Below are 72,089 nucleotides of genomic sequence, written 5' to 3'. Positions count from 1 at the left end.
CATGCGGAGAACCCTCACCTGACTCCAAGGGAAACCCCTAGAATCACACCAGAAAAGGTATGTACACCACACCTCATGGTATCAGGGAATCAGGGAAGCAATAACCTTTTCAGAAAAACCACGTCTAGCCAAGACTAGGCGTTCCAACTCCAAGCAGTCAGCTTCAGGGAATCTAGGTTTGGAGGAAGGAAGGATTCTGAAGTAGAAGGCCCTTCCTCAGAGGCAAGTTCCACGTGGACAAGGACAACCTCTTAACTAGGACCGCAAGCCAAGTCTGCAAGGCCAAACTGGATCAATTAGAATCAGAGAGGCCTGATCCTGTTTGATATAGCTATCACCCGAGGAAACAGGTAGATTAAACCGAAGTCCCATGGAATCGCCACAGTGTCCACTAGAACTGCTTGCAGATCCATTGATCTCGAACCGTACCTTGAAAGTATGGCATGTAGACGAGACTCCCTAAGATCCAACTCTGAAACTCCCCACCTAAGCATGATCATGGAGAATACTTTCTGATCTAAAGGGACATCCAGCGCCAGCAGCTTGATACAAACTAACAACCCTTGAGTTGCAAGCCACAGATTTAACCACTAGGCAACATCATCCGCTTCATAGATGTCCACCCCTGGGATGTGGATGGCAGAAAAGTGACATTTGTGAGACTCCGCCCACTGAAGAATGTGAGTCACCTCCTACATTGCTAAGGAACTCAGTGTTCCTCCCTGGTGGATGATATATGCCACCGAAGAATAGTTGACCAATTGAAATGTGATAACTCGGACCTACTCAATTGAGTCCAAGTTATCAGAGCATTGAAGATTGCTCTCAAATCTAGGATATTTATAGAAAGGACAGACTCCTCTTAAGTCCAAAATCCCTGAGCTCTTAATGGAAACCCAGACTGCTCCCCAGCCCAAAAGGCTGGTGTCCGTAGTCACAATTTCCCAAGATGGACTCAGCATGTGACCTAGGACAGATGGGCCTGAGAGAGCCACCAGGACAGGGAATCTCTCATCCGGATGTCTAAGATTATCATCTGATAGTGGTCCAAAAGCTCTCCGTTCCATTGTCTGAGCATGACTAACTGTAGAGGACTCAGATGGAATTTAGCAAAAGGAATAATGTCCATGGAAGCCACCATTAGCCCAATGACTGCCATACACAGTGCTACTGAGGGACGGACAGAGGACTGAAGAGAAAGACAGAAAATCTATATGGAGATTGAGTCTATGATCGTCCACAAAAAACATACCTTGGTATATGGCACCAAGGACCTCTCTTACAGAGGCACCTACCACCCAAAAGAGATCACAAAAGAAAATCCGTAAGGGAGCTAGCCAAATGAACAGATGGCGCCTGAACCAAAATATCGTCCAGATAAGGTACCACCTCAGTCCCTTGAGACCTGGCCACTGCCAGAAAAGCCCCTAGAACCTCCATAAAGATTAGAATGGAAGAGCTTATCCAAAAAGGCAAGCCACAGAAAAGGAAATGTTCCCAGAACAGCAACATGAAGATACACAACCTTCAGGTCGATGGTAGTCCAGAAATGACCCTCCTAAACTAAAAGGAGAATAGTCTCCTGATAAACCGGACCATTTGCAGGACGGAACAGTGAAAACTTACTTGAGACATTCTGTCTAGAGAACTATGAATGGGTTGGAATAGAATCCATGACCCTGTTCCGCCAAGAGGAACTGGGAAAATCACTTCAGAGAAGTGAAATACTTTCTCTTTGTCTTAATTGTAGACAAACTTAACAGGAGAAATCTGCCTCGGGAAGGACAAGATTTGAATACTATCCTGTTTCCCCAGGAGGCATCGTCCACAGCCCTCCAAGCCTGTTGAAAGAAAGAAGCCTACCCCCAACTGATCCAAGCCCATATACCAGGGCTGACAGGTCTTTCAAGAGTTTTAGGATGGGTCCGGCTTTCCCTCAACAAGGAATCACCTCAATATGAGATTATAACCTTGTATTTCCACAAATAAAATATATTAGTGTCTAAAAAAATGGAAAAAAATTACGTCACAGACATAAAAATATATCCTCAGTATGAGGAAACTTATAATATTGCATACCTAAAAAGGAAACATAAAAATAAAATATTAGTGTTGTAAAAAACTAAGAATAAGTATAATACATTAGATCATACCTAACACAAACCCTTCAGTAACATCCCCTCAATAAGATAGAGATAATTATAAGGTCCTAGATATAAAATAGGGCAGCCTACCGACACAGGCAGAAGTAAAAATCACCTCAATAAGAGAAAGATTAAAATAAGTCCCTATATAAAAAAATAGGACTATATACAAGTCACAGACATGAGTAAAACTCAGCTCATGAGAGAGTGTAATATAAGTCCCTATAACTTAGGGCAATAGACATGTCGTAGACTGATCAAATATATTCACTTCAGAATAAGTGAAATAAAATACAGAGTTCCTATTAGAAATTTAGGAAAACATCTTATATAATATTAAATATTGCATGATGCAAAACATTTATACAGAAGCTCCTCACTATTAGAACTCCTCTAGTATGAGAGAGAATGATATTGGAACTTTTTATACATGTCATAATGAAGCATATTACAGCAGTTGTGCTGTGCTAGGATTACTATCCTATGAGCCACTTAAAAGAACTAAGCATTTACAATGAACTGCCACCAGATGACGGCAAATACTAAGATAATACAATATTTTCCATCAAAACACTTCTAGAAAACTAAAAGTGCAGGTGTTCTATAGAGAACTCCAATACATCGAAAATTCCAATCTGACTAAACTTCTGGTGATTCCATACATCCGATTGGTCCGTTTCTCAGTGAGTGACAGGATTCACAACCAGATGGGCACTGTAATCGCCTATGTTCACTATCTATTTTGCTTCCGCCTGGGGGTTCAAGGTTTACATGGGGTGTATGCCAGAGGATCGGCGTTGCGCCCCCCAGGCAAAAACAGATAGTAAAAATAGAAGTCACCAGAAGTGACGTCAGATTGGAGTTTGAGGAATTGAAGTTGTTGACAGAACACAAGCACAACAGAGATGTGTCACAGCAGCCTTCTAAAATGAATCTACCTCCTACAAATGTTAGGAGATTCCAAACAACTAGCCCACTCCACAACTCAAAATAGGAGAAAGGGGCATAGAGATAAAGAAAGGGCATGCAATGCGATCGCCGCTAAAAGGGGGTACGAGTAAGATAGAGAGCTCACGCTTAACATCGGCATTGAAATAGGTCACTCCCACGAAACAGCCTCTCTCTCAACGCACATTGATTGAACCGCACCATGTTAAATATATTAAAAGAAGACGCCATGAGATTTAATGCACCCACAGAATGATATATAAGCCCCGATAGGAGCGGCACACGTCAGGCTGACAATCTGGCAGAACCCCCACTGTATGAATCACATATCAACACTATTGCATCCGCCAACAATGGCCGTTCTCCTAGACTAAAGCTAGTCAAAAACATGAGCATAAAAGTGAAAAATATGTTTATTTACACAAAACAACCCCTTAGAAGATTAGTGGAGTACACTAGTTGTGATGTCTTCATAGAAATCACACTACTGCGATCAGGATTAGCAGAAGGAGGGGAAAAACTAACAGGCATAACAGCCTGAGAACAAATTGCCATAACCAGTGTAACAATTATCAAGCGCTCAAAATATGCTCCCTTGCAGTCCAATAGGGTATAAGAAACAAACTCAATATATGCTGAGCCCCTACAATTAGAAGGACCACAAAGCCCGTAGCAACAGACCATGCAGGGATAGAAGGTGGGAATAATAATGTCGCCCTGACACCCAGTCCCCACACACATACAGCCTGGGCTATCTGTATAATTGCCCGGCAATGAAAGAGGCAAAATCCCTGTCCCTGGCAGAAAGCCAGATAGCTGTTCAGCCCCAAAATATCCCAAAACAGCGTATATATAAAAAAAAAACAGAATTTATGTTTACCTGATAAATTACTTTCTCCAACGGTGTGTCCGGTCCACGGCGTCATCCTTACTTGTGGGATATTCTCTTCCCCAACAGGAAATGGCAAAGAGCCCAGCAAAGCTGGTCACATGATCCCTCCTAGGCTCCGCCTTCCCCAGTCATTCGACCGACGTAAAGGAGGAATATTTGCATAGGAGAAATCATATGATACCGTGGTGACTGTAGTTAAAGAAAATAAATTATCAGACCTGATTAAAAAACCAGGGCGGGCCGTGGACCGGACACACCGTTGGAGAAAGTAATTTATCAGGTAAACATAAATTCTGTTTTCTCCAACATAGGTGTGTCCGGTCCACGGCGTCATCCTTACTTGTGGGAACCAATACCAAAGCTTTAGGACACGGATGAAGGGAGGGAGCAAATCAGGTCACCTAGATGGAAGGCACCACGGCTTGCAAAACCTTTCTCCCAAAAATAGCCTCAGAAGAAGCAAAAGTATCAAATTTGTAAAATTTAGTAAAAGTGTGCAGTGAAGACCAAGTCGCTGCCTTACATATCTGATCAACAGAAGCCTCGTTCTTGAAGGCCCATGTGGAAGCCACAGCCCTAGTGGAATGAGCTGTGATTCTTTCAGGAGGCTGCCGTCCGGCAGTCTCGTAAGCCAATCTGATGATGCTTTTAATCCAAAAAGAGAGAGAGGTAGAAGTTGCTTTTTGACCTCTCCTTTTACCAGAATAAACAACAAACAAGGAAGATGTTTGTCTAAAATCCTTTGTAGCATCTAAATAGAATTTTAGAGCACGAACTACATCCAAATTGTGCAACAAACGTTCCTTCTTTGAAACTGGATTCGGACACAAAGAAGGCACGACTATCTCCTGGTTAATGTTTTTGTTAGAAACAACTTTCGGAAGAAAACCAGGTTTAGTACGCAAAACCACCTTATCTGCATGGAACACCAGATAAGGAGGAGAACACTGCAGAGCAGATAATTCTGAAACTCTTCTAGCAGAAGAAATTGCAACCAAAAACAAAACTTTCCAAGATAATAACTTAATATCAACGGAATGTAAGGGTTCAAACGGAACCCCCTGAAGAACTGAAAGAACTAAATTGAGACTCCAAGGAGGAGTCAAAGGTTTGTAAACAGGCTTGATTCTAACCAGAGCCTGAACAAAGGCTTGAACATCTGGCACAGCTGCCAGCTTTTTGTGAAGTAACACAGACAAGGCAGAAATCTGTCCCTTCAAAGAACTTGCAGATAATCCTTTCTCCAAACCTTCTTGAAGAAAGGATAGAATCTTAGGAATTTTTACCTTGTCCCAAGGGAATCCTTTAGATTCACACCAACAGATATATTTTTTCCATATTTTGTGGTAGATTTTTCTAGTTACAGGCTTTCTGGCCTGAACAAGAGTATCAATGACAGAATCTGAGAACCCTCGCTTTGATAAGATCAAGCGTTCAATCTCCAAGCAGTCAGTTGGAGTGAGACCAGATTCGGATGTTCGAACGGACCTTGAACAAGAAGGTCTCGTCTCAAAGGTAGCTTCCATGGTGGAGCCAATGACATATTCACCAGGTCTGCATACCAAGTCCTGCGTGGCCACGCAGGAGCTATCAAGATCACCGAAGCCCTCTCCTGATTGATCCTGGCTACCAGCCTGGGGATGAGAGGAAACGGCGGGAATACATAAGCTAGTTTGAAGGTCCAAGGTGCTACTAGTGCATCTACTAGAGTCGCCTTGGGATCCCTGGATCTGGACCCGTAGCAAGGAACCTTGAAGTTCTGACGAGAGGCCATCAGATCCATGTCTGGAATGCCCCACAATTGAGTAATTTGGGCAAAGATTTCCGGATGGAGTTCCCACTCCCCCGGATGAAATGTCTGACGACTCAGAAAATCCGCTTCCCAATTTTCCACTCCTGGGATGTGGATTGCAGACAAGTGGCAGGAGTGAGTCTCCGCCCATTGAATGATTTTGGTCACTTCTTCCATCGCCAGTGAACTCCTTGTTCCCCCCTGATGGTTGATGTACGCAACAGTCGTCATGTTGTCTGATTGAAAACGTATGAACTTGGCCTTTGCTAGCTGAGGCCAAGCCTTGAGAGCATTGAATATCGCTCTCAGTTCCAGAATATTTATCGGGAGAAGAGATTCTTCCCGAGACCAAAGACCCTGAGCTTTCAGGGGTCCCCAGACCGCGCCCCAGCCCACCAGACTGGCGTCGGTCGTGACAATGACCCACTCTGGTCTGCGGAAGCTCATCCCCTGTGACAGGTTGTCCAGGGACAGCCACCAACGGAGTGAATCTCTGGTCCTCTGATCTACTTGTATCGTCGGAGACAAGTCTGTATAGTCCCCATTCCACTGACTGAGCATGCACAGTTGTAATGGTCTTAGATGAATTCGCGCAAAAGGAACTATGTCCATTGCCGCTACCATCAAACCTATTACTTCCATGCACTGCGCTATGGAAGGAAGAGGAACAGAATGAAGCATTTGACAAGAGTTTAGAAGTTTTGATTTTCTGGCCTCTGTCAGAAAAATCCTCATTTCTAAGGAGTCTATTATTGTTCCCAAGAAGGGAACCCTTGTTGACGGAGATAGAGAACTTTTTTCTACGTTCACTTTCCACCCGTGAGATCTGAGAAAGGCCAGGACAATGTCCGTGTGAGCCTTTGCTTGTGGAAGGGACGACGCTTGAATCAGTATGTCGTCCAAGTAAGGTACTACTGCAATGCCCCTTGGTCTTAGCACCGCTAGAAGGGACCCTAGTACCTTTGTGAAAATTCTTGGAGCAGTGGCTAATCCGAACGGGAGTGCCACAAACTGGTAATGCTTGTCCAGAAATGCGAACCTTAGGAACCGATGATGTTCCTTGTGGATAGGAATATGTAGATACGCATCCTTTAAATCCACCGTGGTCATGAATTGACCTTCCTGGATGGAAGGAAGAATTGTTCGAATGGTTTCCATTTTGAACGATGGAACCTTGAGAAACTTGTTTAGGATCTTGAGATCTAAGATTGGTCTGAATGTTCCCTCTTTTTTGGGAACTACGAACAGATTGGAGTAGAACCCCATCCCTTGTTCTCCTAATGGAACAGGATGAATCACTCCCATTTTTAACAGGTCTTCTACACAATGTAAGAATGCCTGTTTTTTTATGTGGTCTGAAGACAATTGAGACCTGTGGAACCTCCCCCTTGGGGGAAGCCCCTTGAATTCCAGAAGATAACCTTGGGAAACTATTTCTAGCGCCCAAGGATCCAGAACATCTCTTGCCCAAGCCTGAGCGAAGAGAGAGAGTCTGCCCCCCACCAGATCCGGTCCCGGATCGGGGGCCAACATCTCATGCTGTCTTGGTAGCAGTGGCAGGTTTCTTGGCCTGCTTACCTTTGTTCCAGCCTTGCATTGGCCTCCAGGCTGGCTTGGCTTGAGAAGTATTACCCTCTTGCTTAGAGGACGTAGCACTTGGGGCTGGTCCGTTTCTGCGAAAGGGACGAAAATTAGGTTTATTTTGGGGCCTTGAAAGACCTATCCTGAGGAAGGGCGTGGCCCTTGCCCCCAGTGATATCAGAAATAATCTCTTTCAAGTCAGGGCCAAACAGCGTTTTCCCCTTGAAAGGAATGTTAAGCAATTTGTTCTTGGAAGACGCATCCGCTGACCAAGATTTTAGCCAAAGCGCTCTGCGCGCCACAATAGCAAACCCAGAATTTTTCGCCGCTAATCTAGCCAATTGCAAAGTGGCGTCTAGGGTGAAAGAGTTAGCCAATTTGAGAGCATGAATTCTGTCCATAATCTCCTCATAAGAAGAATCTTTATTGAGCGCCTTTTCTAGTTCATCGAACCAGAAACACGCTGCTGTAGTGACAGGAACAATGCATGAAATTGGTTGTAGAAGGTAACCTTGCTGAACAAACATCTTTTTAAGCAAACCCTCTAATTTTTTATCCATAGGATCTTTGAAAGCACAACTATCTTCTATGGGTATAGTGGTGCGTTTGTTTAGAGTAGAAACCGCCCCCTCGACCTTGGGGACTGTCTGCCATAAGTCCTTTCTGGGGTCGACCATAGGAAACAATTTCTTAAATATAGGGGGAGGGACGAAAGGTATGCCGGGCCTTTCCCATTCTTTATTTACAATGTCCGCCACCCGCTTGGGTATAGGAAAAGCTTCGGGGGGCCCCTGTACCTCTAGGAACTTGTCCATTTTACATAATTTCTCTGGAATGACCAAATTCTCACAATCATCCAGAGTAGATAACACCTCCTTAAGCAGAGCGCGGAGATGTTCCAATTTAAATTTAAATGTAATCACATCAGGTTCAGCTTGTTGAGAAATTTTCCCTGAATCTGAAATTTCTCCCTCAGACAAAACCTCCCTGGCCCCCTCAGACTGGTGTAGGGGCACTTCAGAACCAATATCATCAGCGTCCTCATGCTCTTCAGTATTTTCTAAAACAGAGCAGTCGCGCTTTCGCTGATAAGTGGGCATTTTGGCTAAAATGTTTTTGATAGAATTATCCATTACAGCCGTTAATTGTTGCATAGTAAGGAGTATTGGCGCACTAGATGTACTAGGGGCCTCCTGTGTGGGCAAGACTGGTGTAGACGAAGGAGGGGATGATGCAGTACCATGCTTACTCCCCTCACTTGAGGAATCATCTTGGGCATCATTTTCTCTAAATTTTGTGTCACATAAATCACATCTATTTAAATGAGAAGGAACCTTGGCTTCCCCACATACAGAACACAGTCTATCTGGTAGTTCAGACATGTTAAACAGGCATAAACTTGATAACAAAGTACAAAAAACGTTTTAAAATAAAACCGTTACTGTCACTTTAAATTTTAAACTGAACACACTTTATTACTGCAAATGTGAAAAAGTATGAAGGAATTGTTCAAAATTCACCAAAATTTCACCACAGTGTCTTAAAGCCTTAAAAGTATTGCACACCAAATTTAAAAGCTTTAACCCTTAAAATAACGGAACCGGAGCCGTTTTTATATTTAACCCCTTTACAGTCCCTGGTATCTGCTTTGCTGAGACCCAACCAAGCCCAAAGGGGAATACGATACCAAATGACGCCTTCAGAAAGTCTTTTCTATGTATCAGAGCTCCTCACACATGCATCTGCATGTCATGCTTCCCAAAAACAAGTGCGCAATAGAGGCACGAAAATGAGGCTCTGCCTATGATTAGGGAAAGCCCCAAGAGAATAAGGTGTCCAATACAGTGCCTGCCGGTTATTTTACATAATTCCCAAGAATAAAATAATTCCTCAAAGCTATGAAGTATAAAATATGCTTATATATCAATCGTTTTAGCCCAGAAAATGTCTACAGTCTTAAAAGCCCTTGTGAAGCCCTTTTTTTCTTTATGTAATAAAAATGGCTTACCGGATCCCATAGGGAAAATGACAGCTTCCAGCATTACATCGTCTTGTTAGAAATGTGTCATACCTCAAGCAGCAAAAGTCTGCTCACTGTTTCCCCCAACTGAAGTTAATTCCTCTCAACAGTCCTGTGTGGAAACAGCCATCGATTTTAGTAACGGTTGCTAAAATCATTTTCCTCTTACAAACAGAAATCTTCATCTCTTTTCTGTTTCAGAGTAAATAGTACATACCAGCACTATTTTAAAATAACAAACTCTTGATTGAATAATAAAAACTACAGTTAAACACCAAAAAACTCTAAGCCATCTCCGTGGAGATGTTGCCTGTACAACGGCAAAGAGAATGACTGGGGAAGGCGGAGCCTAGGAGGGATCATGTGACCAGCTTTGCTGGGCTCTTTGCCATTTCCTGTTGGGGAAGAGAATATCCCACAAGTAAGGATGACGCCGTGGACCGGACACACCTATGTTGGAGAAATACAAACCCTTTCTGAGGGTAGCAGGTCCCACTAGGTCCCTGATTAACCTCCCAGTCCTTCCTCAGAGATATCTTCCTGTCTTAATAAGGTAAATAAGAAAGGACTTACCCTCCAGGGTCTTCTGCTGTGGAGCAGTCACAGCAGCTCCAGGTCTGTAAGCCTCATCCAACTGCTGACTGGGACTTGAAGATATAAGAAAAGCAGAGTAACTAACCCTGGTTTTCTATATAGGGGTTAGCATACAATACAATATTTTCCATCAAAACACTTCTAGAAAACTAAAAGTGCAGGTGTTCTATAGAGAACTCCAATACATTGAAAATTCCAATCTGACTAAACTTCTGGTGATTCCATACATCCGATTGGTCCGTTTCTCAGTGAGTGACAGGATTCACAACCAGATGGGCACTGTAATCGCCTATGTTCACTATCTATTTTGCTTCCGCCTGGGGGGTTCAAGGTTTACTTGGGGTGTATGCCAGAGGATCGGCGTTGCGCCCCCCAGGCAAAAACAGATAGTAAAAATAGAAGTCACCAGAAGTGACGTCAGATTGGAGTTTGAGGAATTGAAGTTGTTGACAGAACACAAGCACAACAGAGATGTGTCACAGCAGCCTTCTAAAATGAATCTACCTCCTACAAATGTTAGGAGATTCCAAACAACTAGCCCACTCCACAACTCAAAATAGGAGAAAGGGGCATAGAGATAAAGAAAGGGCATGCAATGCGATCGCCGCTAAAAGGGGGTACGAGTAAGATAGAGAGCTCACGCTTAACATCGGCATTGAAATAGGTCACTCCCACGAAACAGCCTCTCTCTCAACGCACATTGATTGAACCGCACCATGTTAAATATATTAAAAGAAGACGCCATGAGATTTAATGCACCCACAGAATGATATATAAGCCCCGATAGGAGCGGCACACGTCATGCTGACAATCTGGCAGAACCCCCACTGTATGAATCACATATCAACACTATTGCATCCGCCAACAATGGCCGTTCTCCTAGACTAAAGCTAGTCAAAAACATGAGCATAAAAGTGAAAAATATGTTTATTTACACAAAACAACCCCTTAGAAGATTAGTGGAGTACACTAGTTGTGATGTCTTCATAGAAATCACACTACTGCGATCAGGATTAGCAGAAGGAGGGGAAAAACTAACAGGCATAACAGCCTGAGAACAAATTGCCATAACCAGTGTAACAATTATCAAGCGCTCAAAATATGCTCCCTTGCAGTCCAATAGGGTATAAGAAACAAACTCAATATATGCTGAGCCCCTACAATTAGAAGGACCACAAAGCCCGTAGCAACAGACCATGCAGGGATAGAAGGTGGGAATAATAATGTCGCCCTGACACCCAGTCCCCACACACATACAGCCTGGGCTATCTGTATAATTGCCCGGCAATGAAAGAGGCAAAATCCCTGTCCCTGGCAGAAAGCCAGATAGCTGTTCAGCCCCAAAATATCCCAAAACAGCGTATATATAAAAAAAAATACAAACCCTTTCTGAGGGTAGCAGGTCCCACTAGGTCCCTGATTAAACTCCCAGTCCTTCCTCAGAGATATCTTCCTGTCTTAATAAGGTAAATAAGAAAGGACTTACCCTCCAGGGTCTTCTGCTGTGGAGCAGTCACAGCAGCTCCAGGTCTGTAAGCCTCATTCAACTGCTGACTGGGACTTGAAGATATAAGAAAAGCAGAGTAACTAACCCTGGTTTTCTATATAGGGGTTAGCATACAATACAATATTTTCCATCAAAACACTTCTAGAAAACTAAAAGTGCAGGTGTTCTATAGAGAACTCCAATACATCGAAAATTCCAATCTGACTAAACTTCTGGTGATTCCATACATCCGATTGGTCCGTTTCTCAGTGAGTGACAGGATTCACAACCAGATGGGCACTGTAATCGCCTATGTTCACTATCTATTTTGCTTCCGCCTGGGGGGTTCAAGGTTTACTTGGGGTGTATGCCAGAGGATCGGCGTTGCGCCCCCCAGGCAAAAACAGATAGTAAAAATAGAAGTCACCAGAAGTGACGTCAGATTGGAGTTTGAGGAATTGAAGTTGTTGACAGAACACAAGCACAACAGAGATGTGTCACAGCAGCCTTCTAAAATGAATCTACCTCCTACAAATGTTAGGAGATTCCAAACAACTAGCCCACTCCACAACTCAAAATAGGAGAAAGGGGCATAGAGATAAAGAAAGGGCATGCAATGCGATCGCCGCTAAAAGGGGGTACGAGTAAGATAGAGAGCTCACGCTTAACATCGGCATTGAAATAGGTCACTCCCACGAAACAGCCTCTCTCTCAACGCACATTGATTGAACCGCACCATGTTAAATATATTAAAAGAAGACGCCATGATATTTAATGCACCCACAGAATGATATATAAGCCCCGATAGGAGCGGCACACGTCAGGCTGACAATCTGGCAGAACCCCCACTGTATTAATCACATATCAACACTATTGCATCCGCCAACAATGGCCGTTCTCCTAGACTAAAGCTAGTCAAAAACATGAGCATAAAAGTGAAAAATATGTTTATTTACACAAAACAACCCCTTAGAAGATTAGTGGAGTACACTAGTTGTGATGTCTTCATAGAAATCACACTACTGCGATCAGGATTAGCAGAAGGAGGGGAAAAACTAACAGGCATAACAGCCTGAGAACAAATTGCCATAACCAGTGTAACAATTATCAAGCGCTCAAAATATGCTCCCTTGCAGTCCAATAGGGTATAAGAAACAAACTCAATAAATGCTGAGCCCCTACAATTAGAAGGACCACAAAGCCCGTAGCAACAGACCATGCAGGGATAGAAGGTGGGAATAATAATGTCGCCCTGACACCCAGTCCCCACACACATACAGCCTGGGCTATCTGTATAATTGCCCGGCAATGAAAGAGGCAAAATCCCTGTCCCTGGCAGAAAGCCAGATAGCTGTTCAGCCCCAAAATATCCCAAAACAGCGTATATATAAAAAAAAATACAAACCCTTTCTGAGGGTAGCAGGTCCCACTAGGTCCCTGATTAACCTCCCAGTCCTTCCTCAGAGATATCTTCCTGTCTTAATAAGGTAAATAAGAAAGGACTTACCCTCCAGGGTCTTCTGCTGTGGAGCAGTAACAGCAGCTCCAGGTCTGTAAGCCTCATCCAACTGCTGACTGGGAATTGAAGATATAAGAAAAGCAGAGTAACTAACCCTGGTTTTCTATATAGGGGTTAGCATACATTGTTGGAGTTAAAGTAAGGACTACCTCACCGACCTCCAACAGCTAATAGCCACCATTACTCTTACTAAAGAGGATTACATAGACACAGCATTGCCCCAATCCTTGCTTGCAGTGAAAAGTACCCATTAAAGGATTAAATACTTGAGGTTCTTCAGACACCATCTTTACACATCCTCCCAGATGTACAAAGCAAAGAATTACTAGGAGTTTATGGAAAGTGGGAGTGATACTTAGCAGCTCTGCTGGGGTGTTCTTTGCCTCCTCCTGGTGGCCAGGAGTTGAATTCCTACTATTAGAATGGATTTGTAAACTCTCTATGCCATTAGAAAGAAATTATTTTTTACAATAGTTTTCAACAATTCTTTAATTTCAAAAGTTCAAGGTTTATAGTAAGTCAGCCATATTTGTGTTTTCTTTCTTCTCGGCCATTAAAGTGACGTGAAACCACTTTTTTTCCCCTTTAATAATTTAGATAGAGAATTAAACTTTCCAATGTACTTCTGTTATCTTATTTGCTTCATTCTCTTAGTAGCCTTTATTGAAGAAGCAGCAATGGGCTACTGGGAGCTAGCTGAGCGCATTCAGTAAGCCAATAACGAGCCATATAGCTGTAGCCACCAATCACAGCACCTGAGCTTACCCAAGTATGATTTTCAACATAGGATACCAAAAGAACTAATCAAATTAGATGATAGAACAAAATTAGAAAAGTTGTTTAAAGTCACTTGCTCTATCTCAGTGTTTTTCAACCAGTGTGCCGTGGCACACTAGTGTGCCGTGAGAGATCCTCAGGTGTGCCACGGCAGACTGACAACAGTGTGACATTTTTTAAACTTTGCTTGTTTTTTACTCCCAGTGCAGGGGTAGTTTGTAGGAGGCATGGCATAACAGCACAAAACATACAGTATGTGTGTGTTTGTGTGTATGTGTATATATATATGCTGTATTAGGCTACAATGTGTGATTTGTTTTACATTTTGGGATGGTGGTGTGCCACAGGATTTTTTAATGTAAAAAAGTGTGCCACGGCAAAAAAAAGGTTAAAAATCACTGCTCTATCTGGATCATGAAAAAAGAAAAATCGTGTTTCATGTCCCTTTAACAATATACACTCATTTTTACATTTTATCTAAGAGAATCCTCGCTTTTAAATTAAGCATTTCATTCCTTCCTCTCTTAAATGGTAAGTCTATCATGCAGCAATGATTTAATAATCTGTTCCGGAGAACAAAAAGATCCTTCTAACCTTCACACACCCACATGGCCTTCCACAGCTTGATAGCAGAAGGGGGTTGATTAGTCTCTGGCTATTTAAATTAAAACATGATGGAGCAAGGTGGCTAGTTGACTTCTCTCTAATGCTATTTGACTTCTGTATTGAGCTCACATTTGTAAGGTAAGATTTATAAATTATCTTTACATAAATGATTTCCATTTTGAGTAGAAATGTTATATTTCTGTGTTTTGCTTATATTTTTATGCATGTGGTATAAAGAAATGTACACAATTAAATATTTGCACCTGAACGCAATATAAAAAAAAAATTTGATTGAAGAGTTAGATATTCTGTATTATATAAGGCTATAGTAACTTTCATTATCCTTTACTGGGACATTAAATACAAAATGTAAATCCCCATAATAGGTTTACGCACAGTAAGCAAATTTTGCATTAACCTATTACTATTTATTCTGGCTATTTTTTCTCTAAATTAAATCTGAAAATGGTAGATTTTCTACTGGAATTCTGAACACAGACCCTTCCTACATTCTGTACAGTGATTGCTTGATGTGTGCCAGAATTCTTTTATATCTGTCCCTAATTGGCCACAGCTAAGGAAATAAAATAAACAACACTTGCTTCAATTAGTGTGCCACTGATCTGTAAAACAATGCAAATTTTGCTAACTACAGTATATGGATGAATTTAAAAAAAAAATTGGAGTGCAGATTTTAATTTTAAATGCATAAAAAAAAAAAATGTGTATTTCTGCTTACACAGAATGACCTGTTTTCAAGTGGCGCTAATGCTTCTGACTGTATACTTGTCTGCTGTGCAAGGACACCGCCTCTGTCACCCTACTAATGCCACCATCTCTGCTGAGAAAGAAGGCTGTCCTTCCTGCATGACCCTCACCACCTCCATCTGCAGTGGATATTGCCAAACAAGGGTGAGTTTTACTTTGTGAGCACACGTTTTAAGGAGATAAGATCAGTTAGGGTGATATTAAGGGGCATAATAGTCAAAATCGAAATGTACATAAGTGAATTTGTTTTGTATAGTTCACCATTTCAGTGACACACGTATAAGGGTGCTTACAAGGCTTTAAACAAAACTCTACTCCATGCTGCTGCTGGCTTTGTGAGCAGGTGGAGTGTTTGAATGAAGTGCATACACAGCATGTGTGTGCATGAGTTAGCGCTGAGGAGTAAGAAACTTGACTTGTGATTTGTGTAGATCAACACCAATTAATTAGTGCAGTATACTTACTCTGAACCTCTTCATTTATATATAGCATTTGAACGATATATTGTAGAGTTTGCTTTTTCCTGATGTGAGTGTAACTGCAAGTAATGGAAATTACACTGAAATTTGTTGTGTCTCACCGTGTGCATAATGTGCACTTTTTACTGCTCTTGAAAAAGACGAGTATATCGTTGAAACGCATAGACGTTTTTAATAAATGTTTGTTTTTTATAACAAATATTTGTCTGCTTTTGGAAATAATTAGATCATCTCTACAAATCCTGTTAGGAGCCGACTATACTGCACATTATACACACTGTGAGACCCAACAAATTTCAGTGTAATTTCCATTACTTGCAGTTACACTCACATCAGGAAAAAGCAAACTCTACAATATATCGTTCAAATGCTATATATAAATGAAGAGGTTGGACTCTTTCAGAGTAAGTATACTGCACTAATTAATTGGTGTTGATCTACACAAATCACAAGTCCAGTTTCTTACTCCTCCGCGCTAACTGAAGCATCAGAAAAGAATACTATAAAGGACCTGCGCCTCTACACCCACTGTCTACATATCTTTAAACAGTCTTTTGGGAGAGACTGATAGAAGGCAGCGGTCAACACAGAAGGGGGTACTATTCTCATATTATTCTTGTTATTTCTGTACAGTTGGTGTTGTAACAACTAGCATACCTTGTATAGTGTAAGTTTATGTGTGTGCATGATGCTGAAACAGGGATAGCAAAAATGCTTCTAGTAAAAGCCAATACATGTATATTGCAAATCTTTTCTATGCATTAAACATAGAACAATTAAAATAGTGCAGTTCATAAGTAAAGCCACTCATTTAGGTTTTTTGTTTTGTTTGTTTGTTTTTTAAAGAGTCCTGATCCTGCAGGGGGCAGCAAGGACATAGAGACATAAGTAAGAAGTGTGGGTGACACTATAAGAAGCCACTGCATAAACAAGCAACTCCTCCAATCACAGTTATAGCACACAACCCAATTAGCGTTGTCTACTAACTTGAAAGTTCACAGATGATCTTGTCATTCTCCTCTTTCCACACATGCTATACTGATTTGTGCAAGCCTAAAGGTCATTAAAGTCAAAATTATAGGGACTGTCTAGTCTAAAATAAACTTTCATGATTCAGATAGGAAATGTAATTTTAAACAACTTTCCAATTTACTTTTATCACCAATTTTGCATTGTTCTCTTGGTATTCTTAGTTGAAAGCTAAATCTAGGAGGTTCATATGCTAACCTCTTAAACCTTGAAGGCCGCCACTTATCTGAATGCATTTTGAGTTTTTCACCAATAGAGGGTGTTAGTTGGGTGTCATTTAGATAGCATTGTGCTCACGCACGTGGAGTTACCTAGGAGTCAGCACTGCAAGCCTGTCAAAAGACCTGAAATAAGGGGGCAGTTTGAAAAGGCTTAGATACAAGCTAATCACAGATTTTAAAAGTATATTAATACAATTGTGTTGGTTATGCAAAACTAGGGAACGGGTTATAAAGGGATTATCTTTTAAAACAATAAAAATTCTGGTGTAGACTGTCCCTTTAAACTTTCATGATTCGGAGTATGCAATAAAAAAAAATCTGTCTTTTTGTATGAGCACACTTTAAGATTCCAGCTCCTACGAAGCATGTGCAAGAGTTCACAGTATATTTGTATATGAGTCTGTCATTGGCTGATGGCTCTCACATTATACGGGGGACATGGAAATAAAAGGAAACAGCTCATTTTAAATTAAAAATGTTTGCCCACTTCTTTATCATGCATTTGTTTTTTTATGCAATTCTACTGTATTAAATTGTCTTTTACTAACCATCCCCCAGGAGCCTGTATACAAGAGTGCCCTTTCCTCAGTTTACCAACATGTCTGTACCTATAAGGAGATTCGTTATGACACCATCAAACTCCCTGACTGTCAGCAAGGCATTGATCCATTTTTCACCTATCCAGTGGCAGTGAGTTGTGAGTGTAACCTGTGCAAGATGGACTACAGCGACTGTACAGTGCAGAGCATTGGACCAGACTTCTGTTCCAGCGGTCTTATATCCATTTGATAAAGAATCAAAGTTTATACCAGAGTCAGGAAGACAGGGCATTTGTGCTTTAACTCAAACTGTACTTTGTAGGTATGGGTCTAAACATAGATATCATTTTCCATAAAACCGGACACTAAAATTAGGAAACTATAGATGTTTTGTCACTGCTATCATTTTATGCTCTCTCTACATTTTACTATGTCATAGTAGAGATTTCTTCTTGTTTAAGTGTGCAAATCCAGATCTTAGTGTGTTTCACTTTCACAAGAAGAAATCTGGTTTCTAAAGAGCCGAAAGCCATAAGCACCCAGCTTGCTTCGCATTAAGCAGATGCACATACCTACATACTACACAGTATCATAGATCTTTTAAGGCACACCTTTGTATCTGGCCTCTGACTGGTCACAGCAAGGGAAACAAGGGAAATTTTCTCAAGAGGAGTTTCCATGGGTGTATTCTTGGACTGTTCTAGAGTTGTAAACTCCTGAATATATTGCAAAGAAAAGAACAGATTTAAAATGATTTTAAAAATGCATATTGCATGCAAGTCTTAACTAATAATGCCTAATTTCTGATCAATAGTATGAGTATAAAAACTTCACTTTAATGCCAGAATGAAAAGCAACCCAAGGGGGCATTACACCAGTAAATCATAACTCTAGCATGAAAATATTGTAACTTATTAAATAACCGAAATAGCATTTTTGGCCATAATAGTATGCTGTAAAACTATAAAACCAGAGTCTTTAATGAGAACAATATAACATATACTTATTTTTGGAGTAGATATGCAATGCATATAATGAAAATGTAAAATAATTTAGGGGCAATGATTATGTTATATAAATTAAATGATGTCTTGGAGGGGAGCAAACTAGTTTAGAATATATACTAGCTGCTAAAACAAAAGATGTGTAAAATAACCCACATTAACTGTTTTTCCAATAACTTGTCTTTATTGATCCTTGTCATAGAACAGGTTAACTTATGCTTGAATCTAATCTTGCAATCATCAACATGAGTAAAAACGCTTTATATTTGTAAGTTGTGAATACTTTGTGCTGTATTCACAAAGAGATGAATTGCAGGTGATTTGAAATCTTTGATTAACTATGCATTTTCAAGGGCCAACCCCAGTGAGTATCTCCTGCAACAAGAGTCGAATTAGTCCTGCACAATGCTTAGTTAATTGCTGCATACGATTCACCTGCAATTCTACTAGTTTAAGTGAATTGTACACAGCATTAACTATGCAATGTGCAGGGCTAACACAGCTTTTCTAGCAGGAGATACTCATTGGGTTTGGACCTTCATAGTGTATAGTTAATGGCGGGAATTGAAATGTTTTAATTCACCTCAATAGACCCCTTTGAAAAACAAAATTTATTTTCTGCAGATATAATTGTTTAACAATATTGCCATGCTGTTAAATGATACTGTGGTGCATGATCTAACCTCACTGGCAGTATAAAAACTAGTGGTTATTTTTTTAAAACAAACATATAATAATTTGTCTAAAACAGATTAAAAAAAGCAAATTGTGCCTTCAAATCCTTAATACAGCAGTTCTGTTGTAATTAAGGCAGAGGTTGATAAATATTAGTAAACGGAGCTCCTAAAATTCTAGTTCTGGCTCCTAACATATTCTTTTATAGACATATGTATATTAAAAACCAAGGGTCCCAGCATTCTGGGTGGCTTCTGATTTAAGGAATAGGTATAGGACAAGCACATACTGGGTTTTTTTAATGCTTAAAATTCCAAACAAATGGTAACACCAATTGCAATACTGTTTTACACCAATGTGTAGGATGGAATTGCTTGAGTTAAAGAACACAGGTCACAGTCAGCCTATTTCATACTTAGTAGGAGACAGCTGTGGGGTATTGATTCTTTAACAAGCCATAAAATCACATTTTAATGATATATGGCAAAGAATCACTTAGACTTCTGGTGAGCATAAGCGGGGGGGACGGGGGACACCGCTGCACAATACTTTTTTTTTTTTTTTAAATAAAAAAAAAAAAAAAAAAAAAAAAGGAATTACCACACTGGGATGGGTTTGCATTTTCCATATTACTCTTGAATATTACTTTGACCTTAACAATAAAAAAACATATCACAGTTTCAGCTAATTAACTGATCGCTTCAAAAGACCTTCATGAAAAAGAAAAATATGGGTTTCATCTGGATGAAGTGGACCAAATGTGCATCTCCATCAACAGCTATTAATAAAATATGTAACATTATGAATTGACTCTTGTTTTATGTTTGATACAAGATGAGTTGCTATGTGGAGGTGTCAATAGAACACCTAAAAACGTTCTACAGTCCATGCAGCCTGGATTAATCCTTTCAGTGTCTAAGCAAAGCCAAAAGAGTTTCAGATTGAAAACAAAGGTTTTTAAAATATAAAAATGTACGTTCATTTTGTAGAAAATAAATAAAATGTTTTATACCACACAGTGACAGATCACAGCAGATTTAGAAAAGTGACCCGTTACAGGTTTAATGAAGTTCTCTTGGAAAGTATCCATAAGTTGGCAGAAGTTAAGAAAAAGTGAAAACCGAACAAGAACAACAACAAACACAACAACATAACTACTCCATAAACTTAACCTTATTAATTCTAGAAAGTAAAACACAAATCATGTTTCTTTTTGAAATTTTTTTATATATAAAAGGAGGATCATCAGGGTGCAGTTTTCTAAACAAATTAAGGCATTTAACACAAAGGTTTTTAAATGGACAACAGAACTCAGCCAGCAGATTTGCTTAATATCAGGAAGTGTCCATGGTTTCTCCTTCTGTAATTAAGAAGAAAAATGAGTTACACATAATGTAAGATAATATAAGTGACAGCTACATTTATCGTTTTATTAGAGGCTGATTTAAAAAAACAATACTGTGTCCACTCTTAAGGATGTATTAATACTTACTCAATTCATTAAACATAAAGGCATCTTGATATTCTTTCATATACTGTGTTGAACGAGACTCGTCAAGAAATAGAGAGTATACTCGTTTGATGTCATCTACTTGTACTTCATTGCCCTGAGGAAAAAACAAAACAGACTTAATATTGAGATGGACATAAATTAAGAAGGATCTTGTTCACATTCTTTACCTCATTTAAGCTATAATATAGATATAGCAGAATAAAGAACACAATATACACACACTTTAAAAGAGGGGTAATAGCACTATATTTATATTTCTTACTTCTCTGCTGCAATTTCTTATATTTATATGAATAGATAAAATAGAAAAAAATCTATATCCTATATAAGTTAGAATTTTCTGCTGGGGAAAAAAGCATAATATATATTTTAGAATATCAATACTAGTTGGAATAATAAAATAAATGGAACTCACATTTTAAAAGGGACAGTAAACCTTAAAAATAATGTTATATAATTCTGCACATAGTGCAGAATTATATAACATTATTTAGGTGCTATAGCCATAAAAGCATTTTTTCCTTTTATATTTTGATAAAATACGGCGCTTTTACAGACCCGCTCTCTGCGAGCGAGGAGCGAGCTGCACTTAGTCTTATGGCGCGGTCGGGCCGGGCTGTGACTATACAGCTGGCCCGATGCGCTGACTGAATATTACAGACCCGCTCAGCAGAGAGCGGGTCTGTAAAAGCGCCATATTTTATCAAAATATAAAAGGAAAAAATGCTTTTATGGCTATAGCACCTAAATAATGTTATATAATTCTGCACTATGTGCAGAATTATATAACATTATTTTTAAGGTTTACTGTCCCTTTAATGTCACAATGCCATGAAAGTAACATGTACGATATGAACAACCCAGAAGCATCATGACTACCCTTCTGTTGGCCTGTTATTCTTACCTTTCTTTTCTTGCAGACCAGACTTGCGGCAATGATGAGCTGAATAGAATATCTGAGAGAAGTCTCTAGACCAATACGTGTCAGTACAGTGTATGCATCCTCGCTCATTTCAACATCTTCCTCTTCACATCTATTCAGAATATAGCAGATTTTGAGTTACACACAATAATAGCCATATATATTGTACATCTGTCAAAGCAATTGGGTCTCAGTATGATTACCACTTAATAATCTCCATCCGAATGTGTGTTAGTGGCAATTCTAGAGCTCTATGTGGCATTATTAAGCAAACCATATATAAATATATATATATATATATATATATATATATATATATATATATATATAATATATTTAAGTCAGAAATTGCCCAAGCACCAAGGGTGTAGCAAAACTTGTTTGCAGGTGTGCCAACTATTGGACCTGCACCAAGGTCCCAAGAAAACAGTCCAAAAATAATAGTATAGCTGCACCACCAATGCACCACCAATTGTATTAAAACATCATGTTTTTATTTAGCCACTTTAAAACAGACAACGTTTCGGACCCATGTCCTTATTCATGTCTGAATATATATATATATATATATATATATATATATATATATATATATATATATATATATATATAATAATATGTTTAGGTATCGGTCAGAAACTTACCGATATGGAGCAAATCTAAATAAATTTAGCTCTGTGTACTTCAGGGAAACTATGTAGTTTTAAGTGACAAAAATAATCTATAGCACAAATAAGCTGGACATAGCATCTAATAATAAATAGCACTGATAACAGAGCTCAGTTACTAACTACCATACCACCAATTGCAGGCCTGTAGATAGACTTGCATAAACAAACATATATGATTTGTGAAATGGAAAATGTGATCTTAAAGTGGCACTTAAAGCTACATAATTTCCCTGAAGTACACAGAGCTAAATTACTTTTGATTTGCTCATAGGGGTCAGCAGCATATAAAATCAATCTGCTTGCTGTCACAAATAGAACATTATTTGTTGCATTCTGATGCATTTTTCACATTTGCAAAACATTTCACTAAAGCTGTTATATTCAATGATTTTTTTAATTTAAACATTTTATTTTCCCCTTTCATGGGCATAGAATTTTTTTTTTTTTTTTAAATGATAGTTTAGGCACATCAATTAAATGTCCACAACAACAAACCTTAAGTAGAAAGCTATGCAGTATAGGAGACTAGTATCAATGTTCTCTAGCAGTGGATAACAATGCTCTGACCATTAGGTGGTGCTGTTACACATGTATAAAACTGCCCATAAGTGACATAATAAACTTATAGTCCACTTAAACATATATTGCTGGAAAATTTTCCTTTTAAGAGAAGTCACATAAAATACCCTGTTTAATTTTCGTAGGTCCCAATTTTTGCAGTATGCTGTCAGTGCTGTAACTGTTATTGTGAATTGGTGATCGGTATAAAATGAAGCTTTTGTAAAACAAGGGCTAACTTTATATATTTATACACAGTAATCTACTCAGATCCCTTCCCCATGCTTAAAGGGACATAATACCCATAAGCTAAATCATTTGAAAGTGATAAAGTGCGACTGTAAAAAGCTAACAAGAAAATATAACGGACATCTCTATGTTAAAAAAAAAAAAAGGAGGATATTTTTACCTCAGAATATCTTTAGCTCACAAGAGTAAGTGCTCTGTGAACGGTTATGCTGTAGCTACTGCCAGCTGAATGTTTAAAAAAAAAAATAGCCAATCAGCGCTGATGACACACTGTTGTTTACTATAATGTCATGAGATTTCACCAAAATTTCATAGCAAATTCTCTTAAACTGAGGAGGGAAATAACATGACTGACTCTGCACATACCAGATGCACGCTCTCTTACAAGTCACAGGACTAGAATCCTGATTAGCTGCTTAAAGGGACACCAAACCCAAATTTGTTATTTCATGAATCAAATAGAACAGGCAATTTTAAGCAACTTTCTAATTTACTCCTATTATTAATCAATTTTTCTTCATTCTCCTGGTATCTTTATTTGAAATGCCAGAAGTTTAGATGCTGGCCCATTTTTGGTGAACAACCTAGGTTGTTCTTGCTGATTGGTGGATAAATGCATCCACCAATAAAAGAAGTGCTGTCCAGAGGTCTGAACAAAAAAGCTTAGATGCTTTCTTTTTCAAATAAAGATAGCAAAAGAACGAAGAAAATTGATAATAGGAGTAAATTAGAAAGTTGCTTAAAATTGCACACTATCTGAATCACGAAAGAAAAAAAACATAATTTATGTAAGAACTTACCTGATAAATTCATTTCTTTCATATTAGCAAGAGTCCATGAGCTAGTGACGTATGGGATATACATTCCTACCAGGAGGGGCAAAGTTTCCCAAACCTCAAAATGCCTATAAATACACCCCTCACCACACCCACAAATCAGTTTAACGAATAGCCAAGAAGTGGGGTGATAAGAAAAAAGTGCGAAAGCATAAAAAATAAGGAATTGGAATAATTGTGCTTTATACAAAAAAATCATAACCACCACAAAAAAAGGGTGGGCCTCATGGACTCTTGCTAATATGAAAGAAATTAATTTATCAGGTAAGTTCTTACATAAATTATGTTTTCTTTCATGTAATTAGCAAGAGTCCATGAGCTAGTGACGTATGGGATAATGACTACCCAAGATGTGGATCTTTCCACACAAGAGTCACTAGAGAGGGAGGGATAAAATAAAGACAGCCAATTCCTGCTGAAAATAATCCACACCCAAAATAAAGTTTAAATGAAAACATAAGCAGAAGATTCAAACTGAAACAGCTGCCTGAAGTACTTTTCTACCAAAAACTGCTTCAGAAGAAGAAAACACATCAAAATGGTAGAATTTAGTAAAAGTATGGAAAGAAGACCAAGTTGCTGCTTTGCAAATCTGATCAACCGAAGCTTCATTCTTAAACGCCCAGGAAGTAGAAACTGACCTAGTCGAATGAGCTGTAATCCTCTGAGGCGGAGTTTTACCCGACTCAACATAGGCATGATGAATTAAAGATTTCAACCAATATGCCAAAGAAATGGCAGAAGCTTTCTGGCCTTTTCTAGAACCGGAAAAGATGACAAATAGACTAGAAGTCTTTCGGAAATTCTTAGTAGCCTCAACATAATATTTCAAAGATCTAACAACATCCAAAGAATGCAATGATTTCTCCTTAGAATTCTTAGGATTAGGGCATAATGAAGGAACTACAATTTCTCTACTAATGTTGTTGGAATTCACAACCTTAGGTAAAAATTCAAAAGAAGTTCGCAACACTGCCTTATCCTGATGAAAAATCAGAAAAGGAGACTCACAAGAAAGAGCAGACAATTCAGAGACTCTTCTGGCAGAAGAGATGGCCAAAAGGAACAAAACTTTCCAAGAAAGTAATTTAATGTCCAATGAATGCATAGGTTCAAACGGAGGAGCTTGAAGAGCCCCCAGAACCAAATTCAAACTCCAAGGAGGAGAAATTGACTTAATGACAGGTTTTATACGAACCAAGGCTTGTACAAACAATGAATATCAGGAAGATTAGCAATCTTTCTGTGAAAAAGAACAGAAAGAGCAGAGATTTGTCCTTTCAAGGAACTTGCGGACAAACCTTTATCTAAACCATCCTGAAGAAACTGTAAAATTCTCGGAATTCTAAAAGAATGCCAGGAAAAATGATGAGAAAGACACCAAGAAATATAAGTCTTCCAGACTCTATAATATATCTCTCTAGATACAGATTTACGAGCCTGTAACATAGTATTAATCACAGAGTCAGAGAAACCTCTTTGACCAAGAATCAAGCGTTCAATCTCCATACCTTTAAATTTAAGGATTTGAGATCCTGATGGAAAAAAGGACCTTGCGACAGAAGGTCTGGTCTTAACGGAAGAGTCCACGGTTGGCAAGAGGCCATCCGGACAAGATCCGCATACCAAAACCTGTGAGGCCATGCTGGAGCTACCAGCAGAACAAACGAGCATTCCTTCAGAATCTTGGAGATTACTCTTGGAAGAACTACTAGAGGCGGAAAGATATAGGCAGGATGATACTTCCAAGGAAGTGATAATGCATCCACTGCCTCCGCCTGAGGATCCCGGGATCTGGACAGATACCTGGAAAGTTTCTTGTTTAGATGAGAAGCCATCAGATCTATTTCTGGAAGTCCCCACATTTGAACAATCTGAAGAAATACCACTGGGTGAAGAGACCATTCGCCCGGATGCAACGTTTGGCGACTGAGATAATCCGCTTCCCAATTGTCTATACCTGGAATATGAACCGCAGAGATTAGACAGGAGCTGGATTCCGCCCAAACCAGAATTAGAGATACTTCTTTCATAGCCAAAGGACTGTGAGTCCCTCCTTGATGATTGATGTATGCCACAGTTGTGACATTGTCTGTCTGAAAACAAATGAACGATTCTCTCTTCAGAAGAGGCCATGACTGAAGAGCTCTGAAAATTGCACGGAGTTCCAAAATATTGATCGGTAATCTCACCTCCTGAGATTCCCAAACCCCTTGTGCTGTCAGAGACCCCCACACCGCTCCCCAACCTGTAAGACTTGCATCTGTTGAAATTACAGTCCAGGTCGGAAGAACAAAAGAAGCCCCCTGAACTAAACAATGGTGATCTGTCCACCACGTCAGAGAGTGTCGTACAATCGGTTTTAAAGATATTAATTGAGATATCTTGGTGTAATCCCTGCACCATTGGTTCAGCATACAGAGCTGAAGAGGTCGCATGTGAAAACGAGCAAAGGGGATTGCGTCCGATGCAGCAGTCATAAGACCTAGAATTTCCATGCATAAGGCTACCGAAGGGAATGATTGTGACTGAAGGTTTCGACAAGCTGAAATCAATTTTAGACGTCTCTTGTCTGTCAAAGACAGAGTCATGGACACTGAATCTATCTGGAAACCCAAAAAGGTTACCCTTGTCTGAGGAATCAATGAACTTTTTAGTGAATTGATCCTCCAACCATGATTTTGAAGAAACAACAAAAGTCGATTCGTATGAGATTCTGCTAAATGTGAAGACTGAGCAAGTACCAAGATATCGTCCAAATAAGGAAATACCAAAATACCCTGTTCTCTGATTACAGATAGAAGGGCACCGAGAACTTTTGTAAAAATTCTTGGAGCTGTTGCTAGGCCAAACGGCAGAGCCACAAACTGGTAATGCTTGTCTAGGAAAGAGAATCTCAGAAACTGATAGTGCGCTGGATGAATCGGAATATGCAGATATGCATCCTTTAAATCTATTGTAGACATATAATGCCCTTGTTGAACAAAAGGCAGGATAGTCCTTACAGTTACCATTTTGAATGTTGGTATCCTTACATAACGATTCAATATTTTTAGATCCAGAACTGGTCTGAAGGAATTCTCCTTCTTTGGTACAATGAAGAGATTCGAATAAAACCCCAGCCCCTGTTCCAGAACTGGAACTGGCATAATTTCTCCAGTCAACTCTAGATCTGAAACACATTTCAGAAATGCTTGAACTTTCGCTGGGTTTACTGGGACACGGAAAAGAAAGAATCTCTTTGCAGGAGGTCATATCTTGAAACCAATTCTGTACCCTTCTGAAATAATGTTCTGAATCCAAAGATTGTGAACAGAATTGATCCAAATTTCTTTGAAAAAACGTAATCTGCCCCCTACCAGCTGAGCTGGAATGAGGGCCGCACCTTCATGTGGACTTAGAAGCTGGCTTTGCTTTTCTAGAAGGCTTGGATTTATTCCAGACTGGAGATGGTTTCCAAACTGAAACTGCTCCTGAGGATGAAGGATCAGGCTTTTGTTCTTTGTTGAAACGAAAGGAACGAAAACGATTATTAGCCCTGTTTTTACCCTTAGATTTTTTATCCTGTGGTAAAAAAGTTCCTTTCCCACCAGTAACAGTTGAGATAATAGAATCCAACTGAGAACCAAATAATTTATTACCCTGGAAAGAAAGGGAAAGTAGAGTCGATTTAGAAGACATATCAGCATTCCAAGTTTTAAGCCATAAAGCTCTTCTAGCTAAAATAGCTAGAGACATAAACCTGACATCAACTCTGATAATATCAAAAATGGCATCACAGATAAAATTATTAGCATGTTGAAGAAGAATAATAATGTTATGAGAATCATGATCTGTTACTTGTTGCGCTAAAGTTTCCAACCAAAAAGTTGAAGCTGCAGCAACATCCGCCAAAGATATAGCAGGTCTAAGAAGATTACCTGAACACAAATAAGCTTTTCTTAGAAAGGATTCAATTTTCCTATCTAAAGGATCCTTAAAGGAAGTACCATCTGCCGTAGGAATAGTAGTACGTTTAGCAAGGTTAGAGATAGCCCCATCAACTTTAGGGATTTTGTCCCAAAACTCTAATCTGTCAGACGGCACAGGATATAATTGCTTAAAACGTTTAGAAGGAGTACATGAATTACCCAATTTATTCCATTCCCTGGAAATTACTTCAGAAATAGCACCAGGAACAGGAAAAACTTCTGGAATAACTACAGGAGATTTAAAGACCTTATCTAAACGTTTAGATTTAGTATCAAGAGGACCAGAATCCTCAATTTCTAATGCAATTAGGACTTCTTTAAGTAAAGAACGAATAAATTCCATTTTAAATAAATATGAAGATTTATCAGCATCAACCTCTGAAACAGAATCCTCTGAACCAGAAGAATCATTAGAATCAGAATGATGATGTTCATTTAAAAATTCATCTGGATAAAGAGAAGTTTTAAAAGACTTTTATGTTTACTAGAAGGAGGAATAACAGACATAGCCTTCTTAATAGATTCAGAAACAAAATCTCTTATGTTATCAGGAACACTCTGAACATTAGATGTTGATGGAACTGCAACAGGTAATGGTATTTTACTAAAGGAAATATTTTCTGCATTAACAAGTTTGTCATAACATTTAATACAAACAACAGCTGGAGGAACAGTTACCAAAAGTTTACAGCAGATACACTTAGCTTTGGTAGTTCCAGCACCAGGCAGCGATTTTCCTGAAGTATCTTCTGGCTCAGATGCAACATGAGACATCTTGCAATATGTAAGAGAAAAAACAACATATAAAGCAAAATTGATCAAATTCCTTAAATGACAGTTTCAGGAATGGGAAAAAATGCCAAAGAACAAGCTTCTAGCAACCAGAAGCAATGAAAAATGAGACTTAAATAATGTGGAGACAAAAGCGACGCCCATATTTTTTTAGCGCCAAATAAGACGCCCACATTATTTGGCGCCTAAATGCTTTTGGCGCCAAAAATGACGCCACATCCGGAACGCCGACATTTTTGGCGCAAAAGAACGTAAAAAATGACGCAACTTCCGGCGACACGTATGACGCCGGAAACAGAAAAGATTTTTTGCGCCAAAAAAGTCTGCGCCAAGAATGACGCAATAAAATGAAGCATTTTCAGCCCCCGCGAGCCTAACAGCCCACAGGGAAAAAGTCAAAAATTTTTAAGGAAAGAAAAAATGATCGATTCAAATGCATCATCCCAAATATGAAACTGACTGTCTGAAAATAAGGAATGTTGAACATCCTGAGTCAAGGCAAATAAATGTTTGAATACATATATTTAGTACTTTATAAAAAAAGCGCCCAACCATAGCATAGAGTGTCACAGAAAATAAGACTTACTTACCCCAGGACACTCGTCTACATGTTGTAGAAAGCCAAACCAGTACTGAAACGAAAATCAGCAGAGGTAATAATATATATATATATATATATATATATATATAAGAGTATATCGTTGATCTGAAAAGGGAGGTAAGAGATGAATCTCTACGACCGATAACAGAGAACCTATGAAATAGACCCCGTAGAAGGAGATCATTGCATTCAAATAGGCAATACTCTCCTCACATCCCTCTGACATTCACTGCACGCTGAGAGGAAAACCGGGCTCCAACCTGTTGCGGAGCGCATATCAACGTAGAATCTAGCACAAACTTACTTCACCACCTCCATAGGAGGCAAAGTTTGTAAAACTGATTTGTGGGTGTGGTGAGGGGTGTATTTATAGGCATTTTGAGGTTTGGGAAACTTTGCCCCTCCTGGTAGGAATGTATATCCCATACGTCACTAGCTCATGGACTCTTGCTAATTACATGAAAGAAAATTGGGTTCAGTGTCCCTTTAAAGGTACCTTTCAATGTAATTTGGCTACTGAAAAAAACTGAGGTAAAATGTCCTTCCTTTTTTACATAGAGTTGTTCAGATAATTAGTTATTCTGCATCATTTCCAAGTGCTTCAACATTTGGATATCATGTCCCTTTAAAAATCATTTATTTTAAAAATCATTTACTTTAAATACAAATGTTCCAAGATGGCTTACATAGAAGTAACATTTTTTCTTCCATAGATCACATTATTATTTGGTATCTTCAGCAACATTTAATCACTTTTTCCTGATTAAAATTAAAAAATATTGGGAGCCAAGACTAAAATAATAGGAACAGTGGCTACTTTCTCAAGCCTTGCATGGGATACACATCCTAAAACAGATGTATGCACAGATTGTAAAAAGAAGAACTAAGCACACAAATGCAATCAATAAAAGTATTTGTCTGGTAATGTTCAAAAGCCTTATAAACAGTAATACTAGAAATAATGATCCAATTTAAAATGATAAGATCGCAATAAATATTAATATTTGTAGACTACAAGTCTTTTGTGTGGTAAGAAAGGACTCCAGAGGACCAGCAAGCGCTGGCAATATTGACTTTGTGATTGTTTAATATCAATGATCTTACACTTTGTATTGGAATTAAAACCCACCTGATTTTTAGGATCTGTTTGGTTTCCTTCTCATTATATGGGGATGTGGAGATAATCAATAACCGGTCCAGTAAATCAATGGGAATTCCATGGGGACTCTTATAGTTTGTGCCACGAATTCTAAACATGGGAATCATTTTTAGTAATACATACACATACCTCAGAACAGGAAAATAACAGAACATGTACTGTGTTGCATAATGAAACAATAAGCTATTTCAAATTAATACAATATGTGCATTAAAGTGATGGTAAATTCAAAACCTATATTTTTTGTCATTCGATGTAAAATTTTAAAATAATATTAGTTTAATTGATGAAAACACACAAATGTAAAACTTTAGTAACGGATATATAACCGCTACTTTTCTATTGCATGCTCCAGCAGCCTCGACACCAAGACCTTTTTTTTCCCCTGACATTTTTCGCCGTTGTCCAATCCAAATCGTGGCATTTTGGCATGTTTAAATGTAAAAAAAAGAAAAGCAGGAACTTTTGCGCATGCATTTCCAACGTCATGCGCAAAAGATCCTGTTTTGCTTTTTTTACATTAAAACATGCCAAAATGCCACAATTTGAATTGGACAATGGCAAAAATGATAAAAAAAAAAAAGTACATGTAGCCTTAAGCTTAAAAACTTAAATAATTAAACATAGTTTAATAATAATACTTCACTTTGTTTTCATTCCACCTACACATAATATTGTAACCACTATATAAAATACAAGATTATTACTGAAAACATAAGTGGCATATATGCAATTTGACAGTTATATAGATTTGTAAATTGCCCAGATTATTCCAAGTGTTTGACATACCGAGTAATACCTCTGTTTGTAGCCATAATTAAGACAGGGGCCATATCACTCTCCAATGCCCGATTGAGAAAAGAAAAGCATTCAATATCTAACATGTGTACCTCGTCAATGAACAACACCTAATGAGGAGCAAAGAAATACAACAAAGGCAAAATATTAACTTTTCAATTCTCTTATCCAACATTATTTTTATCGTTTAGGTTTTTAAAAGCCATTAAACCCAACATTTTTATTTCACGATTCAAACAGAGCATGCTTGTTAAGAACCTTTCCAATTAATTTCTATTATCAGATTTATTTTGCTTTCTATAAATACTTTGTTGAAAAGCAGGTAGGTAGGCTCAGGAACCTGCACAAATCTGATAATAGAAGTAAATTGGAAACATTAATAAAATGTTATGCCCCTTGTAAAAGCCATTCACATTAAGAGCCAGATTACAAGTGGAGAGCCAACGTTTGCGTCCAAGCGATAAGGGGTATCATGGGGATTTGTGCTCGTCAAGATTACCACTGCTATGAGTTGAAAGTAAACGTGATCACTTGAGCGCAATTTACGTTAGAATTATTACCGCAACCTCAGAGCTCTGGTTAACTGTTTTGCAAAACATAAAAGTTGCAAAAATCACATCAAAAACACATTACAAAAGTACAGTTACACTCATAATTAAACACCAAATAATATAAATTATTTTAAAAAAATATTGCACACAAACATTATAAAGGCTCAAAGATAAAAGATATCAGGTGTTAGTAAAAAAAAAAAAAAAAGGCAATGGATTTTAACAGAGTTACATACATATAAATGTCTAAAAGATGTATCTGAATGTAATATATAATGTCTATATATGTGTACATATGTATTTGTGTTCATATGTGTGTGTGTATATATATATATATGTATGTGCATTGGAGCCCTTTGCGGTTAAGTAGATGAAAACATGTAAAATCATATTTATGAAATATTCATATTTAGAAGGATATAATACTCATATGCTAAATCACTTGAAACTGATGCAGTATAACTGTAAAAAGCTGACAGGAAAATATCACCTGAGCATCTCTATGTAAAAAAATAAGATATTTTACCTCACAAGTTCCTCAGCTCAGCAGAGTATGTTCTGTGTAAAAAGTTATACTCGGCTGCAGGTAAAAAAAATAAAAAATGAAGAAATGAACAGCAGCCAATCAGCATCAACAGTGCTGAGGTCATGAACTCTTTTACTGTGAGCTCATGAGATTTCATTGTAAACTTCCTTACACTGAATAGGGAAATAAGATGAGTGTGCACGAAAGCTCACTCCTTCCGCTGTCCCGGGACAGACATACTGATACGCTGCTTAGAAGTCCTTTACAATGGGATGTGGCTACAGAGGAACTTTTGATGTAAAATATCTTACTTTTTTACATAGAGATGTTCATGTGATATTTTCTAGTCAGCTTTTTACAGCTATACTGCATCACTTTCAAGTGTTTCAACATTTGGGTATTATGGCCCTTTAATAAAGTGTTAGTGTATATTTACTGTAAATAATTCACATTCCAATGTTCTGCACATAGCAGAAAATTCTCTATGTATTTATAAATAGATATTCCTCTGAAAAGCACACTGGTCTAAAAGAGGCTGCTCCTGGGTGGTAAATCGCCATAGAACTAGCTGATGTGCTGTTTGTTCCTGGTAGAGCGCTTCTCTCTTTGTATGCAAATTAATATGACCCTGAGGAAGTCTCCCTATGGGTGATGGGGAAACCAGACGTGGACTCCTTGCCCAGTGTGCTTAGAGGAATGTGGATGCACCTCACTGACGAGGCCTATAGAAGGCCGAAACGATTGTCTGGTGTTGTAATATTCCTTGTTCAGAGAATTGCCTGGTATTTCGGGGCTGGACTGACCTTACTTGGCAGGGTCAGACTGATATGCCTCAGCAAAGTTTTCCTCTGTGAAACGCACACTGGTCTAAAAGAGGCTACTCTTGGGTGGTAAATCGCCATAGAACTCGCTGATGAGTGTATATATATATATATATATATCTCAAGAGAAAGAGAGAGATATTGTACCAAAATACCATCAGATATATGTATTTATGAATAAATAGAACATATTCTGTTATTTGAAAAACATTTTCATATTGGGTTAGCGCAAATGGGAATATGCTTTCAGGTTTGCGCGAGAGTGGGGTGTTAGTTTTTTTTTTTTTTCTCTCCATTGACTTCTATGGGGGAATACGTGACGTATTTGGCTTTTTGCGCTTGTCAGGTTAGGGCAAGAGCAAATATTATAACTCGTAATATGAGCGCAACCCAACAAGTGCAAAAAGCTTACTTCTAGCACAGTTAACACTCGAGCTGAAGCATTAATTTGCACTCTACTCGTAACCTGGCCCTAAATAGGAAATCTTTACTTACTCCTGGGATTATCTCAGCTTTTCCTTCCTCACGCCATTCTGCAACTTTGGCATTGATCTGCTCACGCACTTCTGATTTAATCTCTCCTGTATCACCTAACAATGAAAAACAGAGTGTTTATAAAGAGTGAGGTACGTGCAAGATGCTAAACGTGTGATTAACCTCATCATTACCATTATTTAAAAGATCAATAGGTATACCTATAATGTGACGTACACTCATTAAACGTCTCACTAGTATTTGGGCGAGAACAAACAAACACAAGTTCTGGTCAATACTTAGGTTAAAAAGTGACTGGAATCTAATGTAATACAAAAATAAATAAAACCGTATAATTCTCTAGTAAAAAAATATTACAAATATATTTTATAGCAAATGGGTTAAAGGGATATAAAACCATCTGTTTCCTTGTTGTAATTATAAAAGCATCAAGCAGTGGGCAGTATTTAATAGAAATCAATGCAATATGTATCATTTTAAAAGGATTTAACTTTTAATTTTTTTTCTTATTGTGTGCAGGGTCCATTATTTCCTGTCACAACCCAAGATGGGACAGGTGTCTATACAGTAAGGCATATATAGCTGGATGTCATAAATCTTCTAGAGCAACATACGCTGGCTCACTGTGCAGTGAATGCTAGAGAAAAAAGGAAATCTGTTTCTTGCCCATGCTTAGAAGAGGCAAATTGGAACTTATGTTCTTAGCATGTCTGCTTTCTTATGACACTATAGGCAGTGGCTACACTGAGAAGTTCTCAATTTGTTTTATGTTTACTTTTAATTTAACTTTTTTTTTTTTCCACTAAAGGAGCAATGTTTCATATCCCTTTAAATTTGCAAACAAGTGGCCTATACTACCTTACACATACTGCATGCACACTAAGAAAGTGCATAAATGTATACCTGAGAAGAGAGCCAGGAAGCCTTGAGTCCGGCTATTAATGACATCAATCTCATGCAGTGACACAGTATGAACTATTTCCTTGCGCTTCTGCAACTCCCCATCGGGACACTGTACAAATTTAGTCTGAATCAAGAAAAATATAGAAAAAAAATGATCAAATAGAAATGTCCCACAAACATCCCACCAGGTCTCCAAGTTTATCTTTATCTAGTACCTGGGATCCCATGGCATCATAATCCCGTGCACGTGTGAACGCGCGACCCAATTTACTGATCTTTCCAGTGGCTTTATCAATGGTAATTACATCCCTTAAAAAAAAAAAAAAAAAAAAAAAAAAAAAAAAAGCGACAAATAAAATTAATTTTCTAAGAAAGATTTCTAGGACAAGTGCACAAAAACTTAAATTATGCTTACCTAAAAATTTTCTTTTCTTCAGATGGAAAGAGTCCACAGCTTCATTCATTACTTTTGGGAATTCAGAACCTGGCCACCAGGATGAGGCAAAGACACCCCAGCCAAAGGCTAAAATACTCCTCCCACTTCCCTCATCACCCAGTCATTCGGCCGAGGAACAAGGAACAGTAGAAGAAACATCAGGGTGAAAAGGTGCCAGAAGAATAAAAACAACAGACGCCCCACAGAAAAAATACGGGCGGGGAGCTGTGGACTCTTTCCATCTAAAGTAAAGAAAATCAGGTAAGCATAATTTCGTTTTTCTTCATAAATAGAAAGAGTGCACAGCTGCATTCATTACTTTTGGGAAAACAATACCCAAGCTATAGAGGACACTGAATGCAACAGCGGGAGGGTACAAGAGGCGGCCCATTCTGAGGGCACTAGGCCAGAAAACCCCTACCCAACAAAATCCCGCTTCATCCGAAGCCGAGAACAACTTTGGGAAAAATAAAGAAAAAGTCCAAGGACACTGACCCGCAAATAGTCCACAGCCTTGCTAGAGACCGCAGGAACTAGACTCAACTGAGTCAACAGCCTCCAAGAGACACCGTCCCCAGCAGTCGTTTCCAAACACCACAGCCCTTACTAAAGAAAGGGAACAAACCACCGTATTCGTCCCAAAGAAAAGGCACAGAGAAAACATGATTGTACTTGTAAAGCGCAGCTAATCCCCCTTAAGGGACTCAAGGCGCTGCTTATTTTATCAACCTCGAAAGGAGGAAAGGGAGGAAAGGCTGAGTAGACCACGATTTGCTACAGTGCAGCGTAGCCACAGTGTATTAGTATGCTGAGCTAGCTACCAGCTAGCATAAGGAACTTCCAGAAAAAAAACCTAAAAAGGGCACAACGAGTCCTAAATAAAAACACAGAGCAAAACCCAAGAAACCAGATCAGGCTAACAGAGACCCAACCAGTCTCATAAAAACAAGGGGAGGCAAAGCCCAGACCCCAGAAATACAGAAACCAAGGGATAAGACCGGGAGTCTGAAACAGAGAGAGGGGATCCTCCTCTAACACAGTGCAACTGAAGACGAAGGTCCCCAAGTCGCAAAAAGGTATCTCAGAATACCAAAATATTCAGAACTAAACCTTGTGCAGCAACCTTGTGACGAACAACACCTGAAGCAAAAACACTGCACGCTGCAGTAATCTAAAAATTACTCTGAAACTTAAATACTTGCAGGGCAAGTAGAAAGCAGTTGAAGATAGGATCCTTCAGATTGGTAAGTATCCACTAACCAGCGGATAACATCGCAGGCTAAGAGCCGCCAGTCCTTCCCAAAAATCTTGAATGTGGAGAAAGGAGAAACCTCAAAAAGCTTACTGTACCTTGAATGCTCTGAGGACGAATAGCAGAGCAACAGATCTCAGATCCTGCTCCAACACCAGACCAGCCCAAGTGACAGACATGTCAGACAGGGGGACAGAAAACCCCCAACCACAAGCCCCCAGGGAATGGAAAGAAAAAAGGGGGGACTCACCCACCCCAACAAAGCTCAGATGCCAAACCAATCTGCTCCTCCAAAATAGGCACTCCCAAGGAGAACCCTCTAGGACCTGGAACAGAGAAAAGTGCAATAGATCCGTAGGAAGACCTGTCACAACTCTCAGACAGTCTCTACGTAGAGAGATCAATTTCCAACAAGTAGAACAGAGCCCACAGAACAGCAGATGCTGCCCCTTACAGAAAAAAGCCACCTGATCCAACCTCCTACACATAGGGCAGGACAAAGACCCTCCAGAGAGAGGAAATCCCAACTCATAAGAAAGATAAACTATCCCCTCCAAAGGGAAGAACACAGATAAGAAAAGCGTACATGTCCACAAGACATGAAGCCCTAGTATGATCAAAACACGGACCGAATGAAAAATCATCCAGACACCACTGTTGACCAATAGAGAAAAAACTCCCCATAGAGGAGCACACTCCGTTCGAAGGACAAGTCAGGCCTTAAAGTTTATAACCAGTACCCGAAGGTGGATGTGAACTCTGGCCTACCTGTTTGCAAGCCCAATGAGCTAGCCCCTATGTCACAACATAGGGTACATGAAAAAACTTGGGTCATCCCGAACCAGTCCACCGGATCATAAGTCTCCAGACATCAAAGATGATCCAAGACAAGAACTCCGGACCCGGGACCCAGAATCGTCCTAGAACGAACGGCACCCTCAGGGAACACAAGATACCCCGTCTGAAGCAATCAGACCTCACAGGGGATGAGAACCGGTAAACCCGGAGAATGGGTACAGGACTCACTCGTAATTCCCAGCCCAGGGGAAGAGAACACCCTTAGCCGGAGGTCAACACCCCCCCCCCCCCAGCAAGGTATTAGGCCGCGTCAAAGTCACGCAATTTGCACTAAGGAAACTGAAAACGAGAACAGAGAGTCACCCGAAAGAGAGTAGAAAGGCTAGTCGCCATAATCCTTTCAGATTAACGTTCCAGAGGACCACACCCAAGGGAAAATAATGCAAAGCATCCCGAACCCAGGCAGAAAAACATCCCCTACGCAAAAGCTTGGAAAAAGAGACAACACCTCCTATTGCCTCTGATATGGAGACGACTAACTCCCGAAGGAAGACAGAGCCTCACGGCTGTCACTTCCTAATTAAAGCGGCCAAAGCCGCCAGAAAAACCAGACGAAGTCCAGAAAGTCTCGACGCAAAGGAAGAGAACCTCTAAAAAGGAACAGGTCCTAAAAAGAACACTTCCAAAGATACCATAAAAGGCAAAACTGTAAGAAAGGCGGTATGAAGGACCTAAATCCTCCAAGCCTCCAACCCACAATGGGAAGGAACACTCTAGTTCCCGAAAAATTCGGAAACGACTGAGCAAGTCGCCGCGGATCTCAACGGAGTTCCGGCCCAATAGATTGAAAGGCCCCTGAGCAACCACAGACCCTCAAGTCCTCTCAGGATGCTAGTTAAAGCTTGTAAAATAAAACAAGACAACACCACAAATCACATTGTGATCACTAGGTGCCCTCACCGGACCAACCGTACATAAAAAGGTGCCACGTGTCTGAACTAGGACTCAAGGACAGAAGGATTTGCACCCAGTCAGGACCAGCCTGAAACCAAGGGCCTGAGCACTATCAAGGCCACATAGAGTATCCCCTGATGATGGAGGAATAAGAACAGTCAGATAGACTTTTGTAAACAGTGAGACCACAAAATCGCAAGTATTAATTCCAGAGAGGAAAGTTCCCGAAGGAAACATCACACCACAACATGAGCTTTAGACCAAATAAAAATCATCCTCACCGGATGAAAATAAAAGATAAGGCAACCCATAGGTTATCGCCCAAGAAGAACGGACAGACCTGCAGGACCAGCCCAACAGGGGTCCGAGACTTCCAAGCTCAGAACTGGAAAAGGATACACAAATAACAAAGACTATAAGAAGATTACTTCATCCCCTTATGTCTATGTATGTAAGCCAGTCGAAGAGCAAGACTGGGAATCCCCAGACCCATTAAAAGTGAGATCCTCCAGCAACGCCCAATGCGCGCCAGTCTATAACAAAAGGCGCAACATACCGCCGCCGGCACAAAAGAAAACACTGGCCCCGAAGGTTAACACCCTGAGGCCTCAGGGGCAGTCGCTCCCCCAGAAGGCTGAACTGGACCAGGTAATCCCACGCATGACAAGCCCCGGTTAACGAAACACGGACAATATCATAAGCACACTCCCGGGAGGTGCAGATGCGCCAGCGCCAAAGATATGGCCATGCGGAACAGTGATGTAACCTCCGGTGGGAACAGGCCACACTCCCTAGAAAGGATAAGTAGCGTTTGGGTTACTTGCATGCGTAGTAAGAGTTGATGGTAGGGAACTTGTCTTGTGAGAAATAGAATCCCCCCAGACATGGATGGATCAGTGGGCACCCGATTCCCCGATCCCGAGAAACAGAGCACTCTAAAATGGCATTCGGAACATAACTGACCACGGAAATGGAGACACAAGGTAAACAGTGCAGTCCCTGCAAAAGCATGCCCGACCGAAAAGGCCGCATCACTAGACATAGGCAGTTATGTTCCAAAATAGCCATAAGCCGAAGCAACACTACACAGTAGCAGACAGAATCACATAACAAACATGATGATAAACCGCCCTTTTCAATAATCCCCCTCAGGAGATATTAACCCTTGATTCCTAGATACAAAAAGGAGCCTCACTGAGACCCTATGTTAAAGTTATCCCCGAAAGGTTGTAGCCCCTCTCGGATAAACAGTTGAAATTACAAAAAAAACATCCATGATGAAAGTAAAATGAACCGATCTTACCGGAATTTACGCCGTGGAACAGGAACACAGCCATTCAAGTGTGACAGATAGTAGCGTCGCCTCTGCCATGGACTTGAGAGAAAAAAAAGCAGGCAGCGAAACTCGTAAACGCTGATTGCTTGTGGAGCTGTTAATATGAGTCGGGATGGTTTCGCAGAAAGACTCTCCCTGCATCTCCGGACTCTAACTTTCACCCATGCCCTTACTGAGAGGCTGACAGGACTACTTAAAACTCCAGTCCCATGCTGAAGAGTGCTACCCTCCATAAGAGACTATCAAAAACTTCTGACACTTCTCTGCCAACCTCCTGGGACGAAAAGCAAAGAATGACTGGGGGATGAGGGAAGTGGGAGGAGTATTTGAGCCTTTGGCTGGGGTGTCTTTGCCTCCTCCTGGTGGCCAGGTTCTGAATTCCCAAAAGTAATGAATGCAGCTGTGGACTCATTCCATTTATAAAGAAAAAGAAAATGAGTATCATGGTAGCACATACTTGTGTTATGCAACAGAATCTAAAATTACATTTACTGCCATTCAACGAATACCCACTTTTAACACTACAGGGGATAAAACAAGGAGATATCTATGCATTGCCTCTCAAATACGTTTTTATGATTTTAATTGTTTTTTAATTTTGCCCATAGCAGTAGTCAAATAAAAAAAAAAAAGATAAAAGTATTCATAAAATATAATACTGAAATAATCTATATTTTGATAAAAATATAGATATCTGGCTTTCCTTAAAGGGACAGTCTACCATAGAATTGTTATTGTTTTAAAAGATAGATAATATCTTAATTACCCATTCCCCAGTTTTGCATAACCAACACAGTTATATTAATATACTTTTTACTTCTGTGATTACCTTGTATCTAAGAACCTTCTTCCAGCCCCCTGATCACATGAATGTGACTGTTTATTATCTATTGTCTTAAATTTAGCATTGTTTTTTGCTAAATCTTAAATAACCCCCTGTGCCTGAGCACAATGTTATCTATATGGCCCACGTGTACTTTTAGTCTTTGTGTTGAAAAGAGATTTAAAAAGCATGTGATAAGAGGCAGCCCTCAAAGGCTTAGAAATTAGCATATGAGCCTACCTATGTTCAGTTTAAACTAAGAATACCAAGAGAAAAAAAGCAAATTTGATGATAAAAGTAAATTGGAAAGTTGATTAAAATTAAAAGTCCTATCTGAATACTGAAAGTTTAATTTATACTAGACTGTCCCTTTAAATGTCATTTAGAGTTCTTAGTTTGATGTTATAAATGGTGTAATTCTCTAAATTGCTTATTCATGCTGCTCCTACCCAGCTTGAACTTTTTCTTTTGTCAGAGATTCAATCATCTTTGTTCCCAAATCATAAATAGTTTCCATCTCTGTGGTTTTTAAAGTTAGTTTTCCAACTTTTACACCCTAGAAATAAAAATGAAAGTTAAATAGTTAAAAGTAGCATATTTCACATTAACACATACATCAGAAATCATAGATAATACAATTTTAAGTTAAAACGCAGAAGTCAAAATGCAATTGTCCATTTCTAATACAATTTATTTACTTAAATTAATGTGAAAATATAAAAACGTACTGTCCCTGTAGCAGGTCGGTCAATCTGCACCTCCACAACTTCTCCTTCTATGATTTCAGTTTCTTCCCTGTTTAAAAAAAAAAAAAAAGATAAGTATGTATGTATTATAAAAATCCAGTGTAAAACCGTTTAAAAACGTACTTAGAAGCTACCAGTTTAGCTCTGTTTAAAAGGTTACTGGAACACCCACTGCAAGTGGGAAATAGCAGACACTCCCCCCTCCCCCTTCCTTTGCATATGAAAAGACCCTTTACACAAAAAGAAGCAAGCTGGAGTAGGTATACGTCAGTATTCTCCGAAAACTTTGGGGCTTGGTTAGGAGTCTGAAAATCAGAGCAATGTTATTTAAAGGGATAGTAAACACCAACATTTTCTTTTATGATTCAGATAGAACATACAATTTTAAACAACTTTCCAATTTAATTCTATTATCAAATTTTCTTCATTCTCTTGTTATCCATTGCTAAAGGGACAACATTGCACTACTATCAGAAAGCTGAAAATATCTATTTAGCCAATCACAAGAGATAAATGTGTACAGGCACCAACTAGCATCAGCTCCCACTAGTGTATGTTATGTGCATATTCATTTTTTAACAAGGGATACTAAGAGAACGAAGCACATTTGAACATAGAAGTGAATTTAAAAGTGTCTTAAATAGACATGCTCTATCTGAATCATGCAAGTTTAATTTTGACTTTCCTATCCCTTTAAATAAAACAAACTGTATGGGCTATATAAATGGACCGTCTACAAAACATTTATGCAAAACTTTTTAGTGTATAATGTCCCTTAAACAAATTATGCAGTATTTACATATTTACACTTTTTGAATAACCAGCACCTACTGAGCATGTGCAAGTACTCACAGACTATACATATATGCATTTGTGATTGGCTGATGGCTGTCACATGACACAGGTGGAGTGGAAATAGACATATCTTTGAAATTTGTCAGACAAAAAAATCTTTTACTCATTTGAAGTCCAGACTAAGTGCTATTGCATTGTCTTTTTATTGTGCAAATCTACTGTATTTACTGGTCCTTAATATTTTACAGTATTTGCAAAAAGCCTAAATATGGATCTGATGTATGCACAAAGTGATTGAAAATAAACACAAACAGCAAGAATAGCCTACTCACTTGATCCTAACACCTATAGAACGTCTGAAAGCCTGAGTCAAAGCTTCTGTCTTACTCATTTCCAGGGAGAATATTTCACTACCAGCGATAGCTGTAAACGGTGTGTCTGAACCCAAAGCTTGAGCCATACCTGTTTCAAAGGGAAAATGTGATGTGTAATCTAGTCTTGTAACTTTATATCATATACGAGTGGTAACTGAAAAATGTCCCTGACAATATTTATAGGACTTTTTTATTATTTTCTAATTATTTGGTGGAGCTATCATTTAATTGTATCACTACTATAGTATAGCTATGTCTCATTTAAAATAGAATAAAAGAGAACTTAATCAGATGGAATTCAGCGCTACTAATACAATTGGTGTGTAGGTATATTAGGAATCACTCAGAAAAGTGAATCTTCACTATGAACAACGATAGAAACCTATATAGAATTATTGACTTTAGGTATAAACTTTTAGTATAAGTTCATATGGTATTCACAATGGTACACAGAGACAGTTGATATCCCCTTACCGGAGGGTACCTCAATCATATGAGGTAATGTTTGCACGTCTGGTTACTCCTTTCTGGTCAGTTGTGGGCTCCCCTCTGACTTGGATGTAGCTGAGGTTCCGTTGTTTCGTGCAAGCTTGTGTATGGTGTTGTTCAGCTATGAAACTTCCAGTCTCTTGGTATTGATGCCTTGATGTCTCACCGAAGTATGGTAGTCCAGTCTGGTCTGGTTCTTGGCTCTCACCGTGCTCAGAGCGATATGACAAGGAAAAAGAAAGAGGACATAGTGTGATATTGTTTAAAAATATATTTATTGCAAACAATACAATGGTAGGAATTGCGCTCACATGTATCAACCTCAATCAATATATGAGGTAAGATGAAGATGTGTAAATATATTTTTATACACCTTAAGTAGGTGTGTGGTTCTTGTGACTGTGGAATTTATAAGTAGTTAGGAATAGTTTATTAATCCAATGTTCAGTGTATACTTCCAACCAGTCCTTTGGCTGTATAGTTCACTGGATGACTGCCAATGTCTTTTCTTTGCAGAAAAATAGCTACTAATGGTGATAGTAGCTGCTTTATGTTCCAATATGGTGTACAGATGTATATATTAAAACATGGTGTATATTCTTCCTTCCTCTGACGAAGAAGCACTCCTGAAGCTTCGAAACGCGTAAGGAAATCTAAAGTGTGGCATTGCTTTTTTCCCTCACCCACCTGTTATCGTAACAGGTGTTTGTTGCGGACCTCGATTGCAGATTTCACAGTTTTATCAGGCCTATTGCTGGCACCTCACGCTGCAAACCCTAGCTAAACTTTACAGTGCCAATGAGATCAGCACAGTAACTATAGCAAGTAGTATTATCTACTTGTTAGAAATATATATTTTTTCTGTGACACTGTTATCCGCCTGAGACATATCAGTATATAAATACTTTTATATTACACACTTTATATTGTGTGTTTTTTGTGTGTTTTTATCTGCATTTTATGAATATACACCATGTTTTAATATATACATCTGTACACCATATTGGAACATAAAGCAGCTACTATCACCATTATTAGCTATTTTTCTGCAAAGAAAAGACATTGGCAGTCATCCAGTGAACTATACAGCCAAAGGACTGGTTGGAAGTATACACTGAACATTGGATTAACAAACAGTTCCTAAATACTTATAAATTCTACAGTCACAAGAACCACACACCTACTTAAGGTGTACAAAAATATATTTACACATCTTCATCTTACCTCATATATTGATTGAGGTTGATACATGTGAGCGCAATTCTTACCATTGTATTGTTTGCAATAAATATCTGTTTAAACAATATCACACTATGTACTCTTTCTTTTTCCTTATCATATCGCTCTGAGCACGGTGAGAGCCAAGAACCAAACCAGACTGGACTACCATACTTCGGTGAGACACCAAGGCATCAATACCAAGAGACTGGAAGTTTCATAGCTGAACAACACCATACACAAGCTCGCACGAAACAACGGAACCTCAGCTACATCCAAGTCCTTTCTGGTCAGTTGTGGGGTCACCTCTGACTTGGATGTAGCTGAGGTTCCGTTGTTTCGTGCGAGCTTGTGTATGGTGTTGTTCAGCTATGAAACTTCCAGTCTCTTGGTATTGATGCCTTGATGTCTCACCGAAGTATGGTAGTCCAGTCTGGTCTGGTTCTTGGCTCTCACCGTGCTCAGAGCGATATGACAAGGAAAAAGAAAGAGGACATAGTGTGATATTGTTTAAAAATATATTTATTGCAAACAATACAATGGTAGGAATTGCGCTCACATGTATCAACCTCAATCAATATATGAGGTAAGATGAAGATGTGTAAATATATTTTTATACACCTTAAGTAGGTGTGTGGTTCTTGTGACTGTGGAATTTATAAGTAGTTAGGAATAGTTTATTAATCCAATGTTCAGTGTATACTTCCAACCAGTCCTTTGGCTGTATAGTTCACTGGATGACTGCCAATGTCTTTTCTTTGCAGAAAAATAGCTACTAATGGTGATAGTAGCTGCTTTATGTTCCAATATGGTGTACAGATGTATATATTAAAACATGGTGTATATTCTTCCTTCCTCTGACGAAGAAGCACTCCTGAAGCTTCGAAACGCGTAAGGAAATCTAAAGTGTGGCATTGCTTTTTTCCCTCACCCACCTGTTATCGTAACAGGTGTTTGTTGCGGACCTCGATTGCAGATTTCACAGTTTTATCAGGCCTATTGCTGGCACCTCACGCTGCAAACCCTAGCTAAACTTTACAGTGCCAATGAGATCAGCACAGTAACTATAGCAAGTAGTATTATCTACTTGTTAGAAATATATATTTTTTCTGTGACACTGTTATCCGCCTGAGACATATCAGTATATAAATACTTTTATATTACACACTTTATATTGTGTGTTTTTTGTGTGTTTTTATCTGCATTTTATGAATATACACCATGTTTTAATATATACATCTGTACACCATATTGGAACATAAAGCAGCTACTATCACCATTATTAGCTATTTTTCTGCAAAGAAAAGACATTGGCAGTCATCCAGTGAACTATACAGCCAAAGGACTGGTTGGAAGTATACACTGAACATTGGATTAACAAACAGTTCCTAAATACTTATAAATTCTACAGTCACAAGAACCACACACCTACTTAAGGTGTACAAAAATATATTTACACATCTTCATCTTACCTCATATATTGATTGAGGTTGATACATGTGAGCGCAATTCTTACCATTGTATTGTTTGCAATAAATATCTGTTTAAACAATATCACACTATGTACTCTTTCTTTTTCCTTATCATATCGCTCTGAGCACGGTGAGAGCCAAGAACCAAACCAGACTGGACTACCATACTTCGGTGAGACACCAAGGCATCAATACCAAGAGACTGGAAGTTTCATAGCTGAACAACACCATACACAAGCTCGCACGAAACAACGGAACCTCAGCTACATCCAAGTCAGAGGTGACCCCACAACTGACCAGAAAGGAGTAACCAGACGTGCAAACATTACCTCATATGATTGAGGTACCCTCCGGTAAGGGGATATCAACTGTCTCTGTGTACCATTGCTATTACCATATAGTGAATACCATATGAACTGGACATATGAACTTATACTAAAAGTTTATACCTAAAGTCAATAATTCTATATAGGTTTCCATCGTTGTTCATGGTGAAAATTCACTTTTCTGAGTGATTCCTAATATACCTACACACCACTTGTATTAGTAGTGCTGAATTCCATCTGATTAAGTTCTCTTTTATTCTATTTTACCGTCAGTGTCAGGGGTACACTGAATCATTTGTTCATGCTGCACAATACCAACACTTATATTTCATAAAGAACTCACAGGGAATATATATACATCCCATATCCTAGTTCGTTGACAGGCATACAATTTAATATGTAGTGGTTATTCCTGGCCATACCCACAAAAAATTATACTTCAACTGAGCGCTGGCCACACCTCTTGATACATTCTATGTTGCATTTAAAGTATACATACAACTGCTCCTAAAATCAATATTTTTCTTTTTTTAGTGTTGGCGTGCATTCTCATCTATTGGAACAGGACTTTTCAAAACTTTGCAGGGGGTTATAAAAAGCATAAAATTACAGCATTGCTAGTGCTAAAACTGCATGCTTTAATGAATTAGAGCACACTTTTTTTTTTAATATGATGGTCATTTATGCTAAAAAATATTACAATAAAAAAAACTTACCCATAGCAATGGCCGTTTTTCCTGTCCCTGGCTGTCCAGCAATCAAAACTGCTCTGCCAGCTATTTTTCCCTCTTTAATCATCTCCAAAATAACACCAGCTGCCCGTCGAGCTGCCAGCTGGCCCACCATGCCCTGTGATACCTAGCAATAAATATAAACTTTAGAATTTTTTTTGTATTTTCAATGAAAATGTTAAAAGATGCCTAATGAGATGTCAAATACATTATTTGCCGTTTTACACATTGTATTATAATATTAGTAAAACTGTTATGTTCACTAAAAATAGAATTAAAAGGAGACAGGAAAGTTTATATGAAGAACTTTGCAATACCTGTCGAGGCTCCAATGCATCATCCAGACCAAGACCTCGAATGTGAGAATGTGCGCCTACAAAAGCAAAATTACAACCAATTTAAATCTTAAAGGACCATTAACAGTAGAATTGCACAACTGGCAAGTGCATAATAAAAAGACAATGGAAAACACTCATACAAAGCCCTTTATCTTAATTGCTTGGAACCAGAAAAGTTGTGGATTTTGGAATAGTTTGGGTTTTAGAATATATGTATAGTTGCATCTGCAAAATGGGACAGCTTGGAAAGGAGATGGGACCAATTGTAAATAATATTGGGAGAGGTACAAATCCCCAAATCAGGAATTCCAAAATAAAAACTTTTAAATTAATATTTAAAAAAAAAAATAAAAAAAAATATATGAGCAAAAATGGCTATTTTACCTGCCTGTAATTCACAATCTTCTCTGCCTGTGTCTTTGGTTTGTTTTTTATGCACTCTAAAATGCAAATAATAGTCTATAATATTAACTTTATGATTACAGTGCTGTATTATGTATACAAAAATATTAAAACTGATATATAACACTACCTTTAGCTTACATGTATAAGCTGTGTTATGACAGGTAAATATTGTCTTAATGACACAAGATGTTTACACCTGGCTTCATTCATTCTTCCTACTGCCTAATTTTAAAAATTCTAATATTACAAAATCCAAACATTTTCTGTTCCCAAGCCGTTTGGATAAAGAGTTTTCTGTATGTATGTGTGTATGTACAGCCCTGGCCAAAAGTTTTCAGAATGACACAAATATTAATTTACACAAAGTCTGCTGCCTCCGTTTTTATGATGGCAATTTGCATATACTCCAGAATGTTATGAAGAGTGATCAGATTAATTGCAAATTCCCTCTGTCCCCAAAAAACATTTTCACTGCATTTCAGCCCTGTCACGAAAGAACCGGCTGACATCATGTCAGTGATTCTCTCGTTAACACACGTCAGTGTTGACAAGAACAAGGCTGGAGACCACTCTGTCATGCTGATTGAGTTAGAATAACAAACTGGAAGCTTTAAAAAAAGTGTGTGCTTGAAATCATTGTTCTTCGTCTGTTAACCATGGTAACCTGCAAGGAAACGCTTGCAGTCATCATTGCTTTGCACAAAAAGGGATTCACAGGAAAGGATATTGCCGCTACTAAGATTGCACCTAAATCAACCATTTACTGGATCATCAAGAACTTCAAGGAGAGAGGTTCAATTGTTGTGAAGAAGTCTTCAGGGCATGTTAGGCGAGTATCTGTATGCACAGTGAGGCGAAGACTTTTGGAGGATGGCCTGGTGTCAAGAAGGGCAGCAAAGAAGCCACTTCTCTCCAGGAAAAATATCAGTGACAGACTGATATTCGGCAACAGGTACAGGAATTGTACTGCTGAGGACTGGGGTAAAGTTATTTTTCTCTGGTGAATCCCCTTTCCGATTGTTTCGGGCATCTGGAAAAAAACCTTGTCCAGAGAAGAAAAGGTGAGCGCTACCATCAGTCCTGTGTCATGCTAATATTAAAGCATCCTGAGACCATTCATGTGTGGGGGTAGCTTCTCAGCCAAGGGGCGTGGGCACACTCACAATTTTGCCTAACACAGCCATGAATAAAGAATGGTACAAAACATCCTTCAAAAGCAACTTCTCCCAACCAACCCAAAAAGCTATTTTGTGACCCACATTGCCTTTTCCAGCTCGATGGAGCACATTGCCATAGGGCAAAAGTGATAACTATTATTCTATTGATACACCAACTGTGTATCAACCCTAGGGGGCGCAACAGCAAGTGATAGAAAATTCGATATGGTACTATCCACAAAAAATATATCTAACCACAATATAGGTAATAAGTACAATATACTAATGATACATAGATAAACAACCACTTAGTCTTGTCTAGTGTCAGAACTCTCATTTAGTTAGCAGAAGCCTGATGAAACAGACAGAGATCTGAGAAACGCGTTGCTTTCTGTGTTTTTAATATTAGAGTAATTTAATTTGACATCTGTTTTTAAGTTTTATATTAAATTGTGACAGTTGCAATTTTATATGAGAGTCTGAGCTTATTTTCCACTGAGTACACCTGGGATACCGGTACTCATGCTGGGCCAGTGAGCTGGGACACTGCAAGTTCCCAGTCTGCCTGACTTAGCACAATTGGGTGCTGCTCCATTTGTGAGTATCCATCATTTATTACATTTTCCACTTTGTACCTACTATATCACACTAGGAGGCGCCTTTGTTTTGTGATCTATTCACAGAAGTTTACAAAAGTGATAACTAAGCGGCTTGGAGAACAAAACATCAACATTTTTGGTCCATGACCACAAAACTCTGCAGACCTTAATCCTATTGAGAACTTGACCTTAATCCTATTGAGAACTTGTGGTCAATGCTCAAGAGGCAGGTGAACAAAAACACCCCCATATGCACAAATTCTGACAAACTCTGAACATTATGTAAAAATGGGAAGTCATCAGTCGGGATGTGGCCCAGAAGTTGATTGACAGCATGCCAGGGTGAATTGCAGAGGTCTTGAAAAAGAAGGGTCAACACTCTTTGCATAAACTCAATGTAATTGTCAATAAAAGCCTTTGACATTTATGAAATGCTTGTAATTATACTTCAGTATACCATAGTAACATCTGACAAAAAAGATCTAAAAACACTGAAGCAGCAGACTTTGTGAAAATTAATATTTGTGTAATTCTCAAAACTTTTGGCCAGAACTGTATATTTGTTATACTTTAACTTGGATATGATTCACTGCACACAGGTGGCTGGCTTTACTTGGCCTCCCTGGCAATACTTACCAGTGAGACTCCATCTCCAGAGGGGCGTGGACAGAGCTATCTTCTGTGACTGCGGTCACTATTATGGCGATAGGCGGCGGAATACCGTTCCCTATGGTTTCCTTGTGGGGGCAGACATGTTACTGTGACGTCACTGGTAAGGGACGTCTCTGGTAAGGGAGGTCACGGGGGCCGCGTCTGAGGGCTGTCATTTTCACGCGAAAATACATTTCAAAGCCTTGGCGTAGCTTGTAACCTGTAGCGTGTGCATCTCCCACATGTGGATACAACTACAATGACGGCATCCGGAATGTAACACTTCTGTTTATCGGTGAGTACTCACTTTCAGCACTTAGATGTTATAAGGGGATATTGTTTATAAGCTTCTAGGGCTTAATACATTTCCATACTCTGCAAATACAGCCTTATCATGGATGGTGAAGGGGGATCAACCTCAGCCTGACCCCCAGCCTGTTGCAGCCCAGGAGGAATCAAATGCAACAATAAAAGGTATGATTTTTTCTATGTGTGTACATTTCTTTTTATTGTATATTTTATGTCCTCTTTATTTTTGGTTGGTTTTGCTTCTTTCTTAGTAATACAGCCCAGCCTATGCCCACCTGTTCCCTTTGTGCTAAGTCTTGCTGGCAAAACAAGACGCTTTGTAAAGTGTGTATTGTCCACATTTATGGTGGAAGCTTTTCTCAATCACCTGAGGGTTCTATAGATAATTTTCAAAATCTTGATTGTGCCTCTGATGGTGAAGATTTAGAAACTGATTTACCTATGGTGTTTGACACTGCAAATATTTCTGAGTTTATTAAAGGGATTAAGAGTTCCCTGGGCATTGAAGATGAACTGTCTCAAGTACCATCTGATTGGTTTAATTCAAATTCTACACCAAATCAGTCTTTTTCCTGTTTGACTATTTGAAGTTTATACACTTAAATGTGTTTCATAAAAAAAGATAAACAGTTTGGAGATCCTGATAAAATATATAAAAAATTTCCTTTGGAAAAATCTTTGCATAACCAATTTGTTTCTACTCCCAAAATTGACGCTACAATTGCTAGACTTTCAAAAAAAGATGATTTTTCCTGTAGATGATGCAGGATAATTTAAAGATGTCATGGATAAAAAAAACTGAATACAATTTAAAAAGACTTTATCTTCAACAAGGGGCCTTAATTTCATCCTCTGCTTGCCCTGTTTTCAACCCTTAAAGCTACTGAGGCGTCTACTAACTTGTCTCATTCTTTGCAAGATAATGAAAACGTTACATCTTTTCTTTCAGATTTTAATATGGCAACTTCTTTTTGCTTATCAGCCGCTGCCAATATTTTGGAACTTAATGCAAAGTCTATGGCTACTGCTAACCTTGTCAGAAGGGCCCTATGGCTTCGTCACTGGGAAGCTGACCCAGGTTCCAAGTTGAATTTGTTAAATCTTCCTTTTGAACGGCATATGCTGTTCGGTAAGCAACTGGAAACTCTAATATCTAAGAGAACAGGAGGTAAGAGTCCTTTTCTCCCACAGGTTTATAGAGGATGAAAAGGGCATTCTTTTTCCCACAGGCAACGCAATCTGCATCAAAATGTTAAAGTCTTCTCAAGAAGGGAATTTTTTCAACCTCAGGATAGAAAGTCCAACTTTAAGTTTAGAGGCAGAGGACGTGGTAAGTCCTTATCCTTCCTTTCAGGCTAAAAAAACAATGATGGTGGGCTGTCCCAGACCTTTCCCCTAGGAGGAAGATTACGCAATGTCAGAGAGGTCTGTGCATCCAGTATATCAGACCGATGGGTTCTGGGAATTCTTCATCCCGGGTACCATCAGGAGTTCCGGTGAAAACCAAGTCTTCCTTGCTTAGTAAAATCTCCACTCCCCAAGGATCATGTGAAGCTAAATGCCATTCTCGAGTTTAGAGCAAACTTATGTGCATTGGTGTTATTCAACAGATACCAACTCAAGCTCACAACAAAGGCTTTTACTCACCTCTTTTTCTGGTAAAAAAAGGATGGTTCCTGGAGGTCTGTTCTGGATCTTCGAGTTCTCAAAACATTTCTCAAGGTTCAGCACTTCAAGATGGAGTCTGTACTGTCTGTAATCAATCTTATCCCACCAAAAGCATATCTGCTTTCTGTAGATATCAAAGATGCATACTTCCATATTGCTATTGCAGAACTGAACAGAAGGTTCCTCTGTTTCGCGGTCAGAGACCGCCATTTTCAATTTTTAGCTCTTCCCTTCGGAATCTACTGCTTGCTCCAAGGGTCTTTACAAAGGTGTTAGTTCCTCTCATAGCAGAACTATGAGTCAAATGGTTATTCGTAATCCATTTTCTAGACTATATCCTTCTCCTGGCAAATTCACCGCAATAAGCTTATGCCCACAGGTCCATCCTCCAAGTTCCTTCAGGATCAGGGTTGGAATATAAATTTTCAAAAGAACAGCTTCGACACTGTCAAAAGCTAGTATTTCTTTGTCTGGTTCACCTGTTTTGGCTGGACAGAGGGAGGAGGAAGGGGTGGTGTTCCGCTGAATGTTTTATGGTAAACAAGGGGAGTGGATAGTTCTGTCCACAACCCTCTGGAGAGGGGGTCTCACTGGTAAGTATTACCCAGGGTATGGGCCGAGATATAGAAATAGCTTATGTTGTGTTGTTAATTTCCAATAATATACACAAACACAGAGTTATTATAAAAAATGAAAACTTTTAAATGCATATGCTCAACTATTTCTTATCATCTATATAAAAGAACAGCAATTAAACATAATAAAAGTATTTTTACATATAAAAAGTCAAGTTAGAGTGTCAGGAAACTCAAAATTATACTTAGATCATTCAAACTAAGCAAACAGTCTGAAAACAAAATATCAAATTGTCTTTTTCTTTTGGAAACTTGTGCTGCTCCTTTCCATGTCACCATACTGAGATAGGCACAGGAGTGTGCATGTGTCTTCTACACTAAATGTATAACACTTCTGAGGCTATTGCAACATGCTTTTATGGAAAGTTTCAACAAAGGTCACCAAAATAAATTTTCACGTAAATTGGTATACACTATCTAAATAGTGAAAGTTTAATTCAAGCAAGAAACAAAAAGTAGTTGTATTCAGGCAGGAGTATCCATTAACAAAAAAGGAACACCTTTTAAAATACATTTTTTTAGATTCAACAAAGAAAATCAACTTTATTCTACTTCCAATTACTGTGATAAACAAATCAGCTGAGGCATCTTCATATTATTTGTTCACTTATTAAAAAGAGATTATATAAAAATACATTCATTTTAATATAATTATCTGCCACAGGCATGCAAAAATAAAACTATTTAACAAGTTTGTTAAAGGAACATGAAAGTGCTAAATGAAAATGCTCTAATGTGTTAAAGCATTTTATTATTGCGCTATTGCTTTCAAATTTAAAATCAGCTCCAGAGCAGAAATGCGCTACTGGGACCTAGATGAACATACCTAGTTAGGCAATGACAAGACGTGTGTAGCCACCAATTACCAGCTAGCTCCCACCAGCTAGCTAGTGATTGCTGCTTCCAAGCCTACCTAGGTGTGCTGGTCATACTTTAACTTTTATGTCCCTTTAATTATTAAAGCTTTAAGAAAAGTGGTTACAATTTCCTGTTTCTTAAGGAAAGCATATAATGGTTATTTCATTCTATGTTTTGGATCGTCAGCACCAGACAGTGTTGTCCTACAGTGCTTGACATATAATAAAAACAAGAATGAATGTGTGATCTGACTTTTACAACCTGAATTAAATCTCTCTACTAATAATCATAGAATAATACCATAAATATGTCTATACACACACAATGAGAAAAAGAGAAACAAAAACACTTCATAAAAAAAAAAAGTGTATATCTTTTCCAATAGAAGATTAAAATGCTAATTGACTTGGGCAACACCACATTGTCCTTGTGAATCACTCTTGTTGCCATGGTGATAGCTTGTCTGTTTACAGATTTGGTTTCCATGGAGTAGCAGGGTATAGCCACAAAAGCAACTCACCATCCAGGTCTAACAATATCTGATATTTTAGCAACAATTTCATCAGACTTAGGCCTATATATCTAACAAAGCAGCTTGTTAATAAAATAAAAGTAATAACAACCACAATCTAGTGCTATGGGTATAATTTATAACAGCAATGGAAAGCCCCACAACTAATGCATTCATAGTATTAAACTGAAAAGAACTGACATCCCCAGAATCTAATCTGTTACTAAATTCATTTTACAAGTACAATGTCTACCAGTAAACCTCAGATCCCTTTCATATAAGTATCTTGTGCAGCAATAAATACAATAACTAAGGTAATATTTGATTCAAGGTGAGCACATATAATGTAAACTTATTCAATGCAAACATACCAATTCTTTCAATTCTAGTGACATCTCGAACTTCTGGCACTTTTGTTGTGGTCTAAAGAAAGAATAGAAACATTAGCATCTAGGCCTCCTCAAACAGTTAAACTAGTACATTTATTATAAGATGTTTGTGTATAATTCCATTAAAAAAAAACTTGTTTGTACCTGATATTTTGGGCATTAGCTACATTTTGTTATGTCTTACTTACACATGTTTTAGCAATTGGACTTAAATTTTATATGACAGCGATAAATCTTAGTTAACAGGTAGGTTAGTTCCTCAATGTTTTAACCCCTTGTCTACCAGAGAGGGCTACAGCATATAGCTGAGCATTAAATTCCAGCCTTCATTGACCGGAGTTAAAAACACAACCTCATGATAAAAATGTTCAATTAAAGGCTATGTAGATAAAAGTGCTGCTACAAAATTAAACTAAAGCAGGATTATCATACAAATTATTAATTTCTAGAGAAATTTGAAAAATTGACAACTAAATCAAAAGCAATGTGACATACTAGGAATTACATTGGTCTAAACATAAAACATAATTTAACCAACCAACTTTGATAAAAAAAAGTGGAATATATGTTTAATAGGATTAATCTATGAACACCTTAGACTTATGCAGTTAGATATTTATTTTGAAAAAATAATATTAAATTAAAGTCACTTGGCACACTTAGGCGCTTTTAGCTCAGTGGTCATGATTATTACACCTATGGAAAAGTACTAAACATGTTTAACTTTATATTATGCTAATGCACAGAAGTGTTAAATAAATAAGACTGAACATCGTTGACCCCTTCATGCCCAGCACAAGTATTTAACAATGGAACAAAAGTTCTGATTTAAACACTTGCTACAAAAATGAAATCATGTGATTGTCTATGTGATCAGGTGATTTCAAGGCTGGGATCAGATCATGGGGGACTGCCTTGGTTGCTAGGCATGCCCCCAGTCTGATCTATAGTTTGTCAAAAGGGGGGAGGCTGCAGGATGCCTTATAAGGTAGGACGTTCCATCCTGTGCCATCCTTTGGGATTAAAGCCCAGCACTGTTAAGACGACATGGAACGTCCTAACTGCATGAAGGGGTTAAAAATAAAGAAATAGGATGCTGAAGATGACATCTTCGCTGATCTTATTAAGGCTTCTATCAATGTATTCCTTGTTCCTAAGTACAAAGTGACAACAATCTCCCAGACACCTTCAAAGGCACAAATACTAGCACAAATGAGCTCAAACGCATATATTCAGTCTAAGATATGTACGTAAACGTAAAATCTGCTCCCGTTTTATCTATGTAAAGAGACTTCAGGATTTTTAAAGGGACATTATGGACAAAATTTAAATGCACATAGATGAATTACATATTTCAATTATACATGCTTCTATTAAAATATATCACTGTTTTAGTGCAAACATTTTTCTCTGCACATGAAGAATAGCTATATATTTTCAATGCACCAGCATTTTAAATACTGCAGTTGCTCAGAGCGCTAGTGGAGCTTATATTACTCCAACAATTAAACTGAGCCACTATCAGATTGTACAAGCATCTTAGGCTCTATGAGCAAGAATGACTGTGCATACTTAAATACACTTTTGAAACAGCTATAGCTTTTATTAGAAGCATTTTTGCAAGCACATGCATATTACAAAAATACTTCTATTCAAAACTGAAATGCGTCTATGTGGATCCCCATTTTGTCTGGAATGGAAACACAAATAAACAATATGGATATTATACATTTCTTTAACAGAAGGAGATGTGCACTGATGTGACATTTTAAGATTATGTTTTACACGTAGAAACGCTATGCACTGCCAACTGTTAATAAAATGCAACAAATATTAGGTAACTGCAGATCTACCTGTGCTACTTAAGCCACCACTTGGTTGCTATGGTAACAGAGGCAATCTAAAAAAATAATTCCAAGTTAAAGAAAATGTAAATAGTAATATACTAAATACATCAATTTAAATTTGCAGACTCTTGTGCTTTCAAAATAAACAGACACAACTAATAATACATTTTTAAATACAAATGACTGATGTTTATATCCTATTTTACATACCCTAACTATACAACCAATAACCGATCCAGTTTAAAATTCCAGCACACTTCCTATTTATTAATACTCTCTCCTAATGAAAGATCTGTCCCTCTTTTACTTTATCATGAAGGTCTGCTCTTGAGTAAAATGTGTAGGGAGGAGGGATAAATTACAAAGCTAATACCACATTAAAAAAAGCCAATGACAACTAAGGAAGTTACATTTTATACCGTTGAATGTCTCTATCACTCGATAACAATACATGTTTTTTGTATCTGCATTGGAAATATAAGCAGTTTTATAGCTGACATTTTGCTTTGCGTAGTCTTTTCTTATTTTTCTCCCGCACGTTCCAGTGACTACTAAACGTGCAGAAATTCCCTTCCCAATAAACCATTTTCATACATTAATTACAATGTAAACATATGCAAGTGTGTCCGCAATATTCTATCAAACGTGTTCCTTAACTGGCTTGTGTTCTAACACACGTGAAGGTACTAGAAAGACACAAGGTGCTAGGGCCTGGTAAAATAGCTACAGGAGATGCACTACATGGTACATGCAGAGAAGGAAACTAAGCTCAAATATTCGCCCCTGCTACAATATACTGACCGCTATACACCCCAGCCACCCTGTCCCATCATCTTACCGCCATGGTTGCCATGCTGCAAGCTTCCTCAGTCACCAACTGCCGGGGAAACAACGTGTGTAGCTGTATAACTGTCCCGTCCAGCAAACTTCTACTCCTCTTTCGTCGTTCCGGAGGAGGATAGTTAGCAAACAGGCTAGAGCAGCCCTTTAGGGGAGGTGGCAGAGAAACGACTCTACTAACTTGTATTCTGATTCATTGCAGTCTAGCATGTCTCTGCGGTCTCTTTGGTGTATTAAAAAGACAGACTGCTTACGTTTGGATAGTATAATAGTTTAATATATTTAATTGCAAAAGATCTGTACATATAAAGTAAATGTTTTATAAGCATCTACAGCAGGGGGTTTTAACCTTTATATAATTACAGACCCATAAGGGCAATTACAGTAAAAAAAAATACATGCTCTAATTCGTTAGAGCATGTGTTTTTTTACTAGCAACCCTACAACTCAAAGTACTGCTGGTCCAGAGTGGCAATTGCTGCTGATCCAATCAGCAGCGCTAGTTACAAAACTGGGCCGTGTGAGTAGCGCTGCTGATTTGATCAGCAGCGCTTTATAGGTCCAACAGGTACTTCTACTATGTGTTTAACTACTTTTGCAGGCGTTAAAACATAGCGGTGCTGGGTCGCTAGTCTTAAAATAACGTGTCAAGAATTAGAGCATCTGATTTTTTTTTGCTATAATGGTTCTTTAATGGAATGAGCTTGAGAAAGGTTGGAAAAAAACAAAATGCATTGTGTGATGAGAGTGGGAAGTGACGTCACCTGATGGGGGCGTGGTTTAGGGCCGTTATTGTCTATGTCGCAGTTACTAAGTGAGATGTATTGTACCAGATGTATACTTCCATGCTCTGCAATAAAATAGTGTTGTACCTTCTATGCTGTGTCCTGCATCTCATGACATGGTGTCAGAAGTTCTTGCCTGCGCTTCTGTTTCCTGATTGATGACGATGTCGAAAGTTTACCCCACCTGAGCCTTTTAATTTCTCTCAGCCTGCAGCTTGGCCCACATGGTGTCAGCGGTTTCAGTGCTTCAGGATTGCTTCCAAACTGGACAAGGAGAGTGGTGAAGTACAAGTTAATTCTCTTTTATACTCTATGGGGAAAGATGTGGAGCCAGTGTTTAATGCCTTTACTTTCCAAGAAGGGGAAGAATTTGACTTTGAAATAGGTATGAACAAACTCAGTACCCACTTTGTGCCCAAAAGAAATGTGATTCATGAGAGGGCTTGTTTTCACAAACGTGCCCAGCGTGTGGGAGAATCTGTGGAGTCATTTGTGTGCAGCCTGTATGAACTAGCTGAATTCTGTGAGTTTGGTGTTGCTAAAGAGGAGCAAATCAGAGACAGAATAGTCATAGAAATTGCAGAGGCTGAGGTCTCACTGAAGCTACAGTTAGAGGCTGATTTAACATTGGATGGGGCTATTAGGATAACCTGCCAGAGTGAACTAGTGAAAAAGCAAAGTGCTGATCTGAAGTCTGAGAGTATTGTGGATGAAGTGCAGCAGTTCAGGAGAGCTGCTAGTGAAAGGCACAGTGTGAGCGGTAGACCAAGGGCAACAGATAGGCCCAGAAGCTGATGGGCACAACATGTCGCTGCACACGGTGCAACCGTGCCCATGATCAGAGTGTCATATGCCCTGCTAAAGACAAAAGATGTAGAAAATGTTACCGAATGGGCCATTTTGAAGTGGTGTGTAAAACTGAATATATTAAGGATATGCAGGTGGATAGCAACCAGGAGGGTCAAGAAGTGTCCTTTGTACGGTCTGTTGTTGAACGGCCTGGTTCAGATGAAGATTGGAGGGTTACTCTTACTGTAATGGGAGCCAAAGTTGGCTTTAAGATTGACACAGGAGCAGACATCACTGTTATGTCCCTTGCAGCATTCATAAAACTGCCTCGACAGCCTCAGCTGGCGAAAGTTACAACAAAAGTCCATAGTCCTGGTGGCCGCATTGATTGTGCAGGGAAATTTCTTGCCAGCTGCGAGTACAAGCAGAGGAAATTCACCATGTGGGTGCATGTGATTAGAGGTCAGTGTGTTAACAACCTATTGAGCAGAAAAGCAGCCTGTGGTTTGGGCCTAGTCGCCAGAGTGAATGAGATTTCAGAAGATATGTTTGGTGAATTGGCCTACTGAATTGCAACCAAGTTTGAATATCACTTAAAAGTGACGCAGTCCCATACAGCATTACCACTCCGCGTAGAATTCCGGTCCCGCTCATGTCTCAAGTGGAGAAGGAACTTCTGCGTTTGAAAAATATGGGAGTTATTGAAGAGGTTATTGAAGCAACTGACTGGTGTGCCCCCATTGTGCCTGTTGCGAAGAAAAACCGGAAGGTACGCATCTGCGTAGACTTAAAAAGGCTGAATGAGGCGGTGAAGAGAGAGAGATATGTGCTGCCGACACTTAAAGACATAGCTCCGAAATTGGCTGGGGTGAAGTTCTTCTCTACACTGGATGCCTCTAGCGGCTTCTTGCAGATACCTCTAGATCCAAAGTGCAGCAAACTGACTACCTTCATTACACCGGTAGGTCGGTTTTGCTTCTGCAGACTCCCCTTCAGGATATCCTCTGCTCCTGAAATCTTTCAAAGAGAAATTAGTTCTCTCCTAAGAGACCACGGCAGTCATCATGGACGACATCTTGGTGTATGGGTCTACATTGAAAGAACATGATCAGCGATTGAGCTGTGTGCTGCAGACCATTAGAGAGTCCGGGCTGAAATTAAATAAGGAGAAATGCCATTTTAGGAAAGCCGAGTTATGTTACTTTGGGCATATCATCAATGGGGATGGCATCAAGCCGGACCCCGATAAAATCCGTGCTATTGAACAGATGAAAAGTCCTTCTGATGTACATGAGCTGAGACAAATATTGGGCTTTGTAAATTATGTGGGCAGGTTCCTCCCAGATTTATCCACAATACTACACCCTATCACAGAGTTGCTAAAGAAAGATGTTGCCTGGGTCTGGGGACCTTCACAGGAAGAATCCTTTGTGCAGGTCAAGTCCCTGCTGGGGTCTGCCCCAGTGTTGGGGTTCTATGACCCTTCCAAAAAGACTGTGGTAAGTGCTGATGCGAGCAGTTATGGGTTAGGGGCCGCCCTCCTGCAGTTGAATGAGAACAAACTACAGCCCATTGCATACTGTTCCCGTACACTGACGGCTGCTGAGTCGAAATACGCCCAAATCGAGAAAGAGTGTCTTGCTGCAGTTTGGGCCTGTGAGCGCTTCCAGTGTTACCTAGTGGGTTTAGACAAATTTAGTCTGGAGACTGACCATAAACCGCTAGTCCCTCTAATCAACTCCTATCATATTGACAAAACACCCCTAAGATGCCAGAGACTTCTAATGAGGCTGCTCAGGTTCAACGTTCAGGCAGTGCATGTGCCAGGGAAACAACTGGTTGTGGCAGATACACTTTCCAGGCTCCCGCTGGCTGCTGCTGAAGAATATTTAATGGAATCAGATGTGAAGGTGTATGTAGATTCAATTCTGGCCTCCAAATCCATTTCTTCAGGAAAGCTAGAACAAATAAGAAAGGAGACATATTTAGATACAGACCTTCAAGAAGTTATTAAGTACATAAAAGAAGGTTGGCCCGAGAGTCGGGCAGCCTGGATGTCTTTAAGCTCTTACCAGTCAGAAAGGTCGCAGCTCATGGAGCTGGATGGGTTGGTGCTCTTCCAGGACCGCATTGTTATTCCTATTAGCATGCGGCAGGAGATGCTAAGCAGGATTCATGATGGCCACTTGGGCATTACAAAGTGCAGAGAAAGGGGAGCTATGGCAGTATGGTGGCCTGGAATCAGTTCCGACATTGCAAGCCATGTGTCAAAATGTGCCTTTTGCCGGGAACGCCGGCCTACTTAGAGAAGGGAGCCCTTGATTTCATAAAATAGCTGCTGATTTGTGCGAACTGCACGGGAAAAAGTACCTAGTCGTGATTGACTACTATTCCAGGGAATTTGGAGATTGCATCCTTGAATGAAATCACAAGACAAGCCTTTATCACTCGTCTCAAGAGCTTGTTCGCCCGGTGGGGCATACCAATGGAGTTAGTGAGTGATAACGGAATGCAGTTGGCTTCCACAGAGTTCAGTTCTTTCAGCAGAGAATATGATTTTGTACATTCCACGTCAAGTCCACATTAACCGCAGGCCAATGGAATGGCTGAAAGGGCAGTTCAAACAACAAAGTTCATTTTGAAGCAATCTGAGCCGTACCTGGCCCTCTTGTCCTATAGGGCGACTCCCATTCAAGCCACGGGTTTTAGCCCGGCACAGCTGATGCTAGGACGTCAGATTCGCACCACCTTACCCTCTGTGGGTGTCTTTCAGACAATTAGCTCTATTCCTCAGGACAAGGTCCTTAGGAGGGATGAAGAGGCAAAAAGGGGCTATTGATTCTTCTACGACGGGAGACACTCTGTGAGGCCCTTGCAGGAGCTGAATGCGGGGCAAAGTGTCAGAATTAAACTGGATGATGAGAAGAAATGGAAGACGCCTGCTACGGTAATTGGACGCTCTCCAGAACCAAGGTCTTATGTAGTCCTTACTGATGGAGGGACAGTCACACGTCGAAATCGAAAACATCTTCAGCCTGTACCTGAGAGTTTGGAATTGGATGCCTCAGTACCACCGCCGGTGGGATCACCTGTTTTAAGAGGGGTGCCTTCCCCTCCGCAAGATCACAGCGGGGATACGTCTTTGTTTCCAGCAGACTCTCAATCACCTTCTTCTGTATCAGAGGACAGCTCATGTAGAATAACATCAAGTGGAAGAGTGGTGAAACTTCTGGCCCGATATCAGGATTAGTACTAGTTAGAGCAGTGATCGGAAGTATGGGCAGAATAATCCCATGGTCACTGTGGACTAGGTTAGTCTACCCCGATGTTCAAGTCAGGATGCAATTCATGTTGTTTATAAAGATATTCTCTTTAACTTGTTATTTGTTATATACTATACAAAACTGTTGTTTTATGCTTCTTGTATACCTTGTTATTTGATGTATTCAAATAAAAAAAAAATGTATGCTTTATCCTTTGAAAAGGGGGAAGATGTGATGAGAGTGAGAAGTGACGTCACCGGATGGGGGCATGGTTTAGGTCCGTTATTGTCTATGTCGCAGTTACTAAGTGAGATGTATTGTACCAGATGTATACTTCCATGCTCTGCAATAAAATAGTGTTGTACCTTCTATGCTGTGTCCTGCATCTCATGACACATTGCTCATAGATTTGACCTTCCAGAGGATCCGTAGTTTGATTGAATCCCAAGTCAGCAGCTATCCGATACAGTTGATATTTAATACTGTTAAAGGGACAGGACACCCCAACATTTTCTTCCATGATTTGAATAGAACATACAATTTTAAACAAATTTCCAATTTACTTTCATGATCAAATTTGCTTCGTTCTCTTGTTATCCTTTGCCGAAGGAACAGCATTGCACTACTGGCAGCAAGATGAACTCATCTAGTCAGCCAATCACAAAAGAAAAATATGTTCAGGCACCAATTAGCAGCAGCTCCCACTAGTGTAGGATATGTGCACATTCTTTTTCAACAAGGGATACCAAGAGAACAAAGCACATTCGAAAATAGAAGTGAATTTAAAAGTGTCTTAAAATGATATGCTCTATCGGAATCATGAAAGTTTAATTTTGACTTTCCTATCCCTTTAAGAACCAGTGTTCTGGCAGATCAGCCAATTCCTTTGATTAGCCAATTCCTTCACTTCCATTTACGTAGAATCAGTTGTTAGACCGCAAATTCAACCACTGCGTCACCACATTCTAATTGGCGTAAGTCTGTCAAATCAGCCAATTCTTTCCACACCACTCTCTCACTGCACATGCACTCCACAGTAGGTAACAAATGTTGACAATGGAACTGCTTGTTAACCACACATATAAACGATGCACTGTAATCCCCCCCCCCCCTTCTTCACTATTTTTTTCAACCAAAAATGGGCTGACTCTTAAAGGGACATAATACTCATATGCTAAATCACTTGAAACTGATGCAGTATAACTGTAAAAAGCTGACAGGAAAATATCACCTGAGCATTTCTATGTAAAAAAAGGAAGATATTTTACCTCACAATTTCCTCAGCTCAGCAGTGTAAGTTCTGTGTAAAAAGTTATACTCAGCTGCTCCCAGCTGCAGGTAAAAATAAAAAAAAATGAAGAAATGAACAGCAGCCAATCAGCATCAGCAGTGCTGAGGTCATGAACTCTTATTGTGATCTCATGAGATTTGGCTTACCTCTCATGAGATTTCATAGTAAGCTTCCTTTACCTGATTGGTGAAATAAGATGAGTGCACGATGCTCATCCCTTCAGATGTCCCAGGACAAACAAACTAAAATGCTGCTTAAAAATCCTTTACAATGGGAGGTGGCTACTGAGGAACTTTTGAGGTAAAATATCTTTCTTTTTACATAGAGATGCTCAGGTGATATTTTCTAGTCAGCTTTTTACAGCTATGCTGCATCACTTTCAAGTGTTTAAACATTTGGGTATTATGGCCCTTTAAGCTTTACATTGCTGCAAGAGAATGAAGAAAAAATTATAATAGGAGTAAATTAGAAAGCTGCTGAAAATTGCATGCTCTATCTGAATCATTAAAGAAAAAAGCTGGGTTTAGTGTTTCACAAGGCAGTGAGGTGCAGCGATTGAAATGTGGTGACTCAGGGAGTGCATGCGCAGCTGATTCCACATCACCGGAAGTGCCGAAATTGGCTAATCTGAGTAATTAGTTGATCTGCCAGAAGACCGGACTGGTGTAAAGAACCCTGCTCACAGTACATCTAAGCGATTGCCGTGAAAGCCATTGGGAATTTGACTCTTGCCACTACCGAATAGAATTGGGCACTTGCATTGAGGGTCCATTTCGTCTGCCGGACACCAAACTCCTAAATCCTTTTAAAAAAAATTGGGTTGGAACTCTGCTTTTAAACAGTGTCAGCACAGATTTACCTGGAAATTACAGGATTGAATACTCAATGTAAGTTTTTAACAAATGTATCTTGTTTTTGAATTTATATATTTTTTTAGTGTATCTATGAGTGTATATATATCAACGTATCAACGTTGCAACATTGTTTGTATTTGTCCGACCAAGAATATGTTCTTTATATTTATTAAACACATAATTTATATTTTAGTAACAACGACACCTTCTGATTATACATTGTTTAGCTATTACAGTCGGTTTTAGATAATATAATATATACTATATATATATATATATATATATATATATATATATATATATATATATATATATATATATATATTATAAAACTGGCAAGAATACACAAGATAGCTACTACTAGTGAGATTATTGCCATTGTATTTCTGCAAACAAAACAGAGTTAGAGTATGGAAAATGATGACAGTTAATTGTCTAATCTAACAACTCTTTTTTTTTTTTTTTTTAATTATTCAGAGATACAGTCCCATCCTCGCATCATTTAGTTTTTGTACCCCTGGTTAAGAACTCCTGCTTTAAAGGGGCATAAAAAGTAAAAATTAAACTTTCATGGTTTGGATAATGCATTCAATTATTTTAAGAAACTTTTCAATTTACTTCTATTAACAAATGTAATTTGTTCTCTTGATAGCCTTTGTTTAAACATGATATATAGATAGGCTTAGTAGTAGTGTACTTTGGTGGCTATACACATATGCCTTTTGTCATTGGCTCATCTGGAAAGTTCAGCTAGGTCTCAGTAGCACATCGCTGCTCTAGGGATGACTTAGAAGCAACTAACTAATAACAGCATTTTTATTTTGCTCTATGATGTCAATTTAAGCAGAAATGCTTCTAGTAGACGATATGACGGATTTAGAGTTTTCTGATTTTTCAACCCGCAAAGTTATACTTACCTTGCGTTCTTTGCCAGCCTCTTCCGATTCTGCTGATCCTGTCACATAGTGCAGAATTATGTAACATTAATTTTTATGTTTATGGTCCCTTTAACCCCTTGCACCATATGGATGTAGATACTACGTCACACAGTTCTTTTCCCCACACTATGGAGAAAGGTTTTAAAGGGAGTGGGAGGGAGAGAGAAGTCACTATACAACATAAGATATAATAAACATAAAATACATTAAATAAAAACTGGCTGCCAGTAACAATCATGGAGTGGGAAGGGTTAGAGAACTTTTTTTTTTTTGGGGGGGGGGGTCAAGGAGGTCCATACACTACAGAAATGTTAAAGGGACAGTCTAGGCCAAAATAAACTTTCATGATTCAGATAGGGCATGTAATTTTAAACAATTTTCCAATTTACTTTTATCACCAATTTTGCGTTGTTCTCTTGGTATTCTTAGTTGAAAGCTTAACCTAGGAGGTTCATATGCTAATTTCTTAGACCTTGAAGCCCACCTCTTTCAGATTGCATTTTAACAGTTTTTCACCACTAGAGGGTGTTAGTTCACGTATTTCATATAGATAACACTGTGCTCGTGCACAAGAAGTTATCTGGGAGCAGGCACTGATTAGCTAGACAGCAAGTCTGTCAAAAGAACTGAAAAAAGGGGCAGTTTGCAGAGGCTTAGATACAAGATAATCACAGAGGTTAAAAGTATATTATTATAACTGTGTTGGTTATGCAAAACTGGGAAATGGGTAATAAAGGGATTATCTATCTTTTAAAACAATAAAAATTCTGGTGTAGACTGTCCCTTTAAGAAATAAATATTTAAATTTTTTTATAAATAAAAGCTAAAAATTGCATACTGGCAGACTGTCTGCTAGTACCTCAGATGGAGGTGAACCTTACAAGCTAACTAATTAACCCCTTCACACCAAGAATTTCAGAAGTGTGGTGCGCAGCTGCAATTGGCCTTCTATTTGCCAAAAACCAATGGCAAAGCCATGCATGTCTGCTGATTCTAAACAAAGGGGATCCAAGAGAAGCCTTTACAACCATTTGTCTTATGACTGCAATAGTTGTATGAAAATAATATCAGTGAGAAACCCAAAGTTTTATATGATCGTATTTGGTGGGCCAATAGTGGTGTCAAATATACCAAAATAGGCCTAGATCAATACCTTGGGTTGTCTACTTTATCAATACATTAACCTAGATTACGAGCTTTGCGTTACGGTGCAGTACGGCTTTTAAAACTGAAAAATTGGCCATTAGGCTGGAATGGCCAGGAACGCATATTACGAGTCGTGTCGGTATAGCTATACTGCAAGCATTTTAGCCTGTAATGCAACGTCTATTCTGCACTCACAAAATGATGTTTTTGTGTGGGATTTTCATAGCACCGGTAATACAGGTTGTGCATTCAGGCTAAAAAGCTTGTGTTACAGCCTATACCAACACAATCCATAACGCCATCTGAGAGCAGTAGTTATGGATTTTGTGTAACAAAAATGTTTCACAAAACTCATAACTTAAATGTTACAAAGTACACTTACACCCATAAACTACCTATTAACCCCTAAATCACCACCCTCCTGCATCGCAAACACTATATTAAACCTATTAACCCCTAATCTGCCGCCCACCCACATCGCGACTATTAAATAAAGTTATTAACCTCTAAACTGCCGCCCCCCCCCCATCGCCAACACTATTTAAATATATTAACCCCTAAACCACCGCTCCTGGACATCGCCAACAATAATAAAAGTTATTAACCCCTAATCCTCCGCTCCCCAACATCGCCAACAACTAAATAAACCTATTAACCCTTAAACCCCCGGCTCCCCCAGATTGCCAACACTATATAGTAAATACTAAACTAAACCTATTAACCCCTAGACTGCCGCCCCTACCACATCGCAAAACACTAAATTAAACTATTAACCCCTAAACCTAACACTCCCCTAACTTTAAATTAAAATGACAATATAACTATCTTTAAAAAAATAAAAGCTTACCTGTGAAATAAAAATAAACCTAACATTAAACTATAAATTAACCTAACATAACTATTTTAATAAAATAAAAAAATACTACCAATTAAAAACCTAAATTACAAATTTAAAAAAAACCTAACACTACGAAAAAAATTAAAAAATCTAAAATTACAAAAAATAATAAACACTAAATTAGGAAAAATAAAAAACACTAAGCTTACAAAAAATACTAAACAAAATTATCAAAAATAAAAACAATTACGCCTAATCTGATAGCCCTATAAAAATAAAAAGCCCCCCAAAATAAAACACCTCTAACCTACAATAAACTACCAATAGCCCTTAACAGGGTACTTTTGTAGGGCATTGACCTAAGATAAACAGCTCTTTTACCTGTAAAAAAATACAAAGTCCCCCCCAACAGTAAAACCCACCACCCAACCAACCCCCCAAAATAAAAAAACCTAACTCTAAAAAATCCTAAACTACCAATTGCCCCTAAAGGGGCATTTGTATGAGCATTGCCCTTAAAGGGCCAGTAAACCCACAAAATAATGTTATATAATTCTGCACATAGTGCAGAATTATATAACATCAGCTTAGCGCTAACTTTATACCTGAAAGGATTTCAGAGAAAAATTCCACCGAAAATTACTTTTACTGTACGCCGCTCCTGGCTCTACTGAGCGTGTCTGTTTGTTTTCCCTAAGTGCATCGGGTACGCTGTCTATTCACAGCTGGCCCGATCGTGCCATTAAACTCACTGTAGCTCACTCCCGCTCTAGTCTGGGTAGCAGGAGCGAGCTACATTGAGTTTAATGGTGCGATCGGGCCGGCTGTGGATAGACAGCGTGCCCGTTGCACTTAGGGAAAACAAACTGTAAAAGTAATTTTCGTAGGAATTTTTCTTTTAAATCCTTTCAGGTAGAAAGCTGGCGCTAACATTATTTTGTGGGCATTCAGCTCTTTCCCAAGTGTCCATCCCTAATCTAAAAAAATAAAACACCCAAATTTTTTTATAAAAAAACCTAACCCCATTAAATCTACTCACAGTTCCTGTGTCCGGACCTTTATCTTCATCCAGGCAGCGACACCTTCATCCATCTCAGGGACGTCTTCTATCTTCATCCCGGCAGCGCGGAGCTATCCTGGAAGTGGATCCCATCCTGTCTTTTTTATACGGTCACTGCCGTACACTGAAGTTGAATGCAAGGTAGCCGTTTCATAATTCCTATTTTTTGAACAGCCAATAAGATTTCAGAAGCTCTCATCCTATTGGCTGATTTTAATTTGAAGAATCAAATCAGCTAACAGGAATGCAAGATACGCCATTTTGAAACGGCTACCTTGCATTCAACTTCTGTGTACGGCGGTGACCGTATGAAGAGGACGCTCCGTGCAGGATGGGATCCACTTCCAGGATAGCTCCACTCCGCGCCACCGGGATGAAGATAGAAGACTTCCCAGAGATGGATGAAGGTGTCGCCGCCTGGATGAAGACTTCTCGCCGCCTGGATAAAGGTGGATATCCGGACTTTAGGAACCGTGAGTAGAAATTTTGGGGTTAGTGGGTTTTTTTTTGTTTTTTGGGTGGGTTTTTTTAGATTAGGGATGGGCACTTGGAAAAGAGCTGAATGCCCTTTTAAGGGCAATGCCTATACAAATGGCCCTTTAGAGGCAATGCAGGGGCGTATTTAGGTTTTGTGCTGCCCTAGGCACTCAAAATTCTGCTATTCGAAATAGTGTTTCTAGTCTACAATTGTGTTTTATAAATGTAATATTCAAATTCGAATGTGATATTTGAATGTAACATTCGAATTTGAATGTGATATTCGAATTTGAATGTGATATTCAAATTCGAATGTGACATTCGAAAACTGTACATAACATTCGAAAATCGAATTTTTAAAAATATTCGTTCTTATCAACATTCTATTATGTAAATCGAATTTCTACAATAACATTCGTTCTAACATTCGAATTTGGATATAAACACATTCGCCCACCCCTAATGACGGATAGACAAACAGTAAATGTACAAGTATTTAGTGACTAATCCGTTTAAGTATTTTAATGCCTAATGAAGATGTATTGAAGGGAGAAAGGCATATGCTGTTTCACAGTGGTCATGGTGTAGTGCACACTGCACTGTGTAGTCTGTGTGAGTCTCAATCACGCGGTGGAGCCAGGAAGAATACCGCATTCCCTCTCAGTCCAGGCCAGGCTGCGCAAGTGAGCTCCGCCTCCACTGTCACCACGACATGCGCATCCACATACAATCCCATAGGACAGCAATAGCTGGGCCAGCCATTTAAGTCATTTGTAATTGGTTGATTTAGCCACCCGACCCTGAGTTCAGTAGAGTGGCCCTAGGGACTCAAAATTCTGCTGCCCCTTAAAAATATGCCTCCCTAGGCACCGGCCTCGTTGGCCTATGCCTTAATACGCCCCTGGGGCAATGGGTAGTTTAGGATTTTTTAGAGTTAGGATTTTTTATTTTGGGGGGTTGGTTGGGTGGTGGGTTTTACTGTTGGGGGGACTTTGTATTTTTTTACAGGTAAAAGCTGTTTAACTTAGGGCAATGCCCTACAAAAGGCCTATTTAAGGTTCATTGTAGGTTAGGGGGTGTTTTTATTTTGGGGGGCTTTTTTATTTTTATAGGGCTATTAGATTAGGTGTAATTGGTTTTATTTTTGATAATTTCGTTTATTAGTTTTTGTAAGCTTAGTGGGTTTTTTTTAGAATAGTAATGTTAGGTTAATTTATAGTTTAATGTAAGGTTTATTTTTATTTCACAGGTAAGTTTTTATTTACTTTAAGATAGTTATATTGTAATTTTAATTTAAAGTTAGGGGGGTGTTAGGGGGTTAATATTTTAATTTAGTGTTTTACGTTGTGGGGGGCTGGTGGTTTAAGGGTTAATAGGTTTATTTAGTGGCGGCGATGTGGGGGGCCGGAGGTTTAGGGGTTAATAGATTTATTTAGTAGCAGCGATATGGGAGGCCGGAGGTTTAAGGGTTAATAATTTTATTTAGTGGCGGCAATGTCGGGGAGCGGCGGTTTAGGGTTTAATCATTTTATTTAGTGGCGGCGATGTTGGGGGCGGCGGATAAGGGGTGTTTAGACTTGGGGTTTATGTTAGGGTGTTTTTTTCCCCATAGACATCAATGCGGTTGCGTTACGGAGATTTTTCATTCCACACTTCAGGTGTTAGTTTTTTTCTAACACTCTCTCCCCATTTATGTCTATGGAGGAAAGCGTGCACGAGCACGTCAAATCAGCCCTTGGCTTTTGTGCAGTATGGAGCTTAACCCCACCATATCGCACGCACAAGGAGACTTTTCAGTAACTCGTAATGGCAGCGCTATGGAGATTGTAATAACGCAACTTTTTTGGCGTTAGTTTTGCACCCTGTTTAGCGCAAAACTTGTAATTTAGGCGATAGTTATGTAATGCTTAACATTCTCCGGTACTTTGGGCAAGTTTTTCTCTGAAGGGCTTACATACTGCTTACAGAGTGAACAAGAGTGCATAAGAAATAAATACAAGAGAAAATGTACTGAATAATCACCTAACTACAAAGTGCTTATATCAGTGTACAATAACAATGACAAAGGTATAGGGTGACAGATATGTCATATATGCAGGGATAAAGATAATACCCAGGTATAGACAAATGAGATGTACTCTCACAAAAAAGGTGTCCCTCCAGGGGCAAAGTGAACAAAAAAATGAAAAAATAGCTGAATAAAAGAATAAAAATAGATGTATACGTATAAAAAAACTTAGTGTTCAAATGGCCAATAAAAAGTGATAGAAATGGAGTCCTGAATAGTTTCAGTTAAAGTGATAAAATCTTTAAAAGGTGTCCTAAGTGGTGCTGTACCAGCCTTAGAGATGTGGAACCTTTTGGGATCAATGAGCCTAAGCGTGCTGTGCCTGTGAAGAAAAAAATAAAAACATGCAAAAAACAGCTACATGAAGTGAGTCTAATTGAAAACTGACTCACCAGGGTAGAATACAAGCCTCCTTATGTGCAATCTACGAATTTCAGTCCGTAAAAGGGCCTTTCTCAAGACATAAGGAGGAGTGTATAATGAGGCCTCATAAGTGTAATGAGTACCAATCAGTAAATCAAGAAGTTACTGCCAAAACAATAAAACCAATACCGTAACGTCAAAGCGTGTCTTGCGTGTTGACGCCACACGCATTTCCGGTTCCGGTTTGTGGACTTCCGGTTTGGCGTAAATGACATCATATCCGATTTATGTACTTCCGGTTTGGCGCTATAGCGCTATTTCCAGTATTAGAGTGAGCGGATTCCATGTTTGTTGAGGGCAAACCTTGCCCTAAAGGAGAACTACTCCTCAAATAAATTATAAAGATATATTGGATCAACTTAAAGGGACAGTCTAGTCCAAAATAAACTTTCATGATTCAGATAGGGCATGTCATTTTAAACAATTTTCCAATTTACTTTTATCACCAATTGTTCTCTTGGTATTCTTAGTTGAAAGCTTAACCTAGGAGGTTCATATGCTAATTTCTTAGACCTTGAAGGCCACCTCTTTTCAGAATGCTTTTTAACAGTTTTTCACCACTAGAGGGTGTTAGTTCACGTGTTTCATATAGATAACACTGTGCTCATGCACGTGAAGTTATCTTGGAGCAGGCACTGATTGGCTAAACTGCAAGTCTGTCAAAAGAACTGAAATAAAGGGGCAGTTTGCAGAGGCTTAGATACAAGATAATCACACAGGTTAAACGTATATTAATATAACTGTGTTGGTTATGCAAAACTGGGGAATGGGTAATAAAGGGATTATCTATCTTTTAAAACAATACAAATTCTGGTGTAGACTGTCCCTTTAATGATTATATGTTATCAACTTAATGTTTAAAAATATATTTTGTCAACTTAATGATCAACTGGGTAAATAAATTTATTGATTCGGTAATGTGAATATGAACTCGAGTTAAGTTCTATCTAGTCCATTTGAAAAATAGGGACTAGTTTAGACCTTATCTTGGATTCATGGTAAGTAGTTTAACATAAATCTAATGTAACAATAATAATGGATACAAATGTATTCATTTACCCAATAAATTTAAATAAATAAGTGACAATATGGATCAAAAAGAGACAACATGAATAAAAAGAAGAAATAGTAATGGAAACAGTGACCTGTATTCTTCCCAGTGCTGTACATACAAAATATAAAAAAAATAAAAAATATATAAAAATATATATTTATATAGCAAATATAGCAGTAATGCCACTAGCGTTAGCAAAAAAATCTAACATCGGTGGCAATGGAATAACATAAATTGGTTACACACAATTTCTCACATTGGTTATAACACATATGGAACACACTATAAACCAATTATCAAATATTTTGCATCTTACATGATGATCCTGTTCTAGTGTACAGGGCATTATTAATTGTCATTCAAGAGAGATGTTAATGGACTAAAAACGATTACTTAAAATAATTCATTTAAATATATTAATATATACATAAGCATATGGTGTTGTAAATAAATGCTGAAATAATTGCTTAAATTGGGTAACTTAATATGGGCCACTAACATGGTAAGCAGGTACACAAAGAAGCATGCCCATATTACCCCTATATAATCTAGATAATAACGTGGTCCTTAATAATACTTTAAGGTGTACTATATACAATAAAAACCTACAGAAATTTGTCAAAGATTTGCCTTCCTACTTACATGATTCTACTGAAGCTCTTAATATCCTAAACAATATAGAATGGGAAGAAAATTATACATGGGT

The 72,089-nt window shown here is 38.8% G+C and overlaps 2 protein-coding genes across 2 annotated transcripts; one reads left to right on the top strand and one right to left on the bottom strand.

Moving 5' to 3' along the window:
- The first annotated feature begins 15,103 nt into the window (after positions 1-15,103).
- LOC128638092 (lutropin subunit beta-like) lies at positions 15,104-19,770 on the top strand. Its single transcript, XM_053689954.1, has 3 exons — positions 15,104-15,271; positions 17,415-17,633; positions 19,744-19,770. The coding sequence occupies exons 1-3, from the start codon at positions 15,104-15,106 to the stop codon at positions 19,768-19,770; spliced, it is 414 nt and encodes a 137-aa protein (XP_053545929.1).
- A 510-nt stretch (positions 19,771-20,280) lies between these two features.
- RUVBL2 (RuvB like AAA ATPase 2) lies at positions 20,281-56,497 on the bottom strand. The gene is made up of 15 exons (XM_053689953.1): positions 56,396-56,497; positions 53,693-53,744; positions 46,508-46,563; positions 46,176-46,317; positions 41,913-42,042; positions 40,768-40,834; positions 40,489-40,595; positions 34,656-34,749; positions 34,441-34,564; positions 33,538-33,632; positions 31,136-31,254; positions 30,317-30,436; positions 21,492-21,621; positions 20,567-20,681; positions 20,281-20,434 (listed from the first exon to the last, which is right to left on the bottom strand). The coding sequence occupies exons 1-15, from the start codon at positions 56,408-56,410 to the stop codon at positions 20,409-20,411; spliced, it is 1,392 nt and encodes a 463-aa protein (XP_053545928.1). The 5' UTR covers positions 56,411-56,497; the 3' UTR covers positions 20,281-20,408.
- Positions 56,498-72,089: the final 15,592 nt, after the last annotated feature.

Source organism: Bombina bombina, chromosome 8 (genome assembly GCF_027579735.1).
Source record: "Bombina bombina isolate aBomBom1 chromosome 8, aBomBom1.pri, whole genome shotgun sequence".
NCBI classification, from domain to species: Eukaryota; Metazoa; Chordata; class Amphibia; order Anura; family Bombinatoridae; genus Bombina; species Bombina bombina.
Note: the sequence above shows the minus strand (reverse complement) of the source record. Positions and strands in the feature narration are given on the sequence as shown.

Bases quoted from the DNA above. Each gene is read 5' to 3' on its own strand.
- LOC128638092 (XM_053689954.1), top strand. From the start codon at position 15,104: ATGACCTGTTTTCAAGTGGCGCTAATGCTTCTGACTGTATACTTGTCT. The intron at 15,272-17,414 runs GTGAGTTTTACT...ACCATCCCCCAG, and splicing joins GTGGATATTGCCAAACAAGG to GAGCCTGTATACAAGAGTGC. The intron at 17,634-19,743 runs ATATCCATTTGA...CAATAAAAAAAC, and splicing joins ACTTCTGTTCCAGCGGTCTT to ATATCACAGTTTCAGCTAAT.
- RUVBL2 (XM_053689953.1), bottom strand. The intron at 34,750-40,488 runs GTAGGAGCAGCA...TTTTTTTTTAAG, and splicing joins AAAGAAAAAGTTCAAGCTGG to GGATGTAATTACCATTGATA. The intron at 31,255-33,537 runs GTAAGTAAAGAT...GCTCCTCATTAG, and splicing joins AAGCTGAGATAATCCCAGGA to GTGTTGTTCATTGACGAGGT.